Genomic DNA, 72,089 nt, shown 5'->3' with positions numbered 1-72,089 from the left:
AAAAAAAAAAAAAAAAAAGAAAACCAATATCCCTAGCAAAATGGATTTTTTTGCCAAATATTCAGTTTTTCAAAAGATATTACTGAAAAGATTATGCTTGAAGTTATTTAGTTATGTAGCTCCTTTTGGAACTCGAGTTTGCTAACTTAAGTTATTTGCTTGCTTGAAATTCAAGTTTACCAAACTCGATTTCTATTTGGAACTCCAGTTTCGAGTTCCAAAAGGAACTTTGGACTGAGTCGCAACTCGAGTTCCAAAAGGGACCTTGGACTGAGGCATTTCAAATTTTTTTTTTTTGCAAAAACTAAAAATTTGGCCAAAAAAAAAATGCCCTAACAAAATACACAAACCACAACAATTCACAAAAACAATGACCAATCTGTTTTGAATGAATGCATTTTCCAAGCAATATTACAACAATTTAAGTCTTGTAGCTTAAAAAAAAAAAAAAAAAAATCTAAACAAGTACCAAAGCCAAACAATGTTTCAACTTTCAGCTACAAACTCTAACATATTTTCGAGAATGGTGAAATGATAACAATTATAACAAAAATCCAACAATAGAAATGACGAAACAACAAAATGATGAAATGAGAAGATTTTGAGAGAATTTACCGGTGAGTCCGCGTCGTAGGAATGCGAATCCGAATCCATATCAGCAGCTAACCCTAAAATTTTACAAAATATATAAATCTGCCATTAACAAAACAGACAAAAATCCATTATCACCACGACACCGCATTAGCATTCAAATTCACAGTAAAATAATTTATTGAAAAATAAAACTAACCTGAAAAAGTTGAGTTTAGAGTGAGAGAGAGAGAGAGAGAGAGAGAGAGAGAGAGAGAAAGAGAGAGTTTTTTGTGAGTGAGAAATTGTGACTGAGTAAGTGAGACGCTTCTAAACTTTTTACGTTTTTTTTTTTTTGGGTTTTATGGAACGGCGGCGTTTTTCGTCGGTGTGTTGCAGAACCGAACCGAACCGTCGTACGCGGCGCTGCGTAATGGAACGGCAGCGTTTTATTTACTTTTATATGTTACTGTGAATTGGGCCGAATTTGGGCCTGGACCAGCCGAGCTCTATTCGTTTTCAGAAAAAGACTGCAAAAGGCCTAAAATCGATTGGGCTTAACTTTAAGTTTGACTAAATTAAACTCTTTGTCTTTAAAGTTTAGGATTGTTCTTCATTTGGCCCCTAATAAATTTTACCACTCTAATTAGTTTAATATAAGGTATGGTTTAGGATTGTTCTTTATTTTGATCAATCAAATATTTGATTCATTTTAAAAATTTTCCTTGCGTTCATGTCAATGACTAAACTAATTTTTAAGAGAAAGATTTAAAAAAAAAAACTTAGCATTTAAACCATACACTATTTTTCATAAATAAAGAAAATTTTAAATCACTCAAAGGTCAACAAAAAGGACCATTTTAAAAATGAAATCAAATTTGATTGACTAAAAATAAAAATTTCAAAGGTGACTACAAAAACAAAAACAACCTGAACTTTAAAATTAACAAACTTTGTTACTGAGAGAGAGGGAAATGAATCAGGCCGAATTTGGGCTTGGACTTGCCAAGCTTTATTTGTTTTAAGAGGAAACTGTGCCAAAACGCCCAAAATCAATTGGGCTTAATTTAAGTTTGACTAAATAGCACTCTTGTCCTTGAAGTTAAGGATTATTGATTTGGTCTCTAAAGTTGAAGTTCTTATTTTTTATTTTTGTCTATCAAAATTTATTTCATTTTGAAAATGATCCTTTTGTCTATGTTTGTGACTAAGTGAATGTTTAGATAGCGGCAAGCATCTAGCATTTGTGTATCCAGCGTTTTGCGCATGAGTCCTGTGTATTGTTCACGAGACCCACAAATCTCTTTTTTCAGCAAAATTTTTATTAAGAATAGGTCACACAGCACTATTCACATATTTAAAAATTATTTTACTACAGTGTTTTCAGTTTTCAATAATAAACAATATCCAAACAGACCCTAATTCTATCCATTAGAAGATGAAAAGGTAAAAAAGATTTGTTGTGTTAAACATGTAATAAAAGCAAACACTATTTTTTTTTTATTAAAAAAAAAAAAATCAAATGATAAAAGCCTTTCATTGTTGAATAAGAGATTTGCGATTTAATCTCCGACTATACTAAAAACAGATTTGTGTTTTGATCCGATGATAAAGAACTATCATCATAAGCGGATGACCATTTTAAAACAAAACCAAATTTGATGTAAAAGAAAAATTCAAAGGTAAGGACTAAAATGAAAACAACCCAAACCCAAACGTGAGGGTATGTAATTTTCGTTTTTCAAAGTTTCGTTGATGCTGTTTTTCCCTGCAAAATACAAAACCCATAACGAAATCTCACAAATTAACAACCTTTGTTGCCTTGCCAAAAAAAAAAAAAACAACCTTTGTTACTTTGAGAGAGAGAGAAGAGAAAAAATGGGAATCAGAATTGGAGGTCAGATAGAGAAGGTGAATGGGAAAGAATTGAATTACAGTGAGTTTGTGGAGAGGTATATGGAAAAGAACCAGCCAGTGGTGCTGACAGGTCTCATGGATGATTGGAAGGCTTGTAAAGATTGGGTCTTTGATAATGGAAAACCCAATCTCCATTTCTTCTCTACCCATTTTGGCAATTCCACAGTTCAGGTACTAATTTGGTCTTCAATACCTTATTTTATTTTATACATGTTTATGGTTTTTATGCCATTGTTGTGAAAGAGGTCAGTGGAATAATGGGTTTGTTTATTTATTTTGATTTGGCTTGAGGGTCTGTTTGGGTCAGAGAAATGTTGGTTTGGGGGGTATAGAATAGTTCCTTAGGATAAGAAACATTAGTATGAGTTTTTGAATGTGGTTTTCTTTTTCATTTTTTAGAGTCCTGTTAATTCAAGTACTTTTGGCATGACCATAGAGATTTTTCAATTTTGGAGCTTGTTTTAGTTGCTGAAAAGTGTAAGAGAATAGTGTATACGCGAGTGGACACCATGAGTAAAAGTCGATACAGCATATAATGTGAGTGTGTGTGTGTGTGATAACAGTAGTGGAGAGCATGTTTCGGAAAAGATTGTGATACCGGGCATTTTGTTAAGGATTGGAAGTTAAAGTAAAGCTTGTGTTAGTTGCAGAAAAAGTGTAAGTGGACACCATGAATGAAACACAATGCAGCCCACAATGTGTGTGCAAGTGGGTACACCTGTGTGTGTCATCACACTACAGTAGTGGAGAGTTTGTTTCAGAAAAGACTGGTACCAGGCATTTTGTTAAGGATTGGCACTTAAAGTAAAGCTTGAGTTAGTTGCTGATACGTGTAAGAGTTGTGTGTATGTGCAAGTGAACTCCATGAACAAAACACAATGCAGCCCATAATGTGTGTCAATCATGTGGGTGTGGAAATAGTATGTGCTCACACCTAAATGCTATGAAATTTGTCAAGTAATTTCCTTTCTTTCAATTTTAGAGAAAATTTATAAATTGAATTCTCAAGTCTTGTAGTCTCAAAACCAAATATGATCTATCTAATAGTTCGTGCATTTGTTGATGATTAGTAAAGTTCAGTGACTAGATGTTACGCTATTAACTGTTTCTAATATCAAATAAAAATAGAATTCATTTATGGCATTTTTTTGTTTGTTTGTTTATAAATCAATTTATTATGAACTGAACTCAGTTGTTACTGTGGAAATTAAAGGTTGCCGATTGTGGTACCAGAGAATTCACAGATCAGAAAAGAGTGGAGATGTCTGTTTCAGAGTTTGATGACCACTGGCTGGAGAATTCTGTGCAGGAGCATTGTAGTGCTTCAACAGATCACAGTAATGGCCATCCTGTGCTATATTTGAAGGATTGGCATTTTGTGAAGGTATGATAAAAAAATTGTTTTATTAATTTGTCTGCTTATTTTACATTTCTATTGAAGATTTTCCTTCTACAAGTAGTAAGAGTATGAGAACATTGTATCTTGGTTTGATAAAAAAATCAATTTCCATAGATATTTAGTCAACTTACACAATAAGTTAGCTATGTTAATGTTTAATCAACATGACCTGGTTGTAAAATGACCAAGTCATTATGAGTGTTCAATGCAATAATTGGTAGAGTTTAAGGCATACAGACATGGCCATATCATGCTAAGAACTTTTATTATCAGCTACAAATAACAAGTAATTTAAGAAAACCAGTGCATATATCCAATGAGAGAGAGAGAGAGAGATTTGCAATGCTATTATATATATTCTTTACTACTACTAATTACCTTTTTTTTTTCAAATTTTTTAAAAGAAAAAATGTAATTAGAATGTCACGAGGAACTATACCTAAAAAAAGTCATGCATGTGTCAGCATACTAAAGTCAAATACGCTATAATTCACAAGTGTAGTTTTGAATTAAAAAAGTCACAATGCCCCTTTGGAACTCCACTTTGATAATGACTAAGCTGGCTAAGCTGCAAGGTGTTTAATTGTCCGTTTAGACTAAGATGGAAAGTGAACTATTCGTTAGTTCTTTCTCAAGTCTGGCTATATGATTTGACATGTATCATAGATGTACATAAACTTTCCTAACATTTGTTTACTGATAAAAAAAAATTTACATAAACCTTGCTCTGTTAGCATTCAAACCATTCAGCCATCAATATTAATCAAACCCTTGGGGATTTTTTTTTTTTTTTTTTCTCTTATAGAGTTATTTTTCAATTTTACCAATCTATTTGGTGGGGCAGTGTCACTTTGCCTGTGTCAGTTTCTCATGTCTAAGGTGTCTATGTTAGATCCTTGTTAGTTCAGCAGTCTGATTTGTTGCCTTTACCCTCTTTAATCTTATGCTCAGGAGTACCCAGAATATTTAGCATACACAACTCCACTGTTTTTCTGTGATGATTGGCTCAACCTGTATCTCGACAATTATTGTATGCATAAGGATCCAGACACTTTTCAAGAGAATAATGAAATAAGTTGCTCTGACTATCGTTTTGTTTACATGGGAGCAAAAGGTTTGAGCACCAATATTATTCCTCTTTCATGTTAGTCACAGATATTGTTTAATTGATGTTCCACTTATTTTAAGAGAAGGGAGAAAGAGGGGAGGGGGGGAAGCTTGATGCTTCCTTTGAACAGAGAGAATTGACTGTCCTTTCTATTGTTTAAATGTAATCTGATGCTCAATTAATTAATTTTAAATTTTAATGTAGGATCTTGGACTCCTCTTCATGCTGATGTTTTCAGGTCATATAGTTGGTCAGCAAATGTGTGTGGGAAGAAACGATGGCTCTTTCTGTCTCCTTCTCAACATAATCTTGTGTTTGACAGGTATGAATACAGTTTCCTGTGCTTTCTATTAATTAGATAGACAGGTTTTGTAGCCTTAAAAATGTGCTCATGTAGGAAGAGCGCTTGCTTCTAGATGAACTTTTTGGTTGTATGTTGGTACAAGAATGACTTTGCCTTGTAAACATATTTTCACTTATACCAATGATCTATAGATCAAATGGGACCTCTCCATCCCCCATAAGAAAGGGTGAAGGGTAAAGTTGTAGGTTCAAAAACCACTGGGTGCACGTGTCAACTTACTAATAATTTTAAAAAGAAAAAGAGAAGAAGATATTTTCACTTATAGAATAGAGGAGAATCAGATACATTCTAGATAAAGATAAATAGCAACTGATAATATTCATCTTCCACGTGTGGATTTGCGATGATAAATATATTGGAATTTTTCCATTCTTATGCAGCAATTAACTATTATATCAAGCTTAGACATTTATCTACTTTCGTATGATATCAGTAGCAACTGGTGACCACCTCTGCCATTTATCCATTCTATTACAGTAATCTGCCTCTAAATATTTTCTTTGGGGCCAATGAGCTCAAACTCAAGTGACACCTCCTCCCCTTGTAAATGCTAGGTGGATGGTGAGGCTGTGGGATCAAAACCATTGGGTGTGTGTGTAACTTACCAAATAAAACATATTTTCTTAGGGCAACCATCTGTTCCTATTAACTATCAGGTTAATTAGTGCACAAAATTACACAAGAATATACTGACAGGACTTTTAAAAATTTGTTACCATATATATTGTCATTTGCTAAATAGCATTGAGGTGTATTAAAAGTTTGGAAGCAATATTATATGGTTGTTTAATTAGTTCAATTACTTATCCAAAAAAAAAAAAAAAAAAAAAAATTATATGGTTGCTTAATTGAGGCATTATTCAGTTATAATTGTGGTGTAGGAAAAATGTTGGGTTTTCTTTTGTTGGTGGCTCTTTTGAGCCTACTTTCCGTTTCACTTAGTGTCATTAATTGATCTGAACATGCTTCCTACCCCTGGTAATTAAAGAAAAAAGAATCTAAATCCTCTAATAAAAAAGATGATACATAAGGTTGATCACCTAGCTGACCTCAAAATTTTGGAACTAAGGCTTGGTTTTTGCTGTACATAAGGTTTATCACCTCTGTATACCAAACCCTGCATCATATTTCATTATAAGTCCTGCCTAGCTGCCCATGATGGGAAATTCAGTAAGCCTTTTCAAAATTTCTGTTTAATTTTTTGTTTCTTCTGGGGCACTTTCAAACCTGTCAGAGTATATTGGTGAGCTTACTTTTGTATTCTTTAACTGCTCATGTTGACAAATCTCAGTGATGCGAAAGGGTTGTGTAGAATGATGTATGGAGGAGAAAGAATTAGGTCATTTGACCATATGTCCTCTCATACACTTGCTCATGTTATGTTAACTTGATTAGTAGTTGATAGTGATACAAAATAATGATAGAAGGTAGTTCCTATTATCGCATGTCTTTTGGACTTGTTGTTTTAATTGCCGTTTCAATTTCCATTCAGGAACATGAAAAGCTCTGTGTATAATATCTTTGATGATGTGAGTGAAAAAGTATTTCCTGGTTTTACCGAGGTAACTTGCCAGCCTAGATCTTTTAGTAACTTTAAATTCCCTTTAGTCTTCTGCATATGTTCATGTCTTGTGTGTTCATTGTGCAGGCAATCTGGTTGGACTGCACTCAAGAACAAAATGAAATTATCTTTGTACCTAGTGGATGGTATCATCAAGTTCATAATCTGGTATCTTAAACTTTTGTTTTTCTTTCTATTTTTTGGTGGTGCATATTATATATAGTTTTCTTTGTGCTTTTCTAATTTCTAATCCCAAGTCATTAATGAACATGCAATTAGTTTTGCAAAGGCTGTCCAAGTTTTCTATTTTCCATTTCTGTGGTATTCCTCTCCCCTAACCCAGCAAAAATGCATAAATGCTTCTTTTCTTCTTTCACCTTTAGGTAAAGTTTTTGAATAGTCTGCATTATTAAAGTCATTAGTCAATACTGATTTCTCAAGATATTTGTAGTAAAGGCAAGTATACATAATATATGACAACAAATTCTGCAATTTGTGTTTCACTTCTCAATATCTGCCTTATGGTCCTCATCAAGTATGATTCGAAGTTCTGAATCTGCTCTAATTTTTGTTTTTGTTACCCTAAAAATAATATATATATATATTAATATTATATGCTGCTGTTTTCTTTGTAATTAGAGACAAAACCATTACATATCAAAAAATAAAAAATAGAGAAAAAACCATTAGCATGATGTTCCTCTTAAACTATTCTGTGGCCTGCAGAAGCCACATTTTGGTTTACTTGCCTTTAATTAAGGTTGTATGTCTAATAGCTGTGTTTGGTTTTACATTGGGGATATTACAGTTTATGGGAACTGAATGTGTGCCCTTGATTCTAGAATTGGGACACTGTTTCTTTTCTTGTGATTAGCAAAAGACATTTGGGGGCTATACTTGTAAGGGATGATAAGGGTTTGGCTATTTTCCTTAGGGTCATTGTCAAACATTAAGTACTTTTAGACAATTTGAAGGCATTTCCCACTTGTTTGGCTGACTGTTTGATCTAATTAGGATGCTTCTAGCGTAAAACTGATGTAGCATGTGAGGTTTTTTGTATGGTTGATTTGGAGTCCTTCAATTTCGGGATTTTTTTTCCAACTTCTATCACATGTTTAGGCTCAGAGATAGGTCAGATGGGACTTAAATCATAGGCTTAATTCATTTAAATTTTTCTAGAAGCTGAATGTTCGTTGGATGACAATGTCACTTATAACATGCATTTGTAATGTTTTCAGGAAGATACAATATCAATAAACCACAACTGGTTCAATGGCTATAATCTTTCTTGGGTGGTAAGTAGATACTAGATTCATGTAGTAATACTATTAATATTTGGGCCTGTTCTAATTGAACTCAAGCCTTTCTCAATTTTTATCATTCTTCCAGTGGAATTTACTTTTGAGAGACTACAATGAGGCTAAGGAATACATAGAAGACATCAGGGATATATGTGATGATTTTGAAGGTCTCTGCCAGCGCAATCTTGCAGCTAACACAGGTGTAGTATGAATAGTAGAGGATTGCTTAGTCCTTCTTAACTCAGCTTGTGTGCCGCTAGGCAACCTCCTTTTTGCTTTTTAATATAAAATTTCTTTACTTAACCAAAAAAAATTAACATTCTTTGGGGTTGCTAACCATGCACACACTTTTTTATGCTATTCCACTCCATCCTCAGATATCGTTTGATGGGAAGCATGGCTTGCAAAACTTGAACTAGAGTTGTAATATTCTAGAAGATTTGAAATTAATGATAAGGTATCCTACCCATGTAGTAAACCTGTTCTTTAACATGCCATTAAATGCAAAACTATCACTAATATCCCAATTTAGGCATAGGAAAAAACTAAGTTAATTATTGATCTTTCTAGTTTCAACTGGGCATGATCAAAACTGTGTAAAATATTCCCTCCGTCTCATTTTGTTTGTTCATTTTACAAGATTTAACTTTTTAAGGGAATATCATTTAATGCTTAGTCTCAATAAACTGGACAAGTATTTTGGGACAGCCAAAAGTGGAATATTGGACAAACAAAAAGGGACAGAGGGAGTAACAACCAATAATTATAGAAATTCTAATATACTCTCTTTAGTATACCATATTAAAAACAAAATAGCTTAGGTGGACAACTTATGAGGAAGAAAATCTAGCCAAATCATGCTGAAATCACCAGAATAGATCTGCCTTTTCATTCCAAAGTCACCAGAGGTGGTGCTAACTTCTGGAGCAAACTCCAAGAGCTTGAATGTGAATCCCCATATTGATTTTACAAACAGGATAGTGGCAAAAACTCGTTATAGGGGAATATGTGATTGGCCAACTGTAGTACTACTTTGTTTTAATATAGTTATAATGTAACTTAAGATCTGGATTTTCAATAATGTTCATAAGCTCTTCTTTGTTTCAAATGTACCCAAGCGAATGCCAATAGGACTATTTTCAATTTAAGGGTGCATTAAGTGAGTTGTGCCTATTCTACCTAAAATGTAAGTGAAATGAACTAAAATAAGAAATAGAGCAGGTCGAGATCAGCCTGGCCCAAACTAACAATTAGAGTAGCTTAATTGATGAAGAAGCTATTCAATTTTCAACCACAATAGGCTTGCATCAAGGATGGAGTGAGCCCCATTTACTTGCGTCATTAGTAGATGAACTAACAGCATATTTGGAAGAATTCCCATGACATTCTGTGCATTATATACATTTTAGTTGAGAACTAGTACTAATTCCCATTGTGCATGCCTTGCTGCTAGTTGCACTATGAGAAGTTTGCTGTACTGGGATTATGCCAATCCTATATCTTGTATTGATTGATTCTTTTTCAACAGGCATGAACTTCTATGATTTCTTTATTTTCATAACACACTTCTGCTTGGCAAACTTGGTCCAACTTTGCCATTTACTAAGAGACTGCAAAAACCCCACTTGGAGTTCATCCACAGTAGCTTGGCATTTAGCTTTGAACCTTCGATCTCTCCGGAACATTGCAGTCAAGATCAACTCTATTGGTGGTGTGGCAGGAAGTCATGGCTTCTTGGATATAAGGGAAACTTTAGATGATCCCACATTTCTTAATCTCTGTGTGGGCTTGGAAAGAACATTTGGGATGATACACAAGAAACAGAGTTTCTGTTTTGATACAAAGAAAGACTTGGTAGATGATTTAACAAGCTTGGATATTATAAGAACTTATGGTTCCCAAATATGTACTGCCAAAGATCTGGTTAGATTTATTGACAATGCTATTGCAATAGTCAGTGGCATTAACAGTGAAATTGTTTAGCCTTCTGAATTAGATGGTGCTTAGATGTTCAATAAGAATTGATTTTGGCTGCGCTGTTTCCACTTTCCCTGCTTTACTGTTCTAAGAAATTTATGAGTTGCTATTTTTGTGTACGGCTCTCTCTCTTCATATGATTATAGTCTGCAGGAAGTGATTATTTGGATTGTGAATCATTCATATAGGAGGATCTTATAGCAAGAATGCTGACTGTGAAGCTCTGGGAATGGTGTGTGTTCATTGGCTGCTTTCTAATTCATGTTGTGACCATGGTACATAAGAAACTAAATTAAGTCAAATACTGTTGCTGTAATTACTAGCACTGTTCTAGATTAACAATAAAAGTAAATTTTCTGTTCCACACCCCCCCCCCCTTTTTCTGAATTTCATGATGTTAATATCTGTGATGATTAAGCCACTCTAGTCCACAGCTGTTGTGAAAGTTTGGAATCTGAAATTATCTATTACTATATAAAAGTTTTAATATAAAATTATAAAAATATTGATGCTTTAAAACAAATTGTGAAAATCAGTATTTTTTTTTAATAGAATTTTCAAGTCATGATAGTAAAATCGTAACTTGGCGGTGCACTGTGCTTAGTTGAAAACTGTCACGTCAGATATGCAATGGAAGATCATTTCTAAAAGATGAGATTTTTAACCATAGGTTTTGACATAGGGCTATTACTATTTGTGCTTAGTTGGAAATCGGTTCTTTGGAAAAGTATCATGGTCTTTCAAAACTTTATACATTTCAAGGTGAATGGGTGATTGATAGTGTTGCTTTTTTAACCAAATAACTTATTGACCTTCCTTTATTGATCCACCGTACTCTTTCATTCAATAAAGTTGTGTAGGTTTTTAGAGCTCAGCTTCTTTTGTTAGGACTTTTTTTATTAATTATTTTCTATTTAATTGGACAAGGTGATTAAAATGTGGATTCTTCTCAAATGGTTTTTCTATTGAATTTTTCAAAAATAGTTCAACACTGTTTCCAGCCACTAAGGTCCAATTAGTACATTCACTCAAACACATATTTTCAGTTTTTAAATAATATTACATGTATTTCTATACATGTTTTCAATTTTTAAGTGCATATATCCAACACCCCCTAAGCGTGCATTTGCCTATGCTTATTTTGCATTTGCGTTTTAAGTGTTGGGTCCCACAGCACTGTTCATGACCCAACCAACAAATGAAAAACACAGGAAACAAAACCCCCAGCAGCATTGTTACGTTTTAAAAATTATTTTGCTACAGTGTTTTCATAAATAAATTTTCAATTTTCAACAAAATAAACGGTATCCAAACAGAACCTAAATTTGTCCACAAGCAATCCCTTTGATAGAAAGTAAAACAATTTTAAATATTTTGTTAAGCTCTCAATGTGAAAAAAGCTAAAGAAAAAGTTTATTCACACAATCACACCTATTTTGTTTGTTTGTTTCAGTGCATCATGTTTCTCAAAAATACCTATGGGCTTCATCATTCATGTCCTGTAAGATGTAACCCAATAAAGTGAATAGAACAGCTTCTGTTTGAAGTTTGAACCTTGCTCCCCCTCTACAACAAAAGAAACCAGCTTTTTTTTTATGTCTTTTGCTTTTTTCTGTTCTGTCCTACAAAGTGTCTGTGTCAGTATCCATGTCTTTGATGATGAGAGACAGCTTCATGACAATAACCAAACATTCCTTCCATAAACATATGAACTGTTCTGCAATATACACTATCTGGAATTTCTTACCTAAGCAATCATCAATCATCACTAGGTACTAGCCTTTAGTTTAGGTTACTGCTCTTAATCCTCTCCCTCTGGGCCTTGGCTCTCAGTCTCATGTGGTAGAATGGTGGCTTTGTGTTTACCTTATCATTTATAAAAAGAATCACTGATCTTTCATAACAAACCATAATGAAAAATGCATTTGGATTCTATTTTACGGATTGAGATCTGCACTGAGTGCAATTGGCATATGAGATTGAAAGTTAAAAATTCAACTTTCTCCCCATCCTAAGTAATGCATCGGATCTCAATTCTTATTATATTAGGGCAATGATTGTCTCACACTCTCAATGTCCATGCTTCATACATACCAGACAATCATTTACAAGTATTGCATCCGATTTTAATTCTTATTATATTACGGAAATAATTGTCTCACACTCTCAATATCCACACTTCATTCATACCTAACAACCATTTAAAAGTACTGTATCGGATCTCAACCCTTATTATATTAGGGTAATGATTGTCTCACACTCTTGATGTCCACACTTTATACATACGAGTCAACCATTTACAAAGTTTGGATATCAGGTATCCACTTTTTTTTAACTAATATTTGGTGTTTATAGAGTGAACATTAGGAGTTTTGAGGCAATAATTTGACATCATAATATGCTTCTATCATGCAAAAGCTGCCCCTTGTTTTTTTATCAACTGAAGATTATTTGAGGATTGGCTAAGATATGTTTCAAGTGGTTATGCCATTGACTTTTAAGATTAGGACATCTGGCTCAAAGGGGAATGGCACTGAGTTTTTCTAAGAAACTGAAAAAGACAAATGACATTGAAAATTATATGTTTCCCAATTTGGTATTAATCAATTCTCAACTTCAAGTCAATATTTGATAGCACAAACTTGGTTCGAGGAAAATGCTTGTTTGTTGTTGTTGGTATTGGGTTCATTGTATTTCAATATCTCAAGTTTCTTTTAATAATTGTTGTGTTGTGCTTACTAATATGAATAATGTATTGTGCTTACTTAGATATACTACTTTAGTTAATTCATTGTTTGAAAGCTGGGATCCAAGTTAAGGTATAGATTATAATATTATGCAAAGGTTGTCCATTGTGTAAATCTGTCTGTTTCCTTCAGAATTTGCTTCTTTGATGCACCGCACATGCAAAGCCATATATAAATACCACTAGCACATTTGCATTGTCCTTCCTTTCAAAGAAAATAAATATTTGTGGAAGTGGTATGGGTTTTCTAAATGTCAATGACAATGGCAATTGTAGGTTTGGTAGGTTAACATATTGTAAATTTTATATATATGATTGGAATAGATTTTTTTTTTTTTTTTTGGGTTAACTTTTCTGTACTTCAAAATATTCCTAACATGTATTTAATATTACTACCTAAAAAAATGAAGACAAATAAGTTAAAAAAACAGTAAGGTTAATATATATATATATATATATATATATATATATTTTTTTTTTTTATAAAAAAAAAAAAAAAAGTCCACACCTCATTTTTTTTCTTCTTTTAAAATAGCACACAAGGATGCTAATATTACTTAAGGCCTAAGGGTGTTGACAACGTGTTCCTGCCTGTAACATTGATTTATTTATTTATTTTCCATATAATTCAAGGATTTGGAAGAAAAAGGTGAAGAACTGAGAACATCACACAACTCAATTGTTATTGATAATCTGTATTTCCACAAATTTACATACTCCCAAAGGTGGGATGAATAATAGTAACTCGTTAGTAAAAATGGAATTTTGTGGGAAAATTTTTATGACACCCAAACCAATGTAAGGCTAAGATGCAATCTAAAAACTCATATTTGAAAAAAAAAACGAAAAAAAAAAAATAGAGAAAAAAATATATAGGCTACTCTCTATATCCTGTGCTTTTCTTTTTTCTTTCTTCATGGACATTTTACATTCCTTCCAGGACCTCCATAATAAAAGTAAGTTCCCCAAACATTATTTCTCCCTTGTTTTATATCATAACAATTTGGATGATCAGCCAAGAGATGAAGATTTGTTAGAGGAAGCAAGTTATTATCCCAATCAACAACTTGCAAATTTCTGAAATAAGAAGCTTTTCTAAATCCTTCTTCAGCAAAATGGCCACTACCCATTTGAGTAGCTGTGTGATAACCCGATGATCTAGAATTTACAATCTCTCCTCCAAATTGTACCATGCTAGCATGAGTTCTTAAGTGACTAAACAAGAATGCTGGCCAATAACCAACCAGTAGTCCTGATCCAAATTCCAACCACCAATGTCCATGCTTTGGGTCCTACACACAAAAAAAAATTATGTTCTAGTGACTTTTTTGGCTAAACTTTGGATGTACATTGCTTAAGTCTTCCTTATTTCTCATTATGTCTTTGACTGCATAAAGGCAAACACAATGAATTTCCCTAACATGGGTCCAATTATCTTATTATATAGTCTTCATTACAAATGAAGGGAAAGAAATCACAACCATTAATGTAAGAGTAAATACTAGGGAAAATGCAAAAAAGAAAAGTATGCTTTTAATTCTTCAATTTATAATAGATGGTGGGAGTCAACCCAATCTTTGAAAAAATAATTTTAAAAAAAAAAGTTAGTGCTTTATTAAAGAAGAAAAGCTCATGCATCAGGAAGCCTTTTTTAAAAGGAATCTTACATTTTAATAATAAAAAAATCAGAAAGAATTATGTCAAGAAATTTTGCCTCTAAGTTCTTTAATGCCACCTAATGAATGATTATGCAATGTTGAACCAAATGTTTTTTTAAGGATTTTGTCCAAAGAAGACACTATGTAACATTATTTGTCAACTGATTGAAGCTAAGGCTTACCTTCCAAACCATTAAGCCAATATCAAACTGTCTACCATTGTAGTAGGACTTTGGAGAGATTGCTGCTCCAATAGCAACCCTGTTGTTGGTTTGGACAAAGCCTGAGCACAGTAAATTGTAGCATCCAGTTGCTTGATATGCATCAGTCTGTGATTGTATTGAAAAAATGTCAGCACTAGTTATTATGTTTCTAATATTTAAGAGGAAAAGAGAGTAGACAATACTTACTGTCCAATAAGTGAAGAACCTAGGATTCTTGTCACCATACAGATCTGGGCTAACCTGGAGAAATATGATCACAATATCTTATTAAACTCTATAAAAACCTTTGTAATAATACCCAGGAGTAGTTGAACAGCTTCCAAAAACTAATCCAAATGATGAAAATCTTTGTTGTCAACAATTGAATAAACTAAATTCTGTACCATAGTAGTGACAACTAAATATATTCAAATGATACACGTGTAGTTATTTGGAAGTTTAATTAGTATTACTAGAGAAAGTTCAATGGGTTGTTCATTAAGAAAATGCATAGCATCACACAATGATAGACTTGCCTGCCAACCAGCTTCAATGGTATTTAGATCATGGCCAAACGAACCAGAAATGACCCAAATTTGTGACAAGCTGAATTCATATTGATCGGTTACTTGAGGTGCCCACACGTTTATGCCGGCCTTTGCTCCATAATATTGATCTCCATTTACAAATAGAACTGCATGCTGCAATATGAAATTATCAATGCTTAGATACTGAAATATACAGATGTGAAATATAAAGTAAAGTTTGTCCAGGTTGAGAAGAATATGGTACATTATGAGTCATTTTATTAATATGCAACTTTGACTTTAACTAATTTAGATATTAGCACAAGAATTAGAAAAACTAGTAAAATACTTCTTGAGCAAGCAGTAGCATACCCATTATCCAAATTACATCATAACATATGAATTCAATATTACCTAATACAGAGTACTCTGTAACTCAAAGCCAATTTTTACAATTAAGGTTTTATAATTCCCTGCTCCCTATTTACCAAAACACTCTAAATGATTGAGGTAAAATGGAAAAAAGGAAACTTGGCTTTTTGTGTGAAACTAGCCTTATTGGTGGAAGGATTCTAGGAATGAGAAAAAAAAATGAAAATTACACATAACCTTTCGAATGATGGAAACAAAAATCAAATCTGGAAAAAAAATTGCATAAGCTTTAATAAGATATCACTTGCAAGAAAACAGATTTCCAGAATTCGGTTTTCATTTCTATTTACCAAAATTTCTTATTTCTAAACTTGAAAATGCTTTAGAATACTAACCTCATGACCACTTCCTGAAGAGTCTCTCCTCACATGTCTTACTGGTTTTCTTCCATATCTGTCAATGGAAATTGCTCTTAGAACATCTTTTTCTGTAGTTCTTCTAATTGGAACAGTACCCTCTGGACATGATTCACCAGATTCTGCCCATAGCTGAAAGCTCTTTGCCACTGTATCTGTTGTGTTAAGGCCTTTTGGTCTCTCTGGTGAATCCTGTAGAACTGAAGACTTTTATTATCTCACAGAATCTATAGTTATCCAAAAAACAATCTTTATAAACATTCAAATACCAAGCATTAGTCCTATCAAAAAAAAAAAAATACCAAGTATTAGTGGAATTTCTTTTCTTGTTTGAGTATCAATGATCTTGATGGAAAAAGAAAAAGAAAATTTTGAAATTACCAATGGTTTCTGTCCTTTAAGGTCAGGATGATCAAAAGCTGGTTGGAGATGAGAAGGAACACAGTCTATAACATCACCATCAGGGCTCTGAAGCAAAATAAACAAGAACCCAGATCACAAAACCATAAAACACAACAATTTATATTGGTTGACACATAGAGAAACATCATGAAATACACAAAATTTATGTGCCTGAATTGTCTTCACAGCAGGCTTGTTGATCTTGGTGAGATAATCTGTGACCCTCTTCAGCTTGTTCAACTGTGAAGCCGGGTGAAAAGTTTGGTTGGCCGGTAAAGAGTGACCGGAATCTGATAAAGCAGGGCTAACCAAGGAAACTACAAGAAGGAAAGCAACAAGAAGCATGGGAATGATTGAAGAGTGAGTTTTGTGGGAAGTAGGAGAATGTGAAGCAATAAGTTCATTTGAGGAACGTTGTTGTTGTGCTGTTGTTTGTTTTGGTGCAACAATTTGTGTTTGTATGCATTGGTGTTGTTGTCCTGTTGTGTGATGGATTACACAAAACGGTTTGTTTCTATGTTTTGTCCATGGAACTGAATCTATTTCCTTCATGTCCATACAAAACAGTAGAAACCGTTCAAAGAAAATAACCAATCTTTAGTTCTACTTCTCACTTCTTCACCATTTCCAACATTATAAACAAACCTCTCTCTCTCAGATAGAGAGCATAGTGTCTTGTTTTTTTTTCTCTGACACCAAAGAAATTTCAAGCACGAGCATATTAAAAAAGACCTGGATTGGTGGGGGCTGTACTTTTTCTTAAGCCCATAACAGCCTGTGGTCAAAAGACTCTTTTAAAATTCCCAAAATTTGAGTCTTTGAGAGAGAGGGTATTTCACAGTTTCAGTTATAGACCTATAGTGACTACAAAGACTCTACAACCAAGAAAAAAAAAAAAGGGAATACTAAGATTGAGAGATGACATTAGATTTGGATTTAATCAGACCAATGAGTGTGGAATCTATTTTATTCTTTTCTCTGATTTTCAAGAGAGTGGAATCACCCTTCATTGGTTTACCATTTTGTCCATCTCTTCCTCTTTTTATTTTTTGAAATTTTTTATTTCACTTTTTTTTTTTGTAACAAAGTTTTCCAATTTGGAAATTAAAAAGATCGAGAGATGACATTAGATTTGGATTTAACTAGACCAATGAGTGTGGAATCTATTTTATTCTTTTCTCTGATTTTCAAGAGAGAGGAATCACACTTCATTGGTTTACCATTTTGTTCCTCTCTTCTTTTTTGAAATTTTTTATTTCACTTTTGTTTTTTGTAACAAAGAGTTTCCAATTTGGAAATTAATAACTTTAGTTTGTGTGTTCTAGCATGTCTAGTACTCCAATTTTTCAGTTTGTGTTCAGTTATATCCTACCTGCAGAATATTTTTTTTCTTTTGGTTTTTTACATTGTAATACTTTCTTTCCATTTTGGGGGGGGAAGAGTTAGAGGTCTTGGGTTGGTGCTGTTTCTCTTATTCTATGTTTGTTTCAGAAAATTTGAGGTCAAGATTTATGATATGATATCACGGTGCAGTTTCCACTATCCAGTGCTGTAGGAGTACTAGAGCACAGTTGAACATTTGGATTTTGGTGGACCATTCTAATCATTGTATCAATTAAACCATGATGATGAACAAATTCCTTGCTTTTCCAAATGGGTATAATTTTTTTGACCTAAGAAAACAAATTGTGCAATTGCTTTTGACTATAAGAAAGAGCTTGTTGATAATTGAAATTCAAAAGGTTTTTTGTAATGATTTTGTGTTAGACCAAATTTTGTACCATGTGGCTTTTGCTGATTAAGATTTGCTCTTCCTTGTTCACAAGGTAAGGGTATCTTTTCTAACTTATTAGTAACAGTTATATCCAAATCACGTATGTAATAACTAATGAATGGGTGGGTTAGCTCAATTGATAAATGTTTTTGCATCGAATATGAGATCTAAATTCAATCCCCTTTGTACAAAAAATGAATTAGTGTTTTGACTTGATGATAAAGAGCAATCATCATAGAGTGGACATTATAAATTTGAAATACTATCATACATTATCTATAATATTATAAAAAAAAATGTAAATAACCAATGAGTGAATGCTATCTTATTCAATTTTTTACTCATTTTTCAGAAGTGATCTCAACTTCTCACATGAAACTCATTTATTAATTTGGTTGATATATGGGTGACTTGATTATTACAACTCTTATCAGAGAGTTCTTTGTCCATGAAGTAATTAAGGCTATATCTTCCACTTTGCTACCTATTTGTTTATTACCAATCAAACAAACAGTCATTTAATAATTTCGGTTTAGAAATGGTAAAAGCATACACCAATACAAATAAATGAGATGAAAGTGAAGCTAACATAATCAGTTAATACATTTTCTTTTATCAAGCACAAAAAACAAAACCAATGTTCCTTGATTGTTGACACAATTATGACATCCATTTTTTTTAATTTTATCTTGGCCGCAATGCATGCCTCATAGATTCCAAAAGTCTAGCTAACATGCTTAACAGATTTTCAAGAGGCAGATTATATTTTCTACTCCAAAGAGGGGTCATAAAATCATTGTAATAATTCCACAAGGAAATAATAATGCTGTAGGACCATAGTGCCTTTATTTGATCAGTGGGGCTTGCTAGCTAGATGTTATGAATGTCAGGATCATCGGTACACGATGTCAATGTAGTCGAAGACCACCGTGCCGACATCTATACAAGCCATTAAAGTCTTTGGTACCATTGGAATGACTAATGAAATTGAGACATTATTTATAATATTAGAAAATAGTGAAAATAGTGAATTTATTGTGCAATTTTAATACTATACAAGTATAAGTTCCTGTGCAGTGAGTGAGCATACCCTTGGCATGATAATCACTCTACAAGTACAGGTTCTTATAGGGTGGGAGGGAAGGATCAGGATTCAAGTCTCCAAAATGAAGTTTCACACACATATACCTTTAGATTACGCTAAAGTAGGATTTCTATCTCAAAAAAAAAAAAAAAAAAAAAGATAAATCTAATCATTTTATTAATATTCTAACATTTCTCCTCACCTGGGATCTAACTCTTAATTTTTTATTTTTTTTATTTGCAGTGATTTTCCATGTTCCACGATTTTGCTTTTCTATTGAGGCAAAAAATTTCATGATATTTTTCACCATCGTTGCGATAGCATATTGTAATTTTTTTTTTTTTTTTTTTTTTTTTTTTAAAATGATAGCATATTGTTATTAAGGTAAAATAAAAAATAATGTTGATAATAGACTCGTGAAAATGACATTACACCAATTAGAAGTCATTCTTTCAAGTGTCTCTTAACACTGCTTATTACTTTTTAGATGTCCATGAGTTTATGGTGCATTCCTTTTTGAATTTTTTGAGGTTCATGTCAGTCATAACTCAAGCTTTTAAGAAGTTCAACCAGAATTCTGAAGAGAAAGAGAAGAAGATATTAAAAAGGCATTTGTATGTCGAGGTAAAAAGGGCCCCCACATTCAGTTTTCACTCAAGGAAATTCAACACACACATCAGTACTTCCAGTTCCAATAGAAGGTGCAAGTTAAAAGCAGTACATTTAATCAAAATTGAAATACCAAAATGGCCAGGATCATGAAGAAGTGTATGATAAAATTTTCATATAAAATTTTTGTAACTATGTTTTTTGAAAGCGGGCAAAAATCATGTAGCAAAACACTCATATTTCTAAAGTATTTAGCAAAATATCAATGTTTTTGGAACTCGGCATTAGCATATTTTGCCACTTAAATTTTTTTTTATAATTTAAGTAGAATTTGATATTGCTAATATCGAGTTCTGCTAAAAAAATACGCATAGAACTCAATTTTGAAGACATTAATAAGTTTCACACAAAAATTAAGTTCTAAAATAGGAGTATTTTGCTAAACACTTTAGTAGAAAGATGGGTGTTTGCTGTGTACTTCAAAATTTAAGCCATTTTTTCTTTTTGAAAGTTACCATATTCCCATGTAGAAACCTACAAGCTACTAGTAGTAATTCTTTTTGAACATGGCCTGGCATTAATATAGTGTGGCATATAGCACAAAGGTATGGGCCCTCAACCTGGTCACTCTTTTTCTGGGGTTCTGAGCAATGATGCTTGCCACTTCAAAATGCTTCTCTTCTCATACCATTCTTTAATTCTCTCTTCTTTTCACAAAGACCCACTCACTCTCTCAACTACCTATTCGGCAAAAATAAAGGAGTACTGTTGCAGAATAATACTGGTCCACTGTCTCTAAAAACCAACTGTCATGCAATCACAATGTATAAGGTTCTTTAATTTTTGGAACCATAGCTAGTATGATACATATTCATACCCCTTTGTAAAGTTGGGTTTGAGTCCTTGAGAGAGAATAGATTCCAGACCCCACAAACCTTGAAGAATGTATATTTTCCAAGTCTTCCTAGATTTTATCCTCTTGAAGTTTGTGTTAATTAGTTATAGAATATAAAGCATAAAGAAAAAAATTAATGTAGTTTAAGGGCAGTGTGTACGCACATAAAAATATGTTCTGTTTGGAAAAGGCTGCCATTGCCATGCTTTTTAAAAGGTTACGTAGCAACCAAGCAAATATATATATATATATATATATATATATATATATATATATAGAAATAGCAAAGTTCTGCTACTAAAGAGGAATCGTATGAGTAAACTGTAAACAGCTAAGTTATTTAGGTGGTAGATTTTATTCTCATAGCTAGCTTTTGAAGTAATTCTTCTTGATCATTCTCATGTATGGGCACTAATTTTTTTACATTCACTTTATATTATTCTTATCGATGTTTGCAAATTCTATGTCTAAAATAATAGAGCCATGTCCCTAAGGAGATTCCATTGCGGTAGGAGTGATCATGCAGGTCATCATCCCAAAAGAATGTGAAAATTAGCAATAATGAAATCATAATTATCCAATGGTTACCGAGAAAGTGAATACAATTAGCTACTATTATACCACTACAAAAAACTGGTTCTATAGCAATGTTTTTGTTTTTTTGTTTTTTGTTTTTTTTTTTTTTTTTTAGTAGTTTTGAAAATCGCCACTATAATACAACGCTTTTAAGAACTGCCACATCTATTACGGCAATTTAAAGTTGGGACTATGAATTTAAAGCCAGAACTATCACAATTAAGGGTTTTGATCCGCTAAAAATGAAAAGCACATGAACTTAACCGGAACATAGTAACTGCAATATGAATTCAGTTCGATTGAAAAGTTAGTCAGATTTTAGTGATCTTTTGGACCTGGAAAGAAATGTTAGTAAGTTCACCTAAATTCTAATCTGAAATCATTTTATCTTCACAAGATAAGCCATATATGGTCAAAATTGCAATGCCATTATGATACAAGCACGCCACACTAGTAGCTGGTACCAACATGCTTGTTAGCCAAGCATACATGAGTGCATTACCACTACACCTTAGTGCCTATAGTGAAGATAGAATAAGATGGTGATAGATCATCTACTTTGTATGCAGATAGTGCCATAGTGGATACCATGTGTTGTTATCTTTCTGATACGTATATAAAAATTTAACTCTTTTCTACCAAGAAATGCTGAAAACTTGAGTGCCCCACTTGAAAATCTTGAAGACTCAAAGCTAATTAACTAGCTATAATGAACTTAAATTGGTATAGTGTGTATCACATGGGTACCCACATTGCTAGCAAAAGTTATTGCTAACAAGGTATTTGTTTAATTGTATACAGCTACTTTACTTTTACACTATGGTTGTGGAGGTTGATCAATAGGGACCTAAGGCAATAATGATCCTGGTCGAAAAATTGACCTTTGCTGGGAGACTTATTGGAAGTATATTGTTGTGGTGATGATAAAAGACATTGTTTAGGCTTCATTATTTTGCGGTCCCAAAAGTTGTGTCTTAAGGTACGAAGTGTGTGATTGTCTTCTTGTAGTTTATTTTTGACTATTGGAAGCTTGCAACATGGTCATACTATACGTAACGTCCGAGTGACACTATGTTCTAGAGAAATGGTAAAGCAACTTGCTGTGGTGTTTTGCAAAACGGTGCGGACAAGGAAAGGCACTACCTCCTTTTGTTTTTGCTTTGTTTCGTTTTGTTTTATTTTGTTTGTAACAAATGCAAAAAGCGATGGTTTAGGTGTGTTTTATTTTGTTTGTAACTTATTAAATACAAAATAGCGATGGATTAGGTGTTGAGTACTTGAGTGTCGTATGATAATGATATCAACTATTTGGTTTTTTATTTTTTTATTTATTTTTTTTATTTTTTACGTAATCAAACTAAATTAAAAGTTAAATAAAAAAGCTCATGATTAGGGCTGTCCACAGGTCGGATTGAATTGAGTTTAGGCTTAACTCATATCTGACCTGACTTGATCAGGCAGTGCATGTCTCAACCGTCGTTGACCTGAGAGATTGATCTAATCAATTAGATTGGGCCTTCAATGAGTGGTGGTTGGTTTGGTCAGCATCGTAGATCTGAAAATGGTGAAAATTTGAAGATTGAATGGTGAAAATCTGATGAAATTTTGCCAAATCTAATAAAAATTTGATGAGATTTCACAAGATCTGGCATAAATCTCACAAGATTTGGTGAGATCCGACTAGATTTAGTGGAAATCTTACTGAATTTAGAAATTTCCACCAAAAAATCTTATACTAGTCAGTTGGTTCAAGTTTTTTTTGAGTTTTGGGGGAGAAGACTATCAACCAACTCGCTACTGACCACTAGAATAGTCGAGTCGGACGATAGTTGGCTTAGATCCAGTTGAATTTATTGGGTGAGTCAAGTATCTAGGTGGGTTGAACAACCTTATTTGTGACTAGTGGACACAAATTGATTTCTATCATAATGGTTCGTCATTTGTTGAAAGACCAAAATATAGTCTCACAACCATAAGTGAGGCCTGAAAATTTGCAGTACTATGTCTCACTCAAAAGTTGCCGCTTTGGTTTTGATTTGAACTCTAATTTATAATAAATGAAACAAAACTCAGTTTTTGCTTCACATTACAAGTCACAAGCAATTGCTATATATCAATATCAGTAACTTGTGCCCAACAAAATACATTGCTATCGTGAACGAGAAACTGACCAGGAGATCGGTTGCACTATTTAAATTTGGGTTGTATTTTTTCTACAATTGTAAGTGGCGGAACCATATGGGAAAAATTAATACTTTATATTAGTTTTTATATTTTAAAAATTTTTCCAATTAGTTTAATTCACACCCTTCTAACAAATTAAATCATGAATTTCTCATTTTTATAAGAGACATCATTGGGTCACAAAGGCCATGGCTCTCCTTAAAATTTCAGGAAAAAATTACATAGATATACATATATAGATTTGAAATTTTTTGTCTCAAAAAAAAATCTAGTCTCTCCAAAATTGAAATCCAGTTTCAATCCCCCCCACCCCCCCCCAAAAAAAAAAAAAAAAGGGCCCAAAGAGCCACAAAAAAAAAAAAAAAAAAAAAAAAAAAAAAAAAATCACATAGCCCATAGCTGTAGATGGTGGCCCATTCCAAAAACAAAACAAAAATCTTCTTTATTAACCAATTTCTAAAATTTCCTAAGGAACAAAAATCCCTAAGCTTTCAACTAGTTGCAAGAATTAAATTCTGTAAGTGCACATTTGGACTAGTTTTATAATTGAAAGTTTATTTTACTGAAAGTTAGAATAAGTACAATTGTACATTTCGACCTTAAAAAATGAAGTACATATGCAAATAAGCTTTAAAATAATAATAATAATAAATACTGTGAAACCTATTCTTAGATCAAGTTTTGGATTATCTATAGGCACATGAATTTGTTTTGGGATAGGCAAGATTTATTGATAAGACAACACAAATCTTGAAAAATATAACCTAATCATTACAGATAATGTAGTTCAACTTTTGAACTTTAAAAAGTTGACAAATAATTATAAATTGTTTTTAATGAATAGGTCCAAGTGGTCAATAAACTACTAACTTGTTCAAAGATTACTACTAATGAAAATTACAGTATTTGATTAATGCTTTGACCCCTAAAATATAAACTCGATTTCACCCTCTCATACTTTGTAATCCTTTGTAATTCAATCTTATAGATTCTAATTAGCTCAATTGGTAAAAATTTTAACGATTAAATAAGAGATTTAGAGTTTAATCTCCACTTACACCAAAAATCGATTAGTGTTTTGGTCTGATGATAAAAAATATTGTAGGGTTGGTAGGCCTAATAGTGCGTATCTATGTATATGTTGGGCCGGGGGCCCAATCCGAAGACATTAGGTAGTCTGAGGACGGGGAAACACTATCAAGGGAGTTTGTGTCACTGAATGAAGAGGTGAGGTATGGTCATGAGAGTTCAGGAAAGTGATCCGAGAAGGGATGCCACCTCGGTTGATCAAAGCCGAGGTCCAAAGCTGTGGTCCACCATCCAGAACAATATTCTAGAAAATTCTATTGGTAAGGATACATATCCAGGAGGTACGAGATAGATAAGGACTAAGAAATATCTAAGAGAAAGCTGCCACTACTGTATTGAATACTCTGTAACTAATTCTCTGGCCGCATTAATGAGGAAGTGATACCTGAACAGTAATTTTTAGCCTTATAACTACTATCAGAGGTTTCAAGAAACTGCTGATGGGACAAGGATCAACACCAACAATTTACTCTAAACGTGGATGGTAGAGATGAAAGGAGGAAAATAATATAAAACAAAGAGAAGACCCTAATGATGTGGGATTAGAGAATTAAGAGAGAATCACTATAGCAATAAGAACAATATTTGTAACTAACTTCAAGAGATATATACAAGAATTGATCTCCTCGGACTGTATTGAGGACGATTTTCATTAAATACAACCAGTCTATTTTTACTTTATAGTCATTTGGATCCACTATAATTGCTACCCAACTCATTAGAACTTAGATTTTCAACCCACTTTTTTCAAATTCATTATATTGGGCTCTTTGGACCTAAATCCTTTACATTTTTGGGCTTAGGATTCGAACCGTGTCCCTACAAATACAATCATGAAGTGGACACTATAATTTAAAATTCTATAATAATAAAAAAAAAAAGTTATAATTTTTTTGCCAGCAATAATTATTCCCATTAGAGTAATAAAATAAATAAATAAATAATGAGGACTAAGGAGACAAGCCAAGGCTTTTTTCGGAAGAAGTTTGTTGGAAAACTGCCTCAACCATCTACGGGCTTGGCCCATCTCCATTTTCCATGATATCCCCAACCAATTGAAAGCATTCGCATTTTGATGGCAGCTATTGATGACTTTGATAACTCCATGTAGGCCCAGGTGTGATTTTCTAAGCCCATTGCATCTAGACTTTTTGCTTATGCTTTTGTTAAGTGGTAATAGAAACGAAAGAAATTGGGTTGTACTGTATCTTGTTATAGCTATCCACTAAATAAAAGAAAATAAGTTAAAAGTAATTCTATTTTTGTATTTGGGAATAACTTATAAGCTAACTTTTTGTTATTTAACTTTTATGTATAACTTTTTTAATTTCTTTTTTCAAAATATAAGTATACTTTAGCACACTTTTATCATTTTTTTTTTAACAAAATGCTAAATAATTTATTCTCAAATGGAATAATGAACTTCAATTATCATCTTATACATTATTGGTTATTTGAAGACTCTAAAAAACATTTTTTTTAAAAGTAAAAACATCCTTAAATGTACAAATCCACCCATTATTTAGTTTTTTTTTTTTATTATTACTATTTATATACATATGATAGAATTTCCACCTGTAATGTCTACTTTATAATGATTGTTTTTTTTTTTTTTTTATATCATCATGCCAAAGCACTAATTAGTTTTTGGTGTAGGCGCTTACCAATTAAGTGAACTTGAACTCACTTTTTTAGTTGTTTTTATTTACATTATTTTTTTTTGTTGGGGAGTCTTTATGAATTTTCATTTATTGCCTAGTTTAGAGTTTAGAATTAAGGGTGCTAACCTTTTTTTTATTTATTTTTTTTAGAAACAAACACAGTCACACACACAGGGGAGAGGGAAAGGGGTTTTAACATAAAGGCATGCCACAAACTCCACTCAAAAGTTATGGTAACTTTTAAGGGAAGGTGAAGCAAGTTATACTACCTACAACACACTCTCTTAAACAATGTGAGACAATTATCCCTTTTTTTTTTTTTTGAGAAATAAACACACTTACACACAAAAGAGAGAGGAAAAGGGGTTAAGGATGTTAACCCTTTTTTTTTTTTGGTAAGAAGGAATTTAATAAAAACTAAACAAAATGATCAGCAGCTGAAACACTGCGATCATACAAATTCCCTATTGCATCTAAACTAAGTAGCAAGGATACATTCGAGGGGGGATCCAAAAAGATGACAAAGTCCTGGGAAAGCCATGCTCCTCTTCTAGCCAAGGCATCTGCACACTTGTTGGCTTCCTGGTAATAGTGCTGAATTCTTACCATAGGAATATCTCCCAAGCCCTTCCTGCAGTCCAACAGAATGGTATCATTTCCACTCTCAAGCCTTTCATCTTTCCTCAGCAAATCAACTACCAACTTCGCATCTAGCTCAAAGATTAGTGCCTGTAGATTTAGAGCAACGCATAGGTGAATGCCATCTCTTAACGCCCAAAACTCTGCTGCCACGCTCGTGGTAGCACCAATGGCCCTAGCATACCCTCTAACCCATTCTCCATTCTCATTTCTTATAAGCCCACCACCACCTACAATCCTCGAGTTGCCTAAGGACGACCCATCTGAGTTAACCTTGAACCAGTTAATGGGTGGCCATAGCCACTTCACCTGAATGGTATGCCGGGTCGTTGCCTTCTTTTCATTCAACCCAAGATAAGCAATTTCAGATGCCATAGCAAGAGTCTCGGTTCTCAAGTTTTGTCTAGGACTTTTGTCCCTAAAAACCACATTGTTTCAATGAAGCCATAAGGTCCTAATCCCAAGTGAGAAAATAATTCCCCAATCAATACCTGGGACTTCGGTGCAGTGAGGATTATAGCAATTTAAATGAAAGCCAATCCGTCAGTCTAGCTCCATAGAACAAAGAGCGCTGCATGGAGGGAGGAAAGGAATTCCAGAAATCTTGGGCAAGGGGGCAATCATGCAAGAGGTGTAAAATTGTTTTTGAGGCTCCATTACACATTGGGTAGCAAGTAGGGAGGTCAATACCCCTCGCAGCAAGGATAGCATGGGTTGGGATACTTTGATAACAGCACTGCCAGAGGAAGCACCGTACCTTGGGGATGGTTGGAACTTTCCAAACCCACTCTCCTAGAAAGGGGAGAAAGGATGGCTGATAATAGATATCTTCACATATAGCTAGCTTGTATGCTTCCTTGAGCTCAAACTTACCATTTAGGGAGGAGATCCAGGTCATATGATCAGTACCATAACTCGAGAGAGGGATCGGGGTGGCTTTTATCTCAAGAGTCAGGGGCTTTGGGAAGAAGAACAATATATTCCATCAACACCCATTGAACCCAATTATATCCCTTAGAAGAAGCTAGTCTTCACCCTTGTTTAGAGGCCCCTTTATTAAACTCCTCAAAGGCCCTTTATCTAGCCATTTATCAAACCAAAAGGATAGTCTACTATCTTTACTAGCTAGCCATTTTGTTCCTCTAGTGAAACAACATTCCATTTTTTCATGGCCGCCCAAGTGGAAGAGTAAGATTTAGGAGAGGCTAGGTGGCTCTGAGGTCTTCTATAGGTACCATATTTTTGGGAGAGAACTCTAGCCCATAAGGAATCTTTCTCAGTGTTGAAATGCCAATTTAATTTTGCTAACAAAGTCGTGTTCTTTTCCTTAGCAGCTTGAATCCCCAAACCTCTTTTCTTTTTAGGTTTGGTGATTTTCTTCCAACCAATAAGGTGCAGCTTTTTCTTGTTCTTAGGAGATCCCCAAAGGAAATTGTGACTAAGCTATTCACATTCTTCAAAAATTTTGGCGGAAGGGCAAAGCATTGCATTGAGTAGTTTAGGATGGTAGACGTTACTGATTGGGTAAGAATCAGCCTACCAGCAATGGAAAGAAGATTTGCTTTCCAGCTTGCTAGACGACTCTGCATTCTCTCAATAATGAAGCTAAAATCTTGGGGAGAGGAGGTATGCTTGATGGGAAACCCCAGATATTTCCTTAAGGTAGGGATGGATCTAAACTCCAGCAAATCGCAAAAAGCTAACCTATCTTCAGGGGGCACATTCGAAGAAAAGAATACCCTAGACTTTTCACAACTCACCTTCTGACCCGATAAGTAGCAAAATGTATCTAAGGCATCCCTGACAACCACATAGTTTTCCTATCTGCCTTAGCAAATAAGACAAGGTCATCCACAAAGAATAAATGAGAGAGAGCTAACCCTCCTCGAGATGCCTTAACTGGATTCCAGAGCTTTGCTTTTCACTTTTCCATTATCAAGGCCCCTAACACTCCATGCAAAGAATGAAAAGATAGGGAGATAGAGGGTCTCCCTGTCTAATACCCCAAGATGGCCAAAACGATTCCAAGGCTCCCTCATTGAAAAGAATAGCAATTGAAGAGGAAGAGACACAACTCATAATCAAAGTGATGAGGTCTTTAGGGAACTTGAACAATGAAAGAGTATCCCTGATAAAGCTCCATTCTAGGCGATCATAAACTTTCTCCAAATCTATCTTTATAGCCATAACCCCATTGCTCCCCTTTTTCTTGGACATAGAATGAATAAGCTCTTGGACTATAATTGTGTTGTCTACCCCTTTCCTCTCAGGAACAAATGCTGTTTGGAGAGGAGAGATCAACCCAGGGAGCATAGGCGGAATTTTGTTCACTATAAGCTTGGTAACAACCTTATAGATTGAGTTACAGAGACTTATGGGCCGATAGTTGCCTAGGGATTTCGATTGGTACATTTCAGGATAAGGGTGATAAGGGTCCTATTTAGGTACATTGCAATGTTCACACTATTTCCACAATCTATCTATTATCAGTAAGGCAATTTTTTTTTTTTTTAAAAAAAAAAAAAAATCTCATTTTCCACCTTCTAGCTGTTGTTTTGTTTATTTATTTGTCATATATGAGTAAATTAAAATTGTCAATTTTTACTCACAAGATAGAATTCTAGACCTCAATTATTAGTAGAATAAGAATTGAGGAACTATGGACCTTGGTGAAGAAAATTGGTGACACGAATATATCATTTCTCTTTGATTGCTCTGGAAGTGTCCAAAAGAAGAATAAATTTAGATTCTTACATCAACTTGAATTTCAATTTTCTCATTTGATTCTCATGTCTTCTCCAAATTGTCAATTAGATGCATAATTAGAATAAGGTGAACCGATAGAAGAGAATTTATGCAGCTCACTATAATTCATCAAAATTACGTGCGTGTTTGAGACTAGTTTAAAAGCTAGCATTTTGCTTTTTAACTTTTATATACATTTTTTTAAAACCTCATTTTTTTCTTACTTTTTCAAAATACAAATATACTTTAGCATATTTTTAGCAATAAGCTAAATAAGCTATGATATAAACTCATATTTTTCTTTTATTCTCTCCATAAGTGAAGAAATCTTCAAGTAATAAACCACAACACTATAGCTATCACTTTCTAATGATTCTGCTTTTTTCTACTTTTCATATTCTTTGTTCCCCCGTTTGGGATGTGGGATTTGATTATTTGAAGAAAGATACAAAATGCTACTGTTGCAGTAAGCAACAAAAATATAGAATCCTATATTCACCCACTTCTCTTCAATAAAGAGAGCATATTTTTCTGGAAGAGATTTAGACTATGAAGTCAAGGTCACTGCATTATCATAGCCTAATCAACCTGCATGCCCGTTGTTACATAAAAAAATTTCCGAATCTCTTTATTTTAAGTGAGTGGATGGGACGGTAGTTAGGTAGAAATTAGAAGAAACAATATAATAAATAGTAACACAAGCCTATCAAATATGTTGAATGAGGTGTATCAAGCATGTTTTGATATAATGAAAATTATTGATATGATGCATAAAAATAAGACTAATTACCCACCTGGGGTGTGACTAATTTCCATTATGATAGTAATAAATACAATATAAAGCAATAATTTTCCTTCAATTGGGGGTTTGAAGAAGTTATGTTGAAGAAAAGAATCCACTTTCTTGATCTCGAATATAATTCTTTCAAGATAGTAAGTAAAGAAATCTGTACTATTTCTTTGGATAATATAGTCCGGATAATGTCTTATTAAGCGGAGGTCATTGGTTTAAATCTTTTTATCATACCCCTCTGGATCAAACTTGCTCATCGAAAGGAGGGAGGGAATCCACTATTTCCTTTTCTAAACCAATTGAGAATTTCTATTTTAGTTGAGATGTTTAGAAGACCTGTTGAATAGCAGATTACTGATGAGCAGGTGGATTATTGTTGCAACCTAACCATAAGTATAAGTACTTTTTTGAGAAAGCTACAAATATAGGTCACTTGGGACGTCATTGACTCATTGTGGGCGAGCTGTTTTTATAAGTGAACTCTTTGATCATGGCTGTGATCAGCAATTCGGCATTTATTTGACTAGGCCTAATCTGTGTTTCAGCATGAATTTAATGTCCAAATGCTCATAGTACAGATAGTATATCAATGATGTGACAAGTTTAGACATTAAAGCACATTGTATAATAAATAAAAAGATACACTTATTTTCTTTTTCTGAATAAAAAAAGAAAGATACATTGGATGTGTTCCTGGAATTTTCATACATTTGAATATGTGGGCATGTATGCGCATGTGTCCAATGACTAATGTCACATAGCCTCCAAGAACAGGCTTGCTCTAGGATGGAGGCCACTGTCTTTGAGAGTCATTCCCATCTGATCAACACCATAGACTTTTCTAGGGAAGCTTGATATCAATCTGTAGTTTCCAATACCAGGGAGGCCTAATGAATCTATGTATCTGTATATTGACTGGACCTTGTCTGTGCTTGCGAAGCTTTGCTCTCTTCTTTCACCATTTGGAAACCTTATCAAAATCTGAAATATGAAAACAATGATTTAACACAATAAATACTTTTAATCTCACATAAATTATTTTGGTAGCACAAATACTTACCTGGGTAGCTTGAGGATTCGTTCCCCTATTTGCTCCTTCTTTGTATTGAGTTTCTTTGGTAATGGCACCCTCTTTGACTTGAACATACTGTTTTTGACTGTTCCTAAGCTTATCATAATTTGGTTTATTAGAAGGAGCTTCTACTGGTTTCTGAATTCTCTCTCCTGAAAGCAAGTTCTTGAATCTTTCCTTTTCCTAAGATGGGCAATAATGTTATTGGTTCATTGTCAATTTGCAGACTTAATAGTTTGAATTGGACCTAAAACATGTAATATCATATAGGCACACAACTCACACACCTTGTCTATCTGAAGAGATGCAAGATATGCTGCATCTTGTTCTTCTCTGAGGCGACGATCCGCTCTTATCTTTTCTTCCTGCTTGGCCCTTGCACTTCCAAAAGCCAACCCTTTCTCCTCCATTGTCCTCTGCAGAATCTCCACCAGTTCAGCAGGGGAAATTGGCCCTTCCATCTATACATAGACAGAACAGGAACAAAACAATAAGTTCAAGCATCGTCATTGTTACTATTAGGAGCAGCTAGTGGGACATAACAGTGAGTGTGCCACATGGTCCATGTTAGCACTAAGCTAACAAGGAAATTGCATCACATTAGACCATACAAGCATAAAATTTATCACAATTTGATTATTTTAGCCATTTTAATTTTTTTTATCTTTCTTATTACAACGACTACTGCTTTAATATAGAGGAAAGGGAAAGTGAACATGCACAACAAAAGCTCTAAATTTTATTCTAGAAATGAATACCAAACCAACCTGTTGCAGCACTGCTATGCTATCACCAGGGGCAGGAGCTATCACAGCACAGAATGGGAAACTGGCAGGCCTCAATATTGTAGCCATTTGCAAGCCTTCTTCTCTATTAGCCAGTGCTCCCCAGCAAACAAAATTAGCATCAAGAAACTGTACCACCAGTTCTGAACACAAAGTGTCCCTACAGAAAGAGGGAGTGAAAGGGTGCTCTGGTGCATGAAGGTACACGAACATAAACTTTTGATCATCCTCTGCTATCTTCAGGGCTTCCATGAACTGACAAGCATAGAAAAATGGATGGTTGGAACCATATTGATCTTCAAAACTGGTTAGAAATGCCCACTCTTCTGGAACAGTAGTACTAATTTGCTCCTCTGGATGTTGCAGTTGATAGTTTGATGGTACATGTTGATTTCTTCTTCCTCCTATTCCCATGAGGTCTCTACCATGACCCATTGCTCTTGAAAATCCACCTATAATGTTCCTTGGAAGGCTTACCATTCTGCGTACAAGTGCATTGCCTGCTCTCCTATTGTCTCTCAAAATCGATGACATTGCTCTCTATTTAGTACTCAGACACACGCTATACTACCACAAAGATCGATGACCACTAATTGAGAAAGCAAAAAAAAGGTGTTATAGACTCATAGTACGCACAGCTTTGCTTTGAAGAGTGGTGGTGTACTGAGGCCATATTGTTGGTACTTTTTAAGGCAAAAAAGTGATGCATGGTGACAAAAAAAGTTATTCGGCATGGCAAATAATTTTCATTTTCTTAGGTAACTTTTAAATAAAGAGAGACACAGAGCATTAAAAAAATACCAAGATGCCTCTTCTTTTTGGCTTCTACAGAGTTCAAAGAGGATGCTTTTTTTTTTTTTTGGCTAGGAAATTATGGGGATAGAACCCCCTAACTCAAAGATACACATGGTACCGGGTACCATCAGGCTACAAGGCCTGGCCTGGTTGTGTTCAAAGAGGATGCTTTATTGTGAATGAATCCACCGTTAATATTGGAAGAGATTCTGAGATTCATGTAGTTGTTGACTACTTATGTAGGTTGATTGGTTAAAATTAAAAATAGCTGGGAATTGTAGTTGTTTTGTACTCATCTTTGGCCCACAATCATTTCACTACACAGGTTGGGACTTTGGGCTCATTTTTCTCTTTGTTACATGGATTGGACTTCAAGGCCCACAAAAACAAGTCTAGCCCACTGATTGTATTAAGCCACATCAGGTGTCCTAAATCCTAACTCTAATTGCATTTGGCATTAATTAAAAAGCAAGCTTTTTTTACTATTTATATTATTTTTACTACTATTCATGGGTCTTATTACACTTTTTGATACTATTCAAGGTCCCAATATACTATTTCAGCTATCTATTAGTTTTATTTACAGTACTTTCAACAACAAGTTTTCAGTTTCAACTAAATAAGAATGGGTTTGGATAGTAATGCGTTTGCGTTGGAGCTAGCGTCTGCGTTTTTTGGTTGGGTCTCGTGCACTATTCACGGGACCCGCAAGTATGGAATTTAGCAAATATAACTTTAAAACTGGGTCCCATGACATTATTTACACCTTTAAAAATTATTTTACTACAGTGTTTTCAGTAATAATTTTTCAATTTTTAGCAATAAGCAGAATCCAAACACATCCTAAGCTGTTCCCAAACAGACACTAAAAATGATTTGAAAATTATTTTTAATTTTTGATAATTTAGACTAAAGAGAATTTGAAAATTATTTTTATTTTTTTGATAATTTAATAGTTAGACCAAGGGATTACAATATACTATTAAGGCATCAATTCAATTATACAACTTTCCCAAAACAAACCAAAAAAAAAAATAAAAACCTATATATTATAGGTGGGCCGGCCCATAATCATAATGATATGATGATTTGTGTGGCTGATGAGTAATGAGATTCTCAAATCAAACCAAATAAGGAAAAACATTAATGCTAGAGTCCCCCTCTCGAGTCTCGAGTCTTAAATGGGTAAACGTTTCCTATGTTGGGACTTGGGTGCACAAAGTCCAGCCCAACAAATCCAATTGATTTTTTTTTTTTTTTTTTTTTGGAGAAGTTTTTTTTAATGTATGTTTCACGACAAAGTTGTAATATAATCCAACGTCCCATTAAAATAATACAACTTGGTTTTGTAAGATATATATGAAGAATTTTTTTTTTTACGAGAAACAACTTATATATGAAGAGTAAGTGCGAAGAATGAAAGGAAAATCATGCAAATGATGCTATATGCGTGGGATATTGCTGAAATTGGTTCTCCTAACCAATTAAACAATATAACTTATGAGGGTGTAATATTACAATTGTATAAGTGACATCATTTTATTGGTTAAGATAACTAGTTTAGCAGTCATCTAGTAGTTCTAATAATTTCTTCATAATCTCTTTAGCAATATTTTGCTTGGAAATTTAGTTTCTAAAAGCCTTTAAACTTTAAAGTGGCTAAGTGGTCTCTTAGTAATAAAGGTATAATTTGGCTAAATAAAAATTATTTATTTATGCAAAAGAAGCCAATTATTATTAAATTTTAATATTTTGCTTTCTATGCATTATCATGGTAGTATCAATTTGAAAGTTTTTTGTTTTTTAAATAATTTTACGAGGGTGATTATTACGTAGAAACCAGCAATTGTCATTGTAACCAAATTGTGTCTCGTACAAAAACAAGAAATTAATGATTGAATTTGTTAAAAAGGTGCAAATTAAATAATTTGTAATATTATACAACATACTTTTATATTTTATAATATATTTTAATAAGGAAAATGTTAGGTCTCTTACATTTTAGTTGAGAGTTCAATATGGTTCCGCTACTTACAATTGTAATAATATTAACCCTCTATTCTAAATAATAATAATAATAATAATAAATAAAGAAACTTCAATTTCAATAGTGCATCTAATGACTCATGGTTACTTAGTTTTACATCATGCAAATGATACCATCCCATTCTCTTCGTATATGCATTTTCTTGCCCTTCATTAAAAGTTTAATAATTCGTTTCAAATGTTAAAATATGGTGACAATGGGGCAGGACGAGCTCAAAGTATGGTGTTTCTAGCTTTCTATCCTATTTACAAAGAAAGGACACCACACAAGATGAGAGGGTAGATTAAGGACTCGATGGGTCGGAGGTATTTTCTCCATCCCTAATTAGGTAACTTCATCACTAATGATAAAGTGATTGAAAAAAAAAAAAAAAAAAAAAAAAAAAAAAAAAGTGGATAAGGGAAAACATGCACAAGATAGTACGAGATAGGATGAGCAAGACAAGGTATTTTTACCGTACTTGGATATTTTAGTTTTTTAATCAAACAAATAAATAAAAATAATTATTCATTACAACTTCTTCTATTTTCTTCCTACATAATAATTATTTAACATACAACCAAACATATCCAAAGTTGATAAGAAGATATATATTTGAAGCTAGCAGCAGCCTAAAAAGTAACTGAAAATTTCCCATACCTACTCTTCCCCTTCCACAATGCAAAGTTAGTAGCTGTGAGAAGTTGAACCCCTTTTGTTGTATAATAATGTAATAATAAAATTGAAGTGCAGCAGATCATAATGTTCTTCTAGTAGTCAATGGCTGCTGAAAAAACCTGTGTAAATTCATTAATAAGATTATTATTTTTGTCTTTACCAAAGGATGTGACAATTATATTAATCCCATTTAGTTTTATGTTAAAGATATAATTTTTTAAGCTGCTTCAAGTGATTATGTCTAGAAATTAAGCATGGACATGCTTGGGTTAAAGTGGTCTCACCAATGTACACAGTTCCAACACATGTTCACAATCACAGATGGTTGTATGTTATGTGGAAAAACCAATTCAGTCAACATTTCAAGGTTTAGTCATGCAAACCTGTACTTTGGAGGCAAAACTTCCAGTCTATGCAGCAACAGACCTTTTCTTTGTTCAATTTCTTTTCCTTTGAAGATTTCTCAGCCAAAAGAATTGAATATTGGTTGCCTGTCTGGTATGCTTGGGTTCAGTACACACCAGGCGAATCCATACATATTTTCTCAATAGGCCCAATGAAGGGCAGTGCTCTCACCAATGGGTTTTGTTTTTCATTCCATGCATGTTTAATTTGGTTTTAGCAGAACTGTGTTTAGTTCAGTGTCTGAGGATGTGTTCGGTTTTGTGTGATTAAATAAAGCTCAAAGTGCTGAACTAGGTGATGTTTTGTGCTAAAGTGAATGATTGATTTGGCATGAACATAAACTGCATAGTGAATGCCCCTAGATTAGCTGGCAAATGGTTTTGTCAGGTGGATTTAGTTGTCAGTTGGTTTTATTGGTTAGAGGCAAGCTCTTCTTTAGGAAGGTTCCAATAAAAGTGAATTTGATTGGAGAGGATGATTTAGAAATTCTCTTCGCTTTTGCATAATTAATCATTAGGCAATTGAAGCTTATTTATTAGATGAAGCTTCAAAAATGAACTACTATATAAAAATTGCAGATGATGGTTTAGGAGTTTTGATTCATTACACGCTCCTTGTTAATCATGATACAGTAAGCACTCAAACATAATTTGTTACTAGCATTTGTGTTGTAGAGATGGTGTGACATCATGGAACCTCAACTTTTATTGTGGGGGAGTTTGGATTGGGCCATTGATTGTCACATCCACTAAACTCTATGAACTCTTTAAGAAGTGTGGCAGAAGAGACCACAGCTTTATTCCTTTAGGCTTATAACAGAATTTCAAATAATGAAGAGATTTACAGCTGAACAATGCTGTTTCTGTTTAACTTTACCGCGTCTTACTTAACTGTTACAGAACTCTTCTCTTACAGAACTGAACAGAGAATTCGCTCTGTTTAGAGTACAAAAACAGAGCATTGCAATGCATTAATACATGGACGACAATTTTGACTACTATGTCAAATAACCATAATAACATAATACCATAACTGACAGATAATACTTAATACACCATAACTTAAGTAAACAAACTAGAAAATTAAACATAACAAGGAAACTCTTCTCACATGTACCCGCTAGACTGTACTACATAAAGCTAGCTTTAATTCATTACTAAAATTCACTTGTCTTCTTCTTCTTCATGGATAGGCACAGCTTGAAGAATGAGGCCACCACCTTTTCTATGAGGCACAATACGCAGCACAGCACTTGAGCTCAACAGTGGTGGGAAACTACTACTTCTACATTCTTCATCATTCTTCTTTGATGATGAAGATGAAACTTGCTGCTTTTTTTGAGAATTCTTTTCAGTACTAATTTCTTTGTTTTCAGAGACAACCGCACCTGTATCATCACCTAAGATTTCTGCGGTAGTGTGGGAATTGTTGTCCGTTTTAGCTTGGAGGAAGCTCCAGCCGCCCAAGTTTGGCTCACTTGAGGACATGTTTTCACAATGGAGATGTGGAGAATGCAAAGAAGAAGATAGGTGAGTTGAGACTTGAGAGAGAGAGAGAGAAACAGAGACCTGAAATTTATAGTGAAATTTGCTAATCTTTCCTACATTGAGGCTTTGATTGCATAACAATAATAGTCAAATTGCCTCAATCTTCTCAAGATTGGGGGGCTTTGTTTGCATGGACAATAATAGTAATTACCCACTAACTCAATATTCTTCTTTAGTTTGTGTAATACCCGAGAAAAAAAAAAAGATTTAAAAGGATGGATATTTAAGTAAATTTTGTGGGGTCAATTTTATAATTTATAATTATCAGAGAGTTTATAGAAAATCAGGTTGAAACCCTAGTTATAAATATAAGTTTATTAAGTCAACGTATATGGAGAGATATTTTGAGAGAGGAGATTATCCAAAAGACTGAAGTAGAGAATGATTGACTATGTCTTTGAGATAAGAGCTTAAGAATTTCGTTTTTATCAAATCTAAATATTATTTAGAATTAAAGTATTTTTTATGTAAGTATTTTGGCCAACAATGTGACTTTCTTTTTTAGACATGGCCGCATGGGTCTGTTCTGCATAATTTTCTTAAAGGAATAGTATAGGATTGATGGAATTTGAAAAAAAAAAAAAAAAAAAAAAGAAGGTGAAGAAACTCTTGACGAAAAGAAGGAACAGCAACTTCTTTATGAGTTATTATTATTTGTTTATTGATTTGGTAGAGGAAGAATAGTGTTTCCATAAAAGCTTGTGTCAGAGCTTGATTTGCGTGATTTGTCCTCATGCCAAAAAAATGCTAGAGTCGGCAGTGGCATATATATATATATATATATATATTTATATAAATCCATAGAATAATCCCCTTGTCATAGCAACGCCAGCTTCCTTCTAATATTATTGTTATTATTATTAATAATATTATATTATTATTATTATTATTATTATTATTATTAGTTCATTGGTTTGGTAACTGAGGCGTATGGTGAAGTGAGCAAGTGATCATGGAACATGGGCTAGGCGATGCTTTTGACCCTATATGACAATATGTATCCTAGGTTTTATTAGAGGCAGTGGAGGATACATACAAGACTTTTACTTTGAGATAATAAAAAGAAATTATTAGATATTTCTAGCAGTCGTTCGGTTGGCCGGATACTGTTATAAGTCATTCTTAAATTATTTAATTATTGAGTAAATGATACTTGCAAAATTGTTTTAGGTGATGACATCTAAGGATTTTTAGAAGAAGTGTTAGGGTGAAGTTTCTTTTGGTATGGCTTTTGGAGGTAAGTAACCTTATCCTAATTGGTTTTATTTTGCGTATTTTAACTCCTGAAATTTGATTATAGTTATTACAATTTTATTTCTAATGTATTACTGATTTCAAGTAAAGAATTATCACAAATAGATTTGATTACTGAATATATGATGTATTTTATTTAATTGTTTTATGCTATACTGATTCAAAGTAACGAATAAAGAATTTTCACAAATACCTATGAGCACTGAATATAAGATTTATTTAATTTAGTTGATATTTGTTAGCTATATTGATTTAAAATAAGAATATAGAAATATCACACAAATATATTTGATTATTGAATATATGATTATATATACGTATTTAAATAAGATATATTTTTGTTAGAAGCTATGATTTTATACCTATGATTATGGACAATTTGATTATGAATTGATTTTGATACCTAAACCAATAGAGGTTATTCATTGGTATTCTGATACCCAAACCAATCGGGGTTATTCATTGGTACTCTGATACCCAAACCAATGAGGGTTATACATTGATACTCTGATACCTAGCCAGTGGGGGTTATTCATTGGTACTCTAATGCCCAGTTACAGGGATATAAAGTGACCATAGTCATAAGATTTTTAAGAATATAAATTATGTTTGAGTATTTGAACCGCTTGATTCCTTAAAACTACATATGTGATTTTGGAAATGTTTGAGTATTTAACTATTTGAGTCACTTAAACTGCTTATGTATTTTTGGAAACTATTGTAAGTTATAGCTTCTGATATATGGAAAATTGACTAATTTCTAAACCATCTATGATATATATTTTAAGGTTAAAATACGTGATCTATTTGCAACTTATTATTTTAAGACTATGAAACTTCTTAGTTATTCTTGAAAAGCCATAGTATATTATAACTTTTGAAAACTCTTATTACATCTTATTACTTTACAAATTTATAGCTTGATAGAACTTATGAGGATTTTGGTTACTTATTGAGTTGTCAACTCACCCCTTTTTTCCCTTCAATTTCAGATTATGAAGAATAATAAGTTTTAGGAGTTCTGATGTTGTGAAGTGAGCGGGAAAAGAAACTTAGTGATTTTGGAATTGAATGGTCTTCGAATAGTTTTATATTTATTGGCCAATTGGCATTAGGTACATAAGGTTTGGATTTTGTTCCTATTAAATTATTGGAGATCTATTCATAATGAAGTTGTTGAAGTATTTTGGATTTATTGATTTATTTAATTTTGAGGATAAATTTTAGTTACTAAGAAGGCCTTGCACACTTGTAAAGGGCTTACTTTATAAGCGTGTGGCGGTTGTCACATGTCTATCTTTATAGTTGGGTTCGGGGCGTGACAGTTTGGTTCATTGAATCTTTAACTTGATGTTAGATGAACGTGTTATATATAAGTTGTGTTCAATTTAATACACGCACTTGCACTTGTTACTTTGATTAAAACCGTCATTTTGTTTTTGTTTTTTTGAAGTAGTAAGTTTTATTGGACCTCTCTGGTTGATGCTTTGCCTTCTAAAGTTAAAAGAGAGATTCTATATTCTTGTTTAGTATCTTCCATTCCAAAAGGAAAGAAAAAAAATATATAGATTATAATTTTTCATAATACCTTTTTCTTGATGTAAAATATTTTCTTGTCTTTGTTGGTCATTACTTAATTTCTATTGCAACTTCCTAAGTTCCATGTTTTACATCCATCTGGAATCAAAGCATGATGTAGCCTTAATTTCAAAGCCTCTGAAATTAAGATTATAAAAACAATTCTTGTTATGTTAAATCCTAAGTCCTAACGCTGTAGAAACATTTGTGTAAACTATAGTAAGCAGTTCAAAATCCAATTGCTTAAAAACATTTTTATTTTAAAAATTAACTGAATGATAGAAATCTTTTATATGGATTCATCTCACATGCATGTCCATTTGAGTTTGAAGGCATCAAAGCACTGTTTTCATAGTTTAGTGATGTGCATATTTTCAATCTTGCATGGACAATCAATTTTCTGGTTACATTCATACAGACAATCTTTCATAGATTGAGGTTTTGTTGCATAACAATAATAGCAAGCTTTAACTCTCTATTATTGTAACCCAGCCATTGCTATATATTGCCTCAATTTTCACAAGGTTGGGGCTTTGTTTGCATGAACGACAATAGTAATGAACCACTAACTCAAATATTCGTCTTTAGTTTAGTTCATTGAATCTTAACTTTTGGATGATCATGTTATACAAGTATTGTTCAATTTAATTCACACCCATGCACTTGTCCTAATTTGCTTGGTGATGGGGGAATTTGATGTCAGTGTAACGATGCAAGAAGCAATATGGTTTTGAGAAGGGTAACTTTTGTGATTGGAAGACTGTTTAACAGCTAAGAAGATGGTGATAATATTCTTATATGTGGATGTGGTGTATTACCATTATTTTTGCTTGCATAACAATAATAGCAGGTTTTAACTCTCTATTATTGTAACCCATTAACTAAATCAGCCATAGCTATAAATTGCCTCAATTTCTCAAGATTGGGGCTTTGTTTGCATGAAAGATAATAGTAATTAACCACTAACTCAATTATTCATCTTTAGTTTGGTTCATTTAATCTCAACTATAAGTTGTGTTCAATTTAAGGAATGCAAACTCATGCACTTGTCTTTATTTTGCTCGGTGAAGGAAGAATTTGATTTCAGTTAGAGATGCAGCAATCTTGGTTATTGGTTTTGAGAAGGGTAGCTTTTGTGAATTAATCTTTGGAAAATTGGGATAATTTACAGACAGGGAAATACCCTTTTAGCCTCAAGTTATAGGCCTCATTTTTGGTCAGCCACTAATAAGTTCAATATTAGATGGACATAAGCCCAGTCAAGAGAGGGGAATCGGGATTGTTTTTATTTTTAATGGGCAAAAGATAAGTCCACTCGATACTTCTTTCATTTCCCCTACCCCCCCACCCCACCCCCTTATTTTTGTCATGTTGATATTGCTTGCTTCTTCATATGTTAATACTGGAGAGATAGGCATTGTCTTAGTTGCTTTGGGTGCCACTACAAATTTTAGCATGAGTTGGCAGTGTTCTTATAGCAGTGAAGAAGTAACCACTACTTGAGTTCATTGTATCACGGTACGTTCTTTAACTGCATGAGATTTGCACAGCTGGAAGCTTTCATGTATTTTTCCAGTTTGGTTGAAGGAAACTTATATTCATTGAAAAAAGAAGAAAAGGAAAGGAGAAGAAAACTCCAATTTGAAATTGTACACAAAAAAACATAATTTCTTTTATAGATCAACTGTAATATAAGCGCACAAAGGTCCTAATATAAATACAAATGCTACAATAAACCCGGGCACAACATACAAATGTAGCAAACTGGGATTCCAAAACCCCATATTAGCAATAAAAGGAACAAAGTATGGCTACCATTTCAAATTTATGGCCAGGTCCAGCAGTGATTCTACTTGGCGTATGGCTCTTTGTTTCTCCTGTTGCTTCAACCTACTCGCAACAGATTCAGGATCAAACAAATCTTGTCCATGCTGTGCTTCAGTTTGTTGATACCGGACCTCTTGTAGCAATGCATTAACCTCTCTGACAAAGTCTACCCTTAAAAGTGTATCATCAGCTTCAAGTGGAGGTCAAAGTGGCCCTTGATGCTGTTGGGGAAAAAGTAAGCCGTTATGAAGTTAAATCAAACACAAATTAATTTGACCAATAGGATAGAGTGTTTATATTAGATCTAGTTGTGACATATATCATCTGCTCCAAAGTTGAATGAAGCAATCCCAGACTGGTTAGTTTTATCTTGAACATTAAATGATCTCCCATTAGAAAAATATTCCATTATCTTGGATATAATAGAGCCATGCTTTTATTTTACCGCCCAAGAAGGAGAAATGTGAATGTTCCTCTAATTAGTCTAGGTACTTCCTACAATCAATACCAACTCCTATAATTTTTCATTCTGTGCCTTCACGAAAAGAACGGTTATGCGCTTGTCCCTACATGCAGAGATTGTCCTGGTGGCCTGATGCCACTCCTGATTCCTTGAATGTGTGCATGCAAGAGAGGTTTCTATGAGAATGACCAATATGTCATTCTATACCCTTATAGATTTCTTCGGTACAGCTAAAAGAAAAGGCACCATCATACAGATGAAAAAGAAAAAAAGAAAAGATCTGTGAATTCTATAAGAAACACGCTAGTTGTGGCTATCATGTAGTTTGATCAAAGCCATAGGAAATATAATTTGTATATTTGCAGCATACCTTATCAATGTCAAATCCTGCTGGAACAAGAATGCTAAATGGATCCTCTCTTGGAAAGGTGTCAACCATGTGTTTTTTGCATGCCTTCATCCAGCCTTCATCATCAAACCCATCATGCATATTCAAAAGATCATTGAGCAGTCTCATGGCAGGAGTAGCCTCCCGTTTCAAAATCTCAGTCTAAAATATTAAGTAAAATTCAAAGCTTATAATTCTATTTTCTCCCAAGTAAGGCAACGAAGAAAGTAAACTACAAAATGAAAAGGGCCTAAAGGAGTGTCACGGTGCAAGATGTGCTAGGCTGGAATAATTATATAAGGATTCTACTAAAAATCAGCACAATTTCAGACAATATTTAACAATGTTCAGCATTTGGTTTTGAAAGTTAAAACCCATCTGTGTATTGAAACAAATGAATTTAAGCATGGCACTATTATATGAAAAGTAGTGTATACCTCAACCCTTCTATATAACAGATCAAGACTTCTTATAGCATCCTTTTCTTCCTGGAAAATGAGATAAATATCTAAATCAACATTAGAGAGAGAGATAAAGAGACTGCATTATATTAAGTTCTACTGAACTCATACTATTAAGATTTACAAGGAAAAAAAAAAAAAAAAAGGACAAGGCAAAGCCTTATGCTAAAAAGGACAAATAAATTCCCAATTCTTGCCTTAAAACAAAAATACAAATTAAGAGGACTTGAGCAAATTTATTTGTTAGAAATATGCAGTAAAACCTATGAATAGTCAGCTAACAACCAACTGCTTTACCATTGAGTTGTTGAGGAACAATGAGAAATTAGATATTGATTTAAATTCCCTTTCTCAATCCATGACCAGTATGAGCTTGATTTTCCTTAAGTTACAGGTATTGTGTTGGATATCAGATTAACATTGAAGGTTCAATGGTCTTTAATTTCTCTATTTGTTTGATAACTTATTTCTAAGTAAGAGAAACCTCCTAAAAGAAGAGCTTGAACTCTCTTTTTCTCCAAATAATCATAAGTAATATGCGATTTAGAGTAACTTTGTAATCAGAGTCCTTAATCAACATGGATGCCTTGCTTATAAAAAATAGCTAATCATAGTAACTTCATCACTTTTCCTTCATGAGAAATATTAGTTGAGAATTTGATACTCATAAATCCCAGATTCTAATCTATGATACATATTATTTTCTTCAAACTCATGTGAAAACAAACTTTCTTTTAAATAAAAAAAAATAGAAAAAAAAAAAAAACAAAAAACAAAAAAAAAAAAAATTTGGTTCTATAAGTATTTACAAATCTTTGAGACTTATGAACCTAATGCTGAAATGCCATAAACACTCCTACACCTATAGAGAAATTAATAAAGGCAGCCATCAAGTTTGAACATTACAATAATCAGTGATTGCAAACATTTACATTGGCACACTAAAAAATGTTTGCAAAACATTACACTACAACAACATTGCATTAAAAGAAAAGATGCCACACAGAATTTAGAGACAACAAAAGACTAACTTACATCACGTCTAGCAAGATCAAGGCGATTCCATATGACCATTAGAACAAGTTCATTGAGTTCTCCTTTCTCAGCAGCTTTCTCAATTTCCTGCATATAAGAAAGTTAATCAATAGTCAAAATTATCCTACATGAATAGTTTGACTCAACTTCCCACTTATGGAAAATGCTACAAGCTACAAAGGATGTATGAGTATGACAGCAACGAAATGAGATGTCCTTAGATATAAGACAAATATTTCCTTCATAATGAAAACAAAAGCAGCCAAAAAAGGAAAAAGGAAAGGGCGTTTACTTTTCAGATGGACTTCTATCGACCCATGTGTATGCAGAAAGCACACTTTAGAAATGAACACATTCTCATAATTTTAAAGTCTTAATCTCTTGACAGATTAAGCCATTTGTGAGGCTTGAATACTGTAATTTATGATTACCTCTTCAACTTCTTCAGCAGCTCTGATCAAGCTCGAAACCAATCTCCGTGCTTTTCTGACATCTTCTTCTGGATACCCTTTCAAGCGTGTGCCAATTTCACAATACTCTTCAATCTTTCTTTCCTCTTCTTCTTCTTCCTGTTGACGTCTTCGATGAAGCTCCTTTGTCTTTTCCCGTTGCCGTGCTTGCCATTCCTAACCTAGAGTAGGTTAATGCAACTTTCCAAATAGTGCACATCTTAGAGGTTACATGAGTTCAACATAATAAGATAGTGGGTTTTACATTTAGGCAACATATTGTTATATACAGAATGCACACGATGCCCCAAAACCCATCAATCAGGACCAGTTATCCATTCAATTGAGGGAGTGATCATAATCTGAACAAAATATTTCAAGAATTAAGAAAATTATAACATTGGATTAAGCTATGTATGAAAGTAATAAAACGGGAAACAGTAATGCTATAAATTAAATTTAATTCAGGAGGACATGGACAATGCAATATAATTCAAAATAATTTTTTCTTAACTGGTAATAGGCAACTGTGAAAAGAGGTTAATCTTTTAACTTGCATGTCAATTGTAATTTCACAAACAATAAACTCAGATTGCTCAATTTGTAAGCCATGAAGGCATTCCATTAAAGCTGTTATAGAAAAGCACTTCAAATTGACTGAGATTGAGTCAAGCAAGCAATTCTAATATTTTTCATAGTAATAGAGGCTCAAGTGTAACATGACCCTGCATGATGTAATTTTGCACACATAAATCTCAAATATGTGATCACTGTCAAAACATACCTAACCATTTATTGGTGTGGTGCCAAATGATTCCAACACACTCTTATACTGTAATTAATTTGTATTAAAAATTCCAAAACACTCTAGTCAGGATTAAGTGTAGCAGACAGTGGGCCTTTAGTTATCAGCTCGAAAACAAATCAATAAGACCCGCTCTAATAAATTCCTTTAGCAAAGTTACACACGGAGACTGCCATTAACCATTTTACAAACACTATATATATATATATATATATATATATATTTATATATTTATATACACGCACAAATTGATGATTTAGTGGCATATATGGGAAATCTACCATTGACCCATCTCAGGAAATCAATAAATTTGAATACCCAATAATCAAAAAAGAACAATCATCCAGTCAACATAGCAAAACAAGAAAAATAAGAGACACCCATTTAAGAAAAGGTGAAAAAAATGCCATAGCTGATGCATATTGACAACTACATACATACATACATCATCATAATACTCCTTTGGAAGCCCATCTATAAGCGGCTCATCCTTGTTCATACACCGCCTCAGAACTGGTTAGGGGTGTGCAGAAAACCCACCGACCCACCAAACCCAACCCAACCCAACCCGACCCACTGGGTTGGGTCGGTTTTTAAGGCTTGGTGGGTTGGGTTGGGTTACAAAAAAAAATTTTATGGCGGGTCGGGTCGAGTTGGGTTTGGGTCATAAAATTACAAATCTGCCAAACCCGACCCGACCCACCCATATTTAATATATATTTAAAATATATTTTATATTTAATAATTTTTTTTAAATCAATTGTAGGGCACTTTTATATATATATATATATATATATTTAGTAATTTAAAAAAAAAAAAAAAAACCAACTGTAGAGCAGCATTTCCTTAGTTTCTCCTATTAATACTAATTTAATATATATATTATATATATTATATAATTAATAAATTTTTTTAAATAACCAATTCTTCCTATCTTATATAAAAGCCAATTAGTTCACACAAATCCTAATAAATTACTATTGTTGTTTAGTCATTAGTGTTGTTTGCCTTTAAGGAGTTACATTGATACTAATCTTTAGGTTTTTTTAATATATTAATATTTTTTTTTTTCTACTCAATTTAATAATAATAAAAAAAAAAATTTGTCAAACCCATGAGTTCAACCCGACCCATGTGGGTTGGGTTGGGTTGGGTTGGGTTGGACTTATGTGATGGGTTGGGTTGGGTTGAATTTTTTTTGACCCACCATGGTGGATTGGGTCAAAAAATCTCCTCAACCCGACCCAACCCGACCCATGCACACCCCTAGAACTGGTTATCCAATCCCAACCAAAGAACTCAAAAAAAAAAAAAAAAAAATGCAGTTTAGGCCCAAGACTTTCATCACACAGAATAGGCCCAAGCACTTTGGCACGTACTTGGCCCAAGACTTTCATCACACAGAATAGGCCCAAGCACTTTGGCACGTACTTGGCACGTACTTGGCCCAAGACTTTCATCACACAGAATAGGCCCAAGCACTTTGGCACGTACTTGGCCCAAGGCTAAAATAGAGTCAATTTATTCACATTTTAATCATAAAAGTAATGTCACTTTCTAATCGCAACAACATTATTTTCCGTTTTTGTTCACTGCTTACACTATTTTTATTATGCAATGATCACAGCAAAACATGACAATAGCTGTAAAAATTAAAAAGTGTTGTATCCTTAAACTTATATTGTATTAGTAGTAAGTAAAAAGAATAGAGGTATGTTTTAATTTTAAAGAAGTGTTATATTCACAATATTTTCATAAGTTTTTACAATAAATTTTAAATAGCAAATCGTTATTTGTTTTAATATGAACATATTATTAAAATTACTTTCTTATCACTTGAAATTTATTGTGAAAGTGTTGTGGATATAACATTTCTCTTAATTTTATTGTTGGATGTTTGATATATGACTTAAGATTATCATCTTTCATCATCTCCATGAAATGAAATTGTAGAATAAATTGAAAATTTACATTTTAAAAAATTATATATGATATATATTTAATTATGTATTAAAAAATAAAAAGTCAAATTAGATAATTTTTAGAAAGAAAAAAATATGCATAATTTAAATAAAATTTGTTTAAAGAAAAAAATATGCAACTGGTCGGGTTTAAGATTTTTCTAATTAAAAAAAAAAAAAAAAATCCTTCAAATATTTCACGTACCAAAACCTGTTAAAATTTCCGAATTTCATCACAAATACATCCTATTTCTTTACCTATAATAAAAAGAGTGAAATCAAGCATCCAGTTTGTTGAGCACTGTAGCTAATTACCATCCTCTCCTTGGACTTTGAGAGTTTTGTGATAGCTGAATCAAGTAGATGTGTATTTATCCTCATCACGTATTAAGAATTTTTTCTTGTAATGATTCCTTTGATGAACAAGGATTTTGAGCATGAGATCATAATTGAATGCTCAATGTTAAATTAGGCACCTCATCCAAACATTATCAAGTACTTGTATGACTTTAATCTTTTTGCTAATTAAGTGTTTCAGAATCTGATGGCTCTTTAATTTAAAGAGGAAAAAAAAAAAAATTATGCCACAAAGCATATTGTTTTGCGTAAAACATTATTTACTTTCTTGGTAAACACTTTCACTTTGGACCTACAACTTATGCTTGTGGATTGTAGGGAAAAAAGAAGTTGCTTGTGGAACTCGTTATTCATTTACAATTTAATTTTTGATAGTTAAGGTAGAACGTTGTGAATTTGTAGGTTTTGTAAATGATGTGATTGATTGTGGGTGTTTGAGATGTGTATTTTGTTTTAGAATTAAGGAGAAAGAAAAAGACACATTCTATATCAACTTTTATTCTATAATATTCCTCCAAAATTGTTTTTTTTTTTCATTACTTTTATTGAATAATTATAATAATTATTACTTTTTATGATGAACTCATTACTAATAAATTTCTATAATAATTATGTTATAATACATATACAACATTCTCCAAAATCATCTTATATAAAACATTACAACATTATCCGTGTATCACATAAGGTAATTTACTAATTATTTTTAATTTTTGATAATTTAGACCAGAGAGGATTTGAAAATTATTTTTACTTTTTGATAATTTAATAGTTACAACAATAGGATTACAATATATGATTAAGGCATCAATTCAATTATACAACTTTTCCAAAACAAACAAAGAAAAAAAAAGAAAAAAGTCTATATATAATAGGTGGGCCGGCCCATAATCATAATGACATGGCTGATGAGTAATGAGATTCTCAAATCAAACCAAATATGGAAAAACATTAAATGCTAGAGTCTCCCTCTCGGCCCATACGTTTCTTTTGTCAGGTGCACCAAGTCCAGCCCAAAAATTCCAATTGATTTTTTTTTTTTTTTTTTGAAGGTTGTGATGGAATATTTGTTTTATTTGATTTTTTTTTTTAGAAGTTTTTATTGATGTATGTTTCATGATAAAGTTATAATATAATCCAATGTCCCATTAAAATAATACAACTTGGTTTTGTAACACACACACACATATATATATATATATATATATATGAAGAGTAAGTGAAAAGAATGAAAGGAAAACCATTCAATTAATGCTACATGACGTAGGATATTGTAATAGGTTATTTTTGAAACTATTTTTTTATCGGTTTTTGAGTTTTGGGAAATTTCTAGTATAAGTGTATAACCTTTTTTTTTTTTTTTTTAATCTCTTTGTTTTGGAGAGATTCTAGGCTAATTCACTCAAAATTGAATCATTTTATGAAGAAATTTTTAAGTCCAACTAGAGGATCACTGAAATTGGTTCTCACAACCAATTAAACAATATAACTTATACAGGTATGATGTTACAATTGCATAAGTGATATCGTTTTATTGGTTGAGATGACTACTTAAGCAGTCATCTGGTTGTCCTAATAATTTCTTCATAAATTTTTTAGCATGCCCAATATTTTGCTTGAAAATTGAGTTTCTAAACACCTTTAAACTTTTAAAGTGTCTAAGTCATCTCTAAGTAATAAAGGTATTTTTGCTAAATAAAAATTATTTATTTATGCAAAAGAAGCCATTTATTATTAAATTTTAATATTTTTCTTTCTATGCATTATCATGGTAGTATCAATTTGAAAGTTTTTGTTTTTTAAATAATTGTACGAGGGTGATTATTACGTACGTAGAAACCAGCAATTGTCATTGTAATCAAATTGTGTCTCTTATAAAAACAAGAATTAATGATTGAATTTGTTTAAAAGGTGCAAATTAAATAATTTGGAATATTATATAACATATTTTTATATTTTATAATATATTTTAATAAGAAAAATGTTAGTTCTCTTACGTTTTAGTTGAGAGTTCAATATGGTTCCGCTACTTACAATTGTAATAAATATTAACCCTCTATTCTAAAAAATAATAATAATATATATATAAAAAAATAAAAAATAAAAACATATTAACCCTCTATTCTAAATAATAATAATAATAAATAAATAAAGAACTTTCAATTTTAATAGTGCATCTAATGATCTCATAGTTAGTTAGTTTTACGTCATGCAAATGATATCATCCCATTCTCTTCGTATATGCATTTTCTTGCCCTTTACTAAAAGTTTAATAATTCATTTTAAATGTTAAAATATGGTAGCAATGGGGCGGGACAAGCTCAGACCATGGTGTTTTGTCTTAGTTGTTTATCCTATTTACAAAGGAAAAACACCACACAAGATTGGAGCAGGGTATATTAAGGACTTGATAGGTTAGAGGTATTTTCTCCATCCCTAATTAGGTAACTTCATCACTAATGATAAAGTGATTGAAAAAAAATACAAAACAAAACAAACAGGGGCGGAGCCAGAAATTTATGTTTGGGGGGGCCGATTTGTGTTGCTAATTTATTAGTCTATACAAACTTTTATACACATACACAAACACGTGTATCTATACACACACAAAAAATTAATATCTTTCATAATGAATCCTTAAAATTAAATGTTTCATAGAATTAAATTAATCTTTCACCATCTTCCATAGTGAAATCTTTACAATTTTCATTTTCAATATAAGTTACTAAATTGTCTACCATTATGAGTAAAAAAATTTTAATTGAATTAATAAAGTGTTCAAAGACATAAATGATCCAAAATTTTTAAAAATATGAGAATACATTTTACCATAAAAAATGAATTTGAGAAACAATATGTTCTCTATAACTACTAGACAAATTGGACAATTTTTTTTAAGGACATTATTGGACCAACTCAAATTGTTAAGGGGGGCCAAGTCCCATTTTTTAGGGCTAATTATTAAAATATTAAATATTTCTATATAGTAAAAAAAAAATTTCAAAAATTTTGGGGGGGCCATGGCCCCCCCACTCTAGCATGTAGCTCCGCCCCTGAAAACAAAGCGGATGGGGGAAAACATGCACAAGACAAGGTATTTTTACTGTCCTTAGATATTATAGTTTTTTAAGCAAACAAATAAATAGGAATAATTATTCGTTACAACTTCTTCTACTTTCTTCCTACATAATAATTATTTAACATACAACCAAACCCAAACATATCCAAAGTTGATAAGAAGAACCAATAACATTAATTGATTTCTTTCATGAACAGAACTAGGTCTTAAATCTCCTCTCCCATATTACTGGTGCTTTGAAGTTAATATACATCGTTCGTTCCAATATTGGTGGGAGGCTAGGCCTGCGTGGCTTGAGTTTAAAATTTTCAAAGGCAGGGTCGTTGGCGTGTTGTTGTCTATCTTCGTTGGTCACTACCCTAGGGATTAACCCTTGTCTCGTGCGTATTGGGTATCTTCTGCCATGTATTAGCTTATTGCCAAGAAAGTAAGGATCCAAATACCACGTTCTTCTAGCTAGTTGTTTGTAATTTTCCAAGCCAGGAAGCAATGGTATAGTGTTTTCAACAATGTTAACGGGCCGAGAGACTACAACCCAAAAGCAAAGGAAGAGAGAGACAGAGAGACACAATGTCAAGAACAGAATGGTCATGAAGCTTGGCTTCGGATTACCCATTATTCTTTCTTTCTTTTCACCTACAGAACAGAGAGATAGCATGTGAAAGAGAGCCACTTTATAAACGTATACATATAGTAAATAAATACTATGACTTACGACTAGTATTTGAGAATCCCATCAGCCTCACAAATCATGCAATTAATGGCTATAAATAATAAATGGGGCGAAATTGACAACAGGAATTCATGAGCTGTGTACATAAAGATTTAAATTCAATTCCAGGTACAGTGTAACTGTGTAAATATGAAATATATAATAATAGTAATTATTAATAATGATTTATTATGATTGTAATTATATATGGAAATATAATTTCTATTTTTTCCCTTTAAAGAATGATTAATTTGGAAAGCTTTTAATAGCAGATATAAATATAGAGATAGAATTTCAAATAAAAAATATATAATAAAATTATGATGTGTAAAATTATGGGATTTAGATCCTCTAGATTTTCTAAGGTACTCTACCAATAGATTTCTTTAAATCCAAACCATTCTTTTATAATTTAAGGGTCTAGATTTTGTCATGTTAGTATTTCATTAACAATACTCTTAAAATAATAAAATAATGTTGCAAATAAAACAATTAAGATTATTGTTAGTGGAATGCCGACATAGTAAAATCTAGATCATTAAATCATTAAATAATTGTTAAAATTTAAGGAAATCTATTTAGTAGAGTACTCTAAAAAATCTAGATAATCTAAATTCAAAATTATGAGGTTTTAAAAGTTTATATGCATTAATTATCATTTTTTTTTAATGTTGAAAGAAAAAAAAAATTTTGTGACAAAATATTATGAAGTCAATTAAAAGTCTTCTCTCAAAAAAAAAAAGTCTTTTTTTTTTTTAGAAACAGACACGCACACAATTTCATTAAAAAGCCATTGTAACTCTTTGAGATATATTATAGATTTTTAATTTCATATATATTATAAATCTTTCGCAACATATATATTATAGATTTTTTTTTTTTTTTGAGAATCAAGACCAATCTTATTAAAATCAAAGACTGAGAAGATCATCCATAAATACAGGTTCGACGTCTGGTGAGATATCTTCCATCTAGACTGACAAGAGTGGAGAAATAGGTGTCCGTCTCGCAAGTGAGTGAGCTACCTTGTTACAGTACCGACTTACATGAGAGAATTATAAATCTGTGAAATGTGAAGCCAGGAACAAAATTTCATTTGCTTGGTGGCTGAACTGGGCAAGAGATTTGGAACCAGTCTTCAAACTCTGCATCAATACTGCCGAATCACCCTCTAAGATAACTCTGTCAATCCCAATTTCCACCGGTAGCTCCAGTGCCCTCCTTGCTGCCAAAGTCTCAACCTCAATCACTAAGTAAGGTAAGGATACCAGTTGTTAGAGTGAGGCCATGACTAAAACTTCAGAGTTTCGAATGACAACCCCACGTCCTGCATTATCCTCCTTTCTCAAAAATCGCTCCATCAAAGTTAATTTTGTACCATGACAGATCAAGTGCTAATCATGAACAAACCCGAGTTGTTGTTGCTATATTACGAGTCTGGTGGGGTGCTGCTGCTTCAAGCTTCCTTTCCACTGCCTTCTCCAATACCTAGCTGAGAGTGTAGGTAGGTTTCCCCAGCCTCAGGGCCGGCTAAACCTATAGGCAACTAAGGCGGCCGCCTAAGGCCCCCACTTGTCAAAGGGCCCCCAAGTAGTAATAATATAGTATATAATATTGTTTTCTCGTCTGAAAAAAAAAAAAAAAAAAAAAAAAAAAAAAAAAAAAAAAAGGCCCGTTTCTCACACTGAAGTGACATGAAGGCTAATGCAATCACCATATCTTTAGCTTGCAGAAGAAAAGATTACAAAAAGCCCATTTCTCATCTTGAAAAAAAAAAAAAAAAAAAAAGGCCCATTTCTTACACTGAAGTGACATGAAATCCCATCACCAAATCTTTAACTTGCAGAAGAAAAGATTACAAAAAGCATAAATCTTTAACTTGTAGAAGAAAATATTACAAAAGGCAGAAAGAAGAAGAAAAAATCACCCACTCTCTGACTCTCTCCAGTCTCCATCTTGATTCAAAAAAAAAAAAAAACACTCTTTTTAATTGACTTACTCATCAATTGGTGTTGGCAATAGACTTGGTGTGTTCACAGATCTTCATTTCAGGTTCGTTTTTTGTTTTCTCCTCCTTTGCCTCTTTCGTCTTCTTCATAGTTTGCTGCTGGGTGTCTGAGGGTTTTTTTTTTTTTTTTTGAAGAGGAGTTTACTTTGTTGTTGCTCATTGCTGCTGAGTAAAAAGTACAAGTAGTGCTGGCAAGAGAACAAACAAAAAGACTAAAAGAGTTTACTTTACAAAAAGTAAAAAAGAGACTCTTAGATTTCTCTAGAAGCCAATGGCATGATCCGGACCCTTAGATTTCTCTAGACTCTTAGATTTCTTTAGATTTCTCTACAAGCCACTTAAACTCTTACTGTCTTACACGTTTTAGACTTAGCCTTACATGTTTTGCTTTCTTTTCTTTTTTTTCTTTTTTTTTTTTTAAGAAATCAGATTTAGTGTGATGGACTTTTAGTCTTAGTGAATGAGTGAATCAAGTTGAGTTCTACATATTTTGCTAGTGGGCTAGTCTTAGTGGATCCAATCAAGTTAAGTCCTACACATTTTGCTAAAAAAAAAAAAGGTTTATTGCTACACAAAAAAAAAAAAAAAAAAGAGTATTGATAACAAAATTATAAATTTAGAATAATTTACTTTGCATTAATATTAATTTTAATTTTTTTGTGCAGGTTTAAATTGTAAAGTGATCATATTAAGTAAAGCTACAATTGTGCTTTTGATAAACCAGGTTCTATTGTTTTATACATTAAATTTATATTATTCTAGTTAAATTGTAATTTTTTTTATTATAGATTGTATTTCATTTATTCGTAAATATTTTTTAATTACAAATGTCTACTAGAAAATATCCATCCGGATATGAAAAACTAAAAAAAAAAAAAGACAAAGAGAAGAACTAATTGAATCTCAAAAAGGAGCTATGGAAAAATTTATTACTAATAAAAAACAAAATCTTGCAGAAAATTTGAGTGAAGGTTTCATAAATGAACAAGAAATTCATCAAAAAGAGTTAGAAGATAATGAAAATATACAACAAAATGATAATAACGAAGGTGGTCATGATAATGTTCAAACATGTAATGTCACCATTCTTGATAATCAAGCTCAAAATAATTTAGAGGAGAATGAAAATATTAATGATCAACCTAATTAATTCCTACAAATATTTTTGATCCAAGTCAATGGAAAACTATTGATATAAAATTAAGAGATTTGTTAGTAGAAAATGGTCCAATAAGAGTTGATGATCTAAACTTTCCTATAGATAAGAATTCTAGACATTTTTCTACTATGCATTATATTCGAAAATTACCAAATGGGGAGAAACATGATAGAAAATGGTTAGTGTATTTGAAAAACCTAGATAAAGTATTTTGTTTTTGTTGCAAGTTGTTTAATTCAAAATCTAATACAAATCAACTAGCTAATGGAGGAACTAAGGATTGGAAAAATATTAGTTCTATTCATAAAAATCACGAAACAACCAATGAGCATATTACTAATATGAATACTTGGATTGATTTAGAATTAAGATTATTGAAGAATAAAACAATTGATAAAAATATCCAAGAACAAATTAAGAAAGAGAAAGATCATTGGAAAAAAGTTCTATTAAGAATAATAGCGGTGGTAAAAAATCTTGGTAAAAATAATTTGGAATTCCGAGGAAAAAACGAAAAGATCTATTAAGAAAATAACGGAAATTTTTTAAGCATAATTGAAATAATTGCAAAATTTGATCTAGTAATGCAAGAACATGTTCAACGTATTCAAAATGGTGCAATCCATAATCATTATCTTGGACATAATATACAAAATGAAGTGATACAATTATTAGCAAATGAAATTAAAAGTAAAATTATAAAAAAGATTAAAGAAGCAAAATACTTTTCAATTATACTTTATTATACCCCCGATGTAAGTCATCAAGAACAAATGACTCTCATACTAAGATGTGTGGATATTTCAATAAGTCCGATAAAAATAGACGAACATTTTGTGGAATTTTTAAAGGTAAATAATACTTCTGGAAAAGGTCTTTTCAATGAAATTATAAATGCAATAAAAAATCTTAAACGTGATATAAATGATGTACGTGGACAAGGATATGATAATAGGTCTAATATGAAAGGGAAAAAACAAGGGGTACAAAAAAGAATTCTTGATATAAATCCTAAAGCATTTTACACACCATGTGGTTGTCATAATCTCAACCTTGTCCTATGTGATATGGCTAATTCTTGTCCTAAAGCTATTTCTTTTTTTGGAGTAGTACAACGTATATACACACTATTTTCTTCTTCCACAAAGCGATGAAAAATTTTACAAGATAATGTGACAGGTTTAACTCTTAAGCCATTGTCACAAACACATTAGGAGAGTCGAATTGAAAGTGTGAAAGCAATAAAATTTCAAGTTCTAGAAATCTGAGATGCTTTGTTACAATTGGCAAAAACAAGTGAAGATCCCAAAACAAAAAGTGAAGCTAATTGTTTAGCAACATATGAGATTGAAAGTTTTGAGTTTTTACTAGCTATGACTATTTGGTATGACATATTATTTGCTGTTAACTCTGTTAGTAAAAATTTACAATCGAAAGACATGCATATTAATGTTGCTATAGATCAATTAAAAGGTCTCATGTCTTTTTTAAAAAAATATAGAGAAGATGGATTTACATCTGATATGAATTCATCTAAAGAAATTGCTAGCAAAATGGAAATAGAGCCTATATTTCGTGAAAAACATATAATTCGTAGGAAGAAACAGTTTGATAAGAATGTCAATGATGAGACAACACAATCCACTGAAGAATACTTTAGAATTAATTATTTTTTATATATAGTAGATCAAGCTATTTTTTCAATTGAAAGTAGGTTTGAACAATTTCAAATATATGAAAATATTTTTGGTTTTTTATTTAATTTTGAAAAACTAAAATCACTAGATGATGATAGTTTGAAAAAAAATTGTCTTAATCTTGAATTTTTTCTCACACGTGAAACTTATTCCAATATCGATGGCTTAGATTTATATTCAGAACTAAAAGTTTTAAAAGAAGTTTTGCAAATAAATGATAACTCTCCAATTAATGTACTAAATTATATAAAGAGGCTAGAATTTTTTCCAAATGCATGTATTGCTTTCAGAATATTACTAATTATATCTGTTACAGTTGCTTCCGCAAAAAGAAGTTTTTCAAAATTAAAATTAATAAAATCCTATTTAAGATCAACTATGTCACAGGAAAGATTAAGTGGATTAGCTATATTATCAATTGAAAAGGAAATGTTAGCGGAACTTGAATGCAAAAATTTAATTAGTAATTTTGCCTCTCAAAAAGCAAGAAAAATAAATTTTAATTGAAAAAAATATATATGAATTTATAATAAAAGACCCTGTTTAAATCTTTCGCCTAAGACCGCATAATGTTGTTCCTTTGATTCTATAAATCCCAAACCACCCAACAAAATAATTCTGGATCATTTTTTTCTATCAATATTATTCCAAGGAGGTCAATGAAACAGTTGGCTTGTCTCAGTACTGTACTGTGATTCCATTATGGTTTTTTAACTACATGGGTTCAAGCTTGGGGCAACCATATAGAGCATGTAGCACGTCTTCTTGGTGACACTTGCACTGCTCACATAGATTCTCAGGAATGACTTTTCTCCGCATTAGATTGTCCTTAGTGGGTAGGGATTTCTGCATGATCGCCATAGAAAGTTACGAATCTTGCCAGGAACATCGAGGCTCCAAAGTGCTGTCCACAAAGGCTTCATTGAGTCAGTGTTAAAGGGGCCAGATTGTTGTTGCAAAACTTCATTCTGCAGGAATTTCTATCCTGATTTAACCAAGTATTCAGCATCAGGGGTAAACGGCCAAATTAAAACATCTCTCTGCTGGGACTTGCACAGTGGAATTTTTCTGATCATGGTTGCTTCGAACTCATGAAAAGTATGCTCCAGAATATCTTCCCTCTAAGTCCGCTGATGTTGGTCAATCAAACAACTCACCTTAGCCTCATTCTGCCCATGTAGAATAGGTGAGATAATTCGAGAATTAGTTTTTGCAGGAATCCAACTATCACCCCAAATTCTGACCGAATGTCCATCTCCAATCCTCCATCTCGTCCCCTTCCTAATCACCTCCCTGCCTCTGATAATACTTTTCCAAGGTGCAATTAACTAAGGTGCAATCCCTGCAATGTGGCTTACTTGGCCTAATTAGAGCTTGCCAAGTCAATTAAAAATCCAACTTAGCTTCCACCTCATCTATGATTAACAAAACTAGCCAAATCTCACACAATGTTCAAACTTCTTCCCCTAGTTTTAGTATTACTTAATTGAGAAATGCTAAAGAAAGTTTTTATGGAAAAAAGAAATAAATTAATTTAACATACCTACGATAAAAGAAATAAATTTATTTATTCTCGTGAACATGCTTGTATTTATTACTTGGATGATTAATAGCATCTCCAACATCGGCAAACACACACACCCAAAAAAAAAAAAAAAAGGCGCACACAAAATCATCTAAAGTGTTTTTTTCTTTTGGCTAATGAATAGTCACTCTTTTGGCCTAATTAAAGTGCTATTGATCATTAATGAAAGAATAAAACGAAATAAAAAATTAACATACTAGATTAAAATATTCAACTTTTATATATCACAATAGCTACAAATCAACGTACCTCCTTTCTTTCTGAAACATCTCCAAACTCGAGGGAGATACAATCAAAACCAAGACAAAACACAATCTTTCATATAAAACTAATCAAATCATAACCCCCCCCCCTCCCAAACCAAAAAAAGAAGAAGATAAAAGTATGCTGATCTGATCTAGGCAACTGGGACACATGTCCTTGGAGGTGGGGAGGAGCACGAGTGGACTAGGCAACGTGTGTGAAGTGTGAACGCAGATTTGAAAGGCCAACTCTCTCTCTCTTTCTCTCATGTGTCCTTTATGGTATGTTAAAAAAAAGAATAAATGTAAAAATAATATATAAATAGGATAGAGAAAAGAAAGAGAATTTGTTAAGAAGTATACCTACAAAAATAGGTAGGTAAAAGACAAAATGAAGTATTTACTCTTTAAATAACTAATACAAAAATTTGGAGAGTTTATTAGAGTTGCTCTAATTTGGTAGTCTAAACCTAAATCCCCATAACTAAATAATGTCTCTGTAGAGTTCTTTTTTGATTATGGAGTGCTCCACGAGCATGAGCAGTATGAGGATAACACTGATCCGCTAGATTATGATAACTACGCGGATACAGATTGATAGACAGATAGACAGAAGGCACAGACAGACAGAATACTATTCCGACAGATAGCGGCGACAGATCACTATTCACCAATGACAGATCACTATTCATTGGAGACAGATCACTATTCACCAGCAAGATTGTCTTTCTGAAAAGGTAAGGCTACAAGATTATCTGTCTAAAGGAAAGGTTACAAGATTACAAAAAGATAAAGTAAAGTACAAAAGTCTTTCGGAGAGGGAAAAGGAAAGCTAAAAGTCTTTCTGAGGATTGGACCTTGGAATGGAAACTTGAACTTAAAAAATTGGACCTTAAACTTTGAACCTAAAATTTGAACCTATCTTCTGTCTTCGGAGTCTGTCTATTTATAGATAAAGTGAACCATGGTAAGTCTTCAAAAGTAACCTGAGTTTAAATGAAGTGAACTCAAGTTAATCTGTCGGTAGAATCTTGAACAGTAAAAGTCTATCTTGAACAATAATAGTCTATCTGCATGTGAATAATATTCTGTCAAAATATCTTTCAAAATATCTTTCTGGATCTGTCTGTATTTGTCTGGACTGTAATGGATCTGATACCATTGACTACCCAGGAGTGAGCACAGCAGTAATATAGAAGCATAAACAATGATAAAATAGTTGATAAAGAAGAAAATAGCAAAATAGATATAGTCAAAATAGATTAAAACAGGGTATGGAATATAAAACTGAAACAAATAAAATCTTACTTGAAAATACTTCTGTCTTTGATTAAAACTGAAAACTTCTGTCTTTCTTACAAGCTTTGAAAATAAAAGTTGTCTGAAGAGTTACAAGATTACAAAGTAAAATCTGTAAAGGGTTACAAGATTGTCTGTCTGGAAAGGTAAGGTTACAAGATTACAAAAAGCAACTAAAGTACAAAAGTCTTTCTAAGGGAGAGTACAAAAGTCTTTCGGGGAAAGGGAAAAGGAAAGCTAAAAGTCTTTCTGAGGATTGGACCTTAGAATTGAAATGGAAACTTAAAATTTGGACCTAAAATTTGAACCTCTGTTCTGGACCTTAATTCTGGACCTATCTTCTGTCTTCGGAGTCTGTCTATTTATAGATAAAGTAGACCATGGTAAGTCTTCAAAAGTAACCTGAGTTAAGTGAAGTGAACTCAAGTTAATTTGTCGGTAGAATCTTGAACAGTAAAAATCTATCTTGAACAGTAATAGTCTATCTGTCGGTAGAATCTTGAACAGTAAAAAGTCTATCTGGCAGTCTATCCGAGTACGCATGCTGGTGAACAGTAGCTTTTCTATCTTGTGAGAATCTGCGTACGAAAATATTCTGCTAAAATATCTTTCTGGTCTGTCTGCATTCTATCATTTTATCTTTTGGTCTGTCGGTCTGTCTTTTGTCTTCTTTTGCATCTTTCTGTCACATGTCATAGGGGTCTTGGGAATCTTGAAATGTTTCTGGATGAGTTCTGTAGTTTGGAGAAGAGGATTCCATTACTATGTCATCTTTATCATCTGATATTTGTGATGCAGCTTCAAGCAGTTGCTTTTTGAGCTGTCTTCTGTCTGAAACAGAGGCAAGCTGGCACTGAACTTGACTCTTTTCTAAAAAGAAATTAGAACTTTTTGTCTGGGAGGAAGAGGTCTTTTTCTATAATTCTTGGCAAATATGATCAAAATTAAACTTATTCCACCATTTTAATTTAAACTTTCTGGCGAGCATAGGAAAAGGATACTGGGGATGCTTTTCTATCTTGTATTCCCATCTGATGATCCATGGGAGATCTGGAAACCTGTAAAAGAACTGTAAAAGATGTGGGAAATCCCTAAGATGCAGTATGTTAGGTTCTTTCTTGAAAGTCTCATAAGCTTTTAAAAGATCAGGAGGAAGAATCATAGCTTCAGGACCATAGGAATTCCACCAGTCAATGAACCATCTTGGAATCATCATGTCTTTCTTTCTGTACATATCAAACCGGAAAAACCAAGTATGCCTGTTAATATTATTTTGGAATAAAAGGAATCTGTCCCAAGCTTCCATATAGTCATTATAATTATAAAACTGGGGCTCAAAAGGTACAGAAAAGTTCCTTGTGATCCAGGGTTGTGCTTTCCACTGAGAAGGGGTGAGAATCTGTTTTATAACAACTTTAGAATAACCAATTCTGTTTGGTTCCTGGGAACAAGGCATATGTGTAACTAAAATTGAGTCTGTATCTACTAAAATATGCTCATAAAATGTCTGGGTCTTAAAAGTTTCTGTCTTAGGATGTTCCCATCCTGGGGTAATGAGCTGTCGGACAAGGGAAAGGGTGTCTTTTATGTGCTGGTATTCTGGTTCAATCCACAAAATAAAATTCCATGAGTCTTTTGGGATCTCAATATTGTGATCTTCTTTTGGGATTTGGGTCTGAGTTTCTGGAGAGGTAAAGGATCTGTATTTTGGTTGGTTGGAAGGAGAGGCCAAAGGGGGAAAAGAAGATGCAACTACATTAAATGGTTTCTTTAAAGGAGGGGTTGAGGAGGTTGAGGGTATGGCATAAGTCTGTTTGGATGTTGGATTGGGGCTGGGGGAGAGTGGTTGGAAAGGGTTTGGGCTACAGATTAATGGGGATCTGTCTAGAGATTTATTTGAAGAGAAAGTGGGTGAAGTGAAAGAGGGGCAAGGGAGGAATCTGCTAGGGGGAGGAGGAATTGGGGGAGCAGCATAAGACTGTCTGGTTCTGGGTTTTGGGGATTTGCTCTTATCTGCAGGGGAGCTCATCTTCCCTGTAGAAATTCACGGGTTAAAAAATCAGGAATTGAATTAGTTTCTCCTTTAATATGTTCAATGTCAAAGTCAAAAACACTTAAAATAGCCTGCCATCGAGCAAAACTCTGTTTGGAAACAAGATTTTGAACATCTTTCTGTAAAACTTCTTTAGCACTTTTACAATCAACTCTAATTAAAAACTTTTGATTAAAAAGATCATTTTGGAATTTTGAAATACATAGTATGATAGATAAAATTTCTTTCTTAATAGTGCTGTAATTCTGCTGGGTAGCTGTCCAAGAGCCAGAATGAAATCTAACAATTTGTTCCTTAGCATCATTTTTTGCTACCTGTTTTAGGATTCCACCGTAACCTATGTCAGAAGCATCTGTCTCAACAATTTTAAAAGTATTATGAGAGGGAATAACAATACAAGGAAGTTGCTTAACATATTTTTTAATCTGTCTGACTATCATAGTATGTCTGTCTGTCCAAGGTGGAGGATTCTTTTCTAATCTTTTATACAAGGGTCTGCATATTTTTCTTAATCCTTGAAAATAATCTGAAACATAATTTAAACTGCCAAGAAATCTCTGTAATTGATTTTTATCTTTTATCTCATCTGGGAATTTATCTGCAAATTGAATAGCTCTATCAATAGGGCTTAAAGTTCCCTTATAAATATTATGGCCTAAAAATCGAATTTTATCTTGAAAAAGACTTATTTTAGAGGCTGAAACAACTAAACCATTTTGTTTAATTACTCTAACAAATATATTCAAATGTTTCCAATGGTCATCTATTGTTTTAGAAAAGATTAGAACGTCATCTATATAAACAATGGAAAAGTCTGTGAAAGGTGTAAATATGTCATTCATTATATTTTGAAATTCACTGGGTGCATTCTTTAAACCAAAAGGCATAACATTCCATTCATAATGACCAAAAGGAACTGTAAAAGCAGTTTTATATCTATCTGTCTCATCTATCTGTATCTGCCAAAATCCACTTTTCATGTCAAATTTAGAAAATATGGTTGCTTCATGAAGTCTGTCAAGAAGATCTTTCTTATTGGGAATAGGGTATCTTATCCATTGTAATGCTTTATTTAAAGGTTTATAGTTTATAACTAATCTTGGAACTCCTCGCTCCAATTCTGCCTGTTTATTAACATAAAAAGCAGCACAACTCCAAGGAGACTTGCTCTTTCTGATTAATCCTTTAGTTAAGAGATCTTCAATTTCTTTCTTACAATGTTCTAATAATTCATTATTCATTTGTATTGGCCTAGCTTTAGTAGGTATCTGTCTTTCATTAAAATCTTTCTCATAAGGTAACTGTACTATATGTCGATGCCTGTGCCAAAAGGCAGTAGGTAGACTAGAACAAATCTCTGTCTCAATCTGTTGTCTAAATAAATTTATTTTATTATTTAGTATAGGGTCAGTTAATTGATCAGTTATTCTTTTATATTTTATTTCTGTCTTTAAAGATTCCAAATGTCTATTCTTTCTGTCAATTCTTTCTCTATCAATTTCCTTTACTATGGTATTAAGTGAATAAATATCTTTTGGAATCGGTGGTAAAATAAATTTAAAAAGTATATCTTTCCCTAGCACATTAGTTTTAATACCTTCTTCTGTCGTTAAAAAGGGATAAAGTAAAGTCATAAACGGGTTTCCTAGAATGATTTTAGAAGAAAGGTCTTTAATTAAAACAAAAACTGTTTCAAAGCAAACTCCATCATTACATATGTGAACACTAGGTATTTTATAATTAATTATTAATTTTTCTCCATTAGCTTGAGCTAGTCTTTCAGATGATTTTTCATAATACTTTAAAGGTATTAATCCTTCTTGTATACAGTTCATGTCAGCACCTGAATCTATCAAAGCAATTTCTGTCAAAGAAAACTCTTTATTAATTACCAAAGTAATTTCTGTATGCCATTTTTGGAAAATCATTCTGTCAATTAATCTTAAGAAATTCTGTCTATTGTCATCATTATCAAATTTTCTGTCTGTGGGATTAGAAAATTCTTTTAAGTTTATCAATTCTGCAATATTTTGCTCATTTATGTCTGTGGATTTTTCTTCCTTAATTTCTTTTTTTACGATTTTCACTTCTGTCATTAAGTCTTGTAGATTTATTTCTTTCATTTTCATTTTTATCTTTTCTTTCTTGTCTTTTTCTTCCTTTCTATAATCCGTAACATGGTGTCCATATTTTTTACATTTATGACAAATAGTATTACTAACATGTCTGTCAGTTTTCTCATTATCTAATAACTCAGTAGTATTTAAAACTGTTATATCTCTATTTCTGTCTATCTGTAAGGGTGTATTTAAAATTTTCATTTTTTTAGTTAATTCTGTCAAACTATCATTTTGGTTTTCTATTATAGATCTTTCAATTAATTTTAGTCTTTCATCTACCATTTCTTTTAAACTATTACACTTTTTGTCTTTTACTTCCACTTTTACTATACTATCATTATTTTCTTTTAAATTACCATTATCATTTTTCCTACCTTTATGGACTTTGACTTTTTCTCTTTCATGTCTCATCTTTTCTTCTATTTCTATCTTCATACGTAGAGATTCTTTACTACTATTTGTTTTTGGTTTTTGCATGTCCTTTACTTTCCCTACACCTTTACTATTTTGTCTTTCATGTAATTCTTTCAAACTATCATCATAATTTCTAGGACTATCATCTTTCTTTAGATTGTCTATTTGTTTTCCTATATCTAATCCTTTACGTAGAGTTCCATCTTTTAATTCACAATTCTGTCTTTCAAACATTTCTTTCGTTCTGTCTTGTACTATAGTATTAGTCTTTTCATCTTTTAACTTCTGACTTAGAGATTCTTTAAGGGAGTTATTTTCTTTACTGTTTTGTCTTTCTATGTTTTCTATCATTTATTTTACTATGCCTTTCCTTATCTTACTTCTTTCTTTGTCTTCATTTATTATATCTTTGACACTTTCTATAGTATCTTTTATACGTGTTGTTTTTTTCTTAATAGGGCTAATTTCTGTATCAGCTCTTCTGTCAGTTGTTTTTAACATCTGTAAATTCTTAGTACTATTTATATACCAATTATCTGTCACGGTTTCTGTAAAAGATGATCTATGATGGGGTTCAAATTCTATTTCTTTTTTATAATGTGAATTTAAAGCTTTCATTCTTTCATAGAGGTCCAAAAAGCTATCATTTTTCTTTTCAACTTTAGTATATATAGTAGATCTGTCAATATTTTCCAAGGACTCCAATTTTCTATTAATTCTATCTAAAAAACTATTATTGTGGTTATTAGTCTGTCGGTTGATTTTATCTCCTGTTAAATTATTCCAATTATTTGTGTTACTATTATAATTATAATCATCAATTTCACTGTCAGAGTCAGAATCAATTTCATAATCCTTTTATTGATAAACTGGACAAATATATAGAAGTAAATGATACGAAAAATTAGGGCAAATAAATAAACTGGACAAAGCCTTTTATTGAATATATTTGTTCCATATCATATCATCAATACATAATAATAATAATAATTGTGTTATAAATAAGGTCCATGATTTTTCTCAACACATAAACAATTATTATTATTGTTATTAAGGTAAGAACAATCGTTGGGTGAGAGTATGAGATTGTTGTGATAAAAGGTCGAAAGTTAGGCGCGTTCCCTGGAGCTGGTGGCTGCCAATGATAGTAAAATTGTAAGAACTAGAAGCAAATGCAAGGCAATATGTGTTGTTGTCCATGTCAAGGAAAAGTTGAGATGTGGTTAATGTGATGGAAGAGGCAGTGAATATGGAATTGGAGATGAAATGAAACTTGACAATGGGGGAATGGACATCAATATCAGTAGTACCCTTAAAAGGGTGTCTTCGATCGGAAACAGATGTCAAATGTCACTGGGATTTCCGCGGGGTGCTCCAACTGGTACAGGGCCTTTGAGGTGAATTTCGCGAAACTATCTCGGAAAATTGTATATACTTCTTTGGGAAACCAAGTTAAACTGGATCCTGAATCGATTAAGACACCATTATCATCGCCATTGCCAGAGCTGCTGCTGCGATGCCAATAACTTGAAGGGATGGGCATCAAGATGTCGTTGATACTGATTCCTGAGAAACTGACATAATATTGATTAGACTTTTCAAATCTAGGAATCATGAATGGTGTAATTACGGTTTCACTGGTGTTTCTAGGGCCCGGGTAGAAGAAGTCGAGTGTAGTGAGATCTTTGAATGAAGGATTTGGTAGGCAAAATGAGAAGTTTGTGACTCCCAGTTGGTCTAATATTGAGTAAGGACCATGGTTAAGGCCAAGTATGCCAGCGTATTTGCCGCTGTAGTTTCCTCCGAAGGAATCAGAGCATCCCATGACTATATTCTCCACAGCTTCTTGGTCCATAATGAATGTTAACTTCTCTTTGATCATTCTACCATCGGTGGTTTCTCCATCTGCATAACTATATTGATACCTGCACTGCTCCTCTGCAGTAGTACTATTATTAGTACTTATTCCTTCATAATCGTAGCCATTACAAGGGTCAATGATATGCACCTCATGATGGCATTGTATTGAGTTGCATTCTATTTCTTCGTATGAAGAAGACTGAGCCGGATCAAATATGGGACCTTCAGTTTGGTTGTAACATTCTTCGCATGGGAGGCACTGCAACCACATCAAGCGACTGCCGGTGTCTATAAGAAATCCAACTCGTTGAGGGGGGCTGCCGACCCAGAAATATGCCACATACTCACCTCCCAACTGGTTGTACACACTGGTGTGGAACAAGCTCCCTTCGTATGAATTGACAAGGGTTTTGTAATCCAAATTATTCTTTTTTACGGCAAGCATGTCCCTATGGTACATGGGAATGCTCAAGTGAGATTGGGATGGTGGTGAATGCGTGGTTTTGGTGTCTGCAGATTGGGAAATGAGAATGAGAATTAGGACAATCAGAAGAGAGAAATTAGAAGAAAACATGTTTTTCTCAATCAGAGAGAGAAAGAGGAAAACAGATTTCACTGGTTTTTGATGATTTTGTTAAGCTATAGAGCCTACATATAAATACTAGAAAACATGTTTTTCTCAATCAGAGAGAGAAAGAGGAAAACAGATTTCACTGGTTTTTGATGATTTTGTTAAGCTATAGAGCCTACATATAAATACTAGCTAGAAGGCGCATAAGCTATCCAATTCTATAGCCCGTGTTAATTAGTACTACCAACTAAGGGTATGTGTTAGTGTGAACAGATTTCTATATGGTCTCTTGGTACCTTGTCAGAGAAGAATGGCCATGGGTAACAAGTTGGGGAGCTTCATAAATTTTGATAATGTCAAAGGGGAAAAAAAAAAAAGTGGAGGGAAGAAACGTGAATGATCATCTTAATTGTCCGAAAAGAGTAAAAGTAATGCTCGCATTTTCCATTATTTCCTTCAAATAAAATTAAAGTCTACATTTTTTTTTTAGTAGGTAATGTATGAATGTCAACATCTCTGAGAAAGAGATTATGACAGTACCAACAAGATGACTATTTCAACCATGTAAGATAAAACAAACATTAGCCTATTAGGGTCCGGAGTTAAAAGGGGGGCACTTTTTTAGTATAATGTATATACATTTTTTTTTATCGGAAGTCCCCGAAGGGACATAATGTATATACATTTGATGTAATCTCAAATTGACTATTTAGTCTTCTTAATGTGACCTACTTTTGCTGTGACTAAAAAACATATCAATAAATTCAGTGGAAATTTTTTTTACATTTATATTTTATATGATGGTGCTTTAAGTGTGGTGAAGGGCTCAACCCACACTCAACCCGGCCTAATCGGGTAGAGCAAATCTGAACTTGCTATCGACTGGAGAGGATGATTGGATCGGACAAATCATGCCTTCTATGGTTGGTGGTTGGTTTGGTCGGTGTCAAAAATTTGGACCGAGCTAATTAACCAAAACCAATTGGACCCAAATCGGTTGAAATCAGTCACTTGTCTAGTCAGGTTTGGTCTAGGGTTTTATGGGACCAAATAAGTATGTCTGGTCCCAAAAAATGCAAAAACTGGACTGGACTAGACTAGACCATTTTCACCCCTGCTTCAAATAGGTCAAGCACTCCTTATCCTTAATAGCTCCCTTTTCTTTTCTTTTTTGCTTTTAGTCTCTCTCTCTCTCTCTAAAAAAGAAAAAAGAAGAAGAAACTTGGCATTAATTGTGTTAAGAACAACGCTTAACAAGTAAGCTGCAAGTTGCCTTCTTTCTATATGGTACAAGTAAGACAATATTGCATTAATGTTTATAGGTTCTATGAGTCTCTATATATGGTCTTAGTAGTAGTACATTTGATTTTCTAAATATCTTGCCAATGGTGGCATGTTTCTAATTTCATGTCAATAGTTGCATATAAGTGTTATTCCTTCACTATCTTCCAGAGAAAGTAGGAACAAAAACCGTGGATGTCATGATTCTTGAACTCAACTATTACACCCGTTCCAAATTGGGGCTGTTCCTCAAATTCCCCAATTTAAAGTTCATGATGACACTATCTCAAAAAAAAAAAAAAAAAAAAATTCATGGTTACATGCAAGGATGGCATACAAGTTCTCTGTTGTGTATGACTGGTCCCAAACTTAGTGACACATATTTTCACAATATTTTTTTAATTTTATTGTTGTACTAAGTGGTAATTGATAAAACATTATTTTCATATAATTGTAAACATGATCTTTATTATATGTCAATCACAATATATCATTTCAAATAGTTGTGAAAAAATTTATAAATTTATTTTTTGGGTGTCATTAAACGTATTATGTACAACATTTCATGCCAAAAATGATTTTTTTTTTTTTTAAATCAAGAGTATTTTTGGCTTAGCGATTATGTGTCAAACCATTTTAAGGAGGTGGTGCTTTTAACCTAGCTATATATAGGGCTTGACCTTTAGACTTGCCACTTTTATTCAATTCCTCCCATGTGCATTTTGTCAAAACTTGCTGTGGGTGGTTTCCATGAAAATCCCCCCCCCCCCCCCCCCCACCCCTCCCCCCCCCCCCAAAAAAAAAAAAAAAAAATTAAGCCACATTCCAAGGAATATTTATATATATAATTGAAGACGTCTAACTTTTGGTTGATTTTGTAATAATTTGTTACAAAAAAATTTTCTTTGAACATTAAAAAAATAAAAATGATAATGCAAAAACTTTTAAAGCTTCATAATTTTGAGTAATTTTTAGGTACTTCCAGCATAGAGAATGATGCTCTCTCCTCTCACATTCATGGTGGGATCTACTCATTAAATTTACGGTATGGTCTATCATGAATGCGAGAAAATGGAGCATCATTTCACTATACTCTGAGAGAACCTAAAAATTTTTCCATAATTTTATTATATTTTTTATTTGAAATTCTTTTCTATATTTAAACCTTCTATTAAAATCTTTCCAACTCATTTCTAAAATAATAAAATATATATTTCCATATATAAATACAATCATAATAAATCTTTGTTAATAATTATTATAACTATTAAATTTCATATTTAGATAAAATAAATAAATTTTTCTGTCAAAACCAGAAATAAATTTTTCTGAACATTTCATATATAGGTTATGGACTATTGGCATTGTATATCGGAACCATCCTATATCAAGAAAATTTGTCACATGTCAATCCAGTGGATTTCTAAACACGCCAAATGGTTGAGCCTCAAAATAAGTTTTTGTTTTCACTTTTTTTTTTTTTTTTTTGAGAAGAAGTTTTTGTTTTGACTTGTATGTACTGTGTATATATATATATATATATATATATATAGAGAGAGAGAGAGAGAAATCTGTTTATTTGTCAAAAGCTTTATAACTTAATTAGTACCTCTTAATGTTAAAAGTCCTTGAGAGTCTGGCAGAAATTGTTCTTGTTGTTAATTTCGCACCCATTAAATAATGGCATGGATTGTGAGGCTGCGAAATTCTCAAATTTCACCAAAAAAAGAGAGAGATAAATACTACTGATAAGTTTTAGTTTATTTATTTGCTGTATGTATTTAAGGGGAGCCATTTTCAGACCCAGCCTACATTTCTGAAGTGAAAAAGAAAGAATGGGTAATCCGAAGCCAAACCCTTTGGACCATTCTCTTCTTCTTGACATTGTCTCTCTCTATCTATTGTATTTTTAAAAAATGTTTTAACAAGGTTTTTTTATTATAAAAAAAAATCCTTTAACAAAAATTTACAAAATCTTTTTCCAAACCTTTTTTGGTCAAATATTCTTATTTTTTCTAATTTTAAATTAAAAAGAATGATGAGTTATTTTGATCTAAATTTCATTTTGCATCTTTTTACTTAAAACATAATAATTGTAATAAAGTAGAATAACAATGTTGGTTTTAATTTTAATTTTTTTTTTTTTTTTTGGTTGAGAACTAATGTGGTGCTTCTAACTTCATTATTATTATTTTAAAGATAATTTCACAACCTATAGCGTTCGCTCTTGATGATAGCTCTTTATCATCAAATCAAGACATAATCAATTTTTTTATTATAAAAAAAAAAATCCTTTAATAAAAATTTACAAAATCTTTTTCCAAACCTTTTTTGGTCAAATATTCTTATTTTTTCTAATTTTAAATTAAAAAAAAATGATGAGTTATTTTGATCTAAATTTCATTTTGCATCTTTTTAAGTAAAACATAATAATTGTAATAAAGTAGAATAATAATGTTGGTTTTAATTTTTTTTTTTTTTTTTTTTTTGGTTGAGAACTAATGCGGTGCTTCTAACTTCATTATTATTATTATTTTAAGAATTTCACAACCTATAGCGTTCACTCTTGATGATAGCTCTTTATCATCAAACTAAGACATAATCAGTTTTTGGTATAAGCGGAGATTGAACCCTAAATCTCTTATTCAATCATTGGAGACTTTACCAGTTGAGCTAACTGAAACCTACTTCTAACTTCATTATTTGCTTGTACATAGATATAATTTATGTATACAATAGTTATTTGTAATTTGTGACTACGAGTTTTGCCATGCCAAGTTGCCAACATAAAATTATTAGTTACTTCTGATGAGAATAATATAATTATGATGATAATAATATAATTATATTATTCTCATTAGAAGTAACTAAGAAAAGACTTAAATCTAATGACCAATGTCAAGCTACATTCTCAATGGGCTTGCCAAAATCACCATGTGGTTTTCAAATCTGAGATAGTCTAGACGCAAAAGGGTTAGCACTCAGAAATTCCTAACGTAGTTCTCTCTCTCTCTCTCATGCATCCTTTATGGTATGTTGGATGGAGGGAGAGGGGGGAGAGTAAAGGGAGTAGATGAAAGGAGGTTGGAGAAGCACATAGAGGGAGAGTAGAGGGGAGGTAACTGGAAATTAGATTCACCATTCCTGCAACCTCTCATCTCTACAACCCCCCCCAACCCCACCCCACCCCACCCCATCCCTCTCCCTCCATCCAAACATAGGCTTAAAAATAATTGAGATTCAATTAGAGACCAAAATATTGTTAGTTAATTAAGCACTCAATTTTTAAATGTGTGTTTGACAACTGATTAAAATCTAGCTTTTTGCTTAAATTATCTAATGTTTGCGTTTTTATCTTATTTTTATTTCAAATAATCTAACTTTTAGCTTATTGAAAAAAAATTAATTTTTAGCTTTTTGTCACATATTATACAAATAAAATACTAGAAATAAAACAATTCACAAACGAAAATAAGCAAGTTATATTAAAAGTACCAAGCAAGTGAATGTTGAATTTTAATAGGTTAGCATGCATAATGGTATCTAGTCTTTT

General features: G+C 32.6%; 4 protein-coding genes and 1 pseudogene across 5 annotated transcripts in view; 1 reads left to right on the top strand and 4 right to left on the bottom strand.

Annotated features, from left to right (window-relative positions):
• LOC126702434 (zinc finger BED domain-containing protein RICESLEEPER 2-like) overlaps window positions 1–988 on the bottom strand; it is a 3,580-nt gene extending 2,592 nt beyond the window's left edge. The window contains exons 1-2 of one of the 2 annotated variants that reach the window (XM_050401130.1): window positions 791–988; window positions 616–693 (exon numbers count right to left, since the gene is read on the bottom strand). In XM_050401130.1, the coding sequence (XP_050257087.1) occupies window positions 616–654 (39 nt within the window). In that variant the 5' untranslated portion in view covers window positions 655–693; window positions 791–988. The remainder of the gene's footprint in view (window positions 1–615; window positions 694–790) is intronic. The other variant, XM_050401131.1, reaches the window with a different exon arrangement.
• Window positions 989–2,333: 1,345 nt separating this feature from the next.
• LOC126702721 (arginine-specific demethylase JMJ20) lies at window positions 2,334–10,306 on the top strand. Its single transcript, XM_050401543.1, has 9 exons — window positions 2,334–2,658; window positions 3,701–3,871; window positions 4,838–5,000; window positions 5,199–5,316; window positions 6,851–6,920; window positions 7,007–7,087; window positions 8,158–8,214; window positions 8,309–8,420; window positions 9,749–10,306. The coding sequence occupies exons 1-9, from the start codon at window positions 2,449–2,451 to the stop codon at window positions 10,201–10,203; spliced, it is 1,437 nt and encodes a 478-aa protein (XP_050257500.1). The 5' UTR covers window positions 2,334–2,448; the 3' UTR covers window positions 10,204–10,306.
• Window positions 10,307–13,609: 3,303 nt separating this feature from the next.
• LOC126702318 (uncharacterized) lies at window positions 13,610–17,388 on the bottom strand. Its single transcript, XM_050400985.1, has 7 exons — window positions 16,693–17,388; window positions 16,501–16,587; window positions 16,099–16,311; window positions 15,341–15,505; window positions 15,012–15,065; window positions 14,784–14,930; window positions 13,610–14,235 (listed from the first exon to the last, which is right to left on the bottom strand). The coding sequence occupies exons 1-7, from the start codon at window positions 17,077–17,079 to the stop codon at window positions 13,858–13,860; spliced, it is 1,431 nt and encodes a 476-aa protein (XP_050256942.1). The 5' UTR covers window positions 17,080–17,388; the 3' UTR covers window positions 13,610–13,857.
• Window positions 17,389–31,172: 13,784 nt separating this feature from the next.
• Window positions 31,173–33,099, bottom strand: LOC126702925 (plant UBX domain-containing protein 10-like). The gene is made up of 4 exons (XM_050401790.1): window positions 32,410–33,099; window positions 31,930–32,103; window positions 31,631–31,825; window positions 31,173–31,551 (listed from the first exon to the last, which is right to left on the bottom strand). Exons 1-4 carry the CDS (start codon window positions 32,959–32,961, stop codon window positions 31,324–31,326), a joined length of 1,149 nt encoding a protein of 382 aa, XP_050257747.1. The 5' UTR covers window positions 32,962–33,099; the 3' UTR covers window positions 31,173–31,323.
• A 9,320-nt stretch (window positions 33,100–42,419) lies between these two features.
• On the bottom strand, window positions 42,420–46,655 carry LOC126704253 (protein PALE CRESS, chloroplastic-like; annotated as a pseudogene).
• Window positions 46,656–72,089: the final 25,434 nt, after the last annotated feature.

This window comes from Quercus robur, chromosome 10 (genome assembly GCF_932294415.1).
Source record: "Quercus robur chromosome 10, dhQueRobu3.1, whole genome shotgun sequence".
NCBI lineage: Eukaryota > Viridiplantae > Streptophyta > Magnoliopsida > Fagales > Fagaceae > Quercus > Quercus robur.
Note: the sequence above shows the minus strand (reverse complement) of the source record. Positions and strands in the feature narration are given on the sequence as shown.

Excerpts from the sequence above, each read along its gene's own strand:
- LOC126702318 (XM_050400985.1), bottom strand. The coding sequence starts at position 17,079 with ATGGACATGAAGGAAATAGATTCAGTTCCATGGACAAAACATAGAAAC. Across the intron at positions 16,588-16,692 it reads CTGCTGTGAAGACAATTCAG|AGCCCTGATGGTGATGTTAT; the intron begins GCACATAAATTT and ends ATTTTGCTTCAG. Across the intron at positions 14,931-15,011 it reads GGTTCTTCACTTATTGGACA|ACTGATGCATATCAAGCAAC; the intron begins GTAAGTATTGTC and ends ATACAATCACAG.
- LOC126702721 (XM_050401543.1), top strand. The coding sequence starts at position 2,449 with ATGGGAATCAGAATTGGAGGTCAGATAGAGAAGGTGAATGGGAAAGAA. Across the intron at positions 6,921-7,006 it reads TATTTCCTGGTTTTACCGAG|GCAATCTGGTTGGACTGCAC; the intron begins GTAACTTGCCAG and ends TTCATTGTGCAG. Across the intron at positions 7,088-8,157 it reads ATCATCAAGTTCATAATCTG|GAAGATACAATATCAATAAA; the intron begins GTATCTTAAACT and ends TAATGTTTTCAG.
- LOC126702925 (XM_050401790.1), bottom strand. The coding sequence starts at position 32,961 with ATGTCATCGATTTTGAGAGACAATAGGAGAGCAGGCAATGCACTTGTA. Across the intron at positions 32,104-32,409 it reads GCATAGCAGTGCTGCAACAG|ATGGAAGGGCCAATTTCCCC; the intron begins GTTGGTTTGGTA and ends GTCTATGTATAG. Across the intron at positions 31,826-31,929 it reads CATCTCTTCAGATAGACAAG|GAAAAGGAAAGATTCAAGAA; the intron begins GTGTGTGAGTTG and ends TGCCCATCTTAG.